Source organism: Python bivittatus, unplaced genomic scaffold, assembly GCF_059951505.1.
Source record: "Python bivittatus isolate LINGU-HERP-01145 unplaced genomic scaffold, Pbiv_v1 ctg000070_np1212, whole genome shotgun sequence".
Taxonomy (NCBI): Eukaryota; Metazoa; Chordata; class Lepidosauria; order Squamata; family Pythonidae; genus Python; species Python bivittatus.
In genome coordinates, this window is record NW_028277034.1 from 28,160,292 (window position 1) to 28,232,380 (window position 72,089).

The 72,089-nt window shown below is 37.2% G+C and overlaps 1 protein-coding gene across 3 annotated transcripts; it reads right to left on the reverse strand.

The window, feature by feature from the left end:
* Nucleotides 1-7,115: 7,115 nt before the first annotated feature.
* Nucleotides 7,116-57,389, reverse strand: PCDH10 (protocadherin 10). 3 transcript variants are annotated; one of them, XM_088132849.1, is made up of 7 exons: nucleotides 57,174-57,389; nucleotides 53,640-56,489; nucleotides 51,780-51,838; nucleotides 51,096-51,202; nucleotides 40,988-41,293; nucleotides 15,502-15,577; nucleotides 7,116-9,871 (listed from the first exon to the last, which is right to left on the reverse strand). In XM_088132849.1, the coding sequence occupies exons 2-6, from the start codon at nucleotides 56,283-56,285 to the stop codon at nucleotides 15,543-15,545; spliced, it is 3,153 nt and encodes a 1,050-aa protein (XP_087988975.1). In that variant the 5' UTR covers nucleotides 56,286-56,489; nucleotides 57,174-57,389; the 3' UTR covers nucleotides 7,116-9,871; nucleotides 15,502-15,542. The 3 variants fall into 3 exon arrangements, with proteins under 3 accessions (XP_087988975.1, XP_087988974.1, XP_087988976.1); XM_088132848.1 differs by having other exon boundaries at nucleotides 53,640-57,389; XM_088132850.1 differs by lacking the exon at nucleotides 15,502-15,577 and having other exon boundaries at nucleotides 53,640-57,389.
* Nucleotides 57,390-72,089: the final 14,700 nt, after the last annotated feature.

A 72,089-nucleotide genomic window follows, 5' to 3' on the forward strand; every position in this document is an offset into this window, starting at 1 on the left:
CAGAACTCTGTCCATGAGGGAGCATAGAGAGGGAAAGCCATTGCGGTGGAATGAACTAGGAGCGGGAAGATCCAGATTCTATTCCTTCTTCCATTTGCTAAAAAAGCTCCTTTGGGTGAATATGTGCCAGTCATTTTCTCTCAGCCCAACCACCTCACAAAGTTGTTGCAGGGCAAAAAATAGGAGGGAGTGCTATATATGCTGCCTTGAGCTCCTGAATGAAAGGCAGGATATAAGTATAATAAATAAATATCAGATAAGAGATCTGCTGAGTGAAGAATTGCATAACTGGGGAAGAAAAAGATCTTTCATCAACTTGTTAAAAAGCCATCAATAAGCAATTCTAAATAATTTTAAGAATGAAGTAGGCAAACAGGAGAAGAAAACGTTGAAAACAGATTTGGGTAGCTGATCAGTTTCTAAGACATTATTGGATCATGTCTTTTCTTTATCAAGCTATTCCCATTCCTTTTTATACTTGGTTTGTTAGTGATTGTTCTCTGTAAACAATTTTTGCTTTGCTTAGCAAAGCAGCAAACAAAATACATTTATTTTATATGTCTTGAATGTGCCAACCAAATGAATAGATACCTTGTCCTTGATCTCAGACTAAATCCATATTTTGTCTCAGCTTTTCTGGCTAGAATTTGGACAATATCACCATAGTAATCTTTATTTTCCATCAACCCTTAACTGAGCAAACAAAAAAAACTTGGCCATTAAGCCTTCCTTCAATCTATTCATGACTCTTCCAGTTCCCAGGCTGAAAAGCATAAATTAATCATGTCTGAGGATGATGCTCTTATCTTTTCAATAATCGGACATGTCTGTTGGTTCTATTTTAGTCTCATTTCAAGGAAAGGAAATAAATCTTAATAAAATATAAGAGTGGAAATTGTGCACTGATCTTGCATGGACTCAAGTTTATATATTTAAACAGCACCTAGCACATGGTATGTTAAATATGCTCTCAGCTCAGTGAAGAATTAATTAGCAAATCCCCTTTTCTTTGAAATAACTCAAAGGTTCCTGGGGAGAAGCTTGAGAGCTACGTATGGTGAACACCCGCAGAGAAACAGACACTGTATTCTGCCCCTAGACACGTTAAAAGACACTTGCCCATTAACATCTGCAGTGAGAACAAACAGATCTTTGCAGAAGTTAAAATGGCACAATCAATCATTACAAGAAATATACTAAAGATAGCATGACCATTCAGCTGTATGCCATTTAAGTGGCTACTATGACCTACTTTAGGAAAGCTAACTAGTTTGTCAGAAGTCAGTGAGAGTACACTGCACTGCTTTTCAGTTGATTTGCAGTAGTACAGCACAATATATAGTCTAAATATTTATTTAGAAACATGGATTTAGAAAATCTTGGCAGCCATTCCTATAATTTTATTATAATGTCACCGGATTATGATATTGTCTTGGTGCAGTAATCAATGTACTATACTACAATTGAGGTATTTATTAGCTGGCATTGCAGTTAGGATTGTTTCAAACAGAACAAGTTTCTTGCACAAATGTTATTTTTTTGTTGGAAAAAAAAAGAATATATGTTAATCTTCATGTTCTGCTGAGATAGAATTATCTGATTTATATTCCATAAAACAAACACAATAATGGATGTCACCTGCTAAATAGCTTCTATGATGTTATAAACAGTACCGTTCCATGTCACTGTTTTATTCATTATGGCACATGATCTTTATCAGCCTTCCCCAACCTGTTCCACTCCAGATGTTTTGGAACTGCATTTCCCAGAATTTCCCAGCCAGCAGAAACAAAGGCTTTTAGCCAAGTGGCTGAAAATTCTGGAAATTGCAGTTTGGAGGGTACCAAATTGGGAAAGGCTGACTTATATTCTTATTCTTTATGATGTTTGAAGCAGCCCCTGAGATTATTAAAGAGACAATGGGTGATGGGGCAGTGGATTATATGTCTGAATTGAAATAAATGAAAGGTGGCCTCAAAACATGCATTGGGAGTTCTAATGACATTCTCAATTATAGCTTTTTTCAAAAATATTTAGGAGGGTTAAAGATCCCCTACAAATATGTCTCACAAAGGGTCAAGAACTCTAGTCAAAGGTAAACATTGCTTAGTTAGATCACAGGGCCCACTTAAATCTTATCCCATGGAGTTCCCATAAATAAACTTATACTTCTCCAGCATTAAGAAACTATGTACTGTGTATAATATACCATAATCTACCTCATAGAATTGTTGTGGGGGGATAAAATGAAGGAAGATTCTCATGTAACCTACCTTGAGCTTCTGGAGATATAAATCTAAAAAATCATATTACAGAAAAATAAAATCTGTAATTCCTTGACATTTGTTCTCTGTTTCAGAATGTTTAAGTTCAGCTTTGCTTAAACTGAAGCCATGAGAATTCTGTTCATAGTCTATACATGATTTTTAAAATATTAATCTATGTTTTAAAAGATCCTTTATTTTTATGATTAACCTGAGAAATCAAAAACAAACAAAGAAAAAAGGGTCAGAAATGATGCTTAACATCATTCATCAAATAATTATCTCTCCCAACCACTTCTCTCAGTTGCCATATTCTGTCCCCCCCCCCCATTATACTTTGTATCTATTTTCCTTTCGGACAACTGAACTGATATATTTTATTTGGATCTTTTTCCAGCCAATAGAGTACTGATCAGTTCATTTAAATTCAAGGATCATTTTAGTTCAAGAAGGTTCATATATGTGGAAGAGAAAGATATCTTCTAAAACACATATACAGTAATAGATTTGCACTGAGAGAAATGCAGTATGAATTTGCATATATATCCACTTTGTACCAAGACTTATCAAATAGGTAGGGAAGCAACATGATACAGAAGTGCATCTTAACTGCCATCCCCATGTTTGTATGTTCCTAGGCAGCAGAAAACCATTCAGTAACAACATAGCTGTGATCATCATATAATTTTGTCAGATGCCGAGAACCATGTATATGGTCAGCTGATACTCCAGAGGCCTGTCAGATGGGGGCAGGTGCTGTTCACCAATTTGGAAAGTCTCAGATAACTAACCTGTGGGGGTAGGAATATGGGATGCTGGGTAAAAGGGTGCAAGATTTACTGAGCACACCTGCAACTTTTGATTAGTATCCTGTCCAGCAGGAGCAAGAAACATTAACAATCAGCCCCATCCCCACACCACCACTCATTTCTTTTTTTAAAGAGTCTCAGTGCACACTCAGAACAAGCCACACTCAGCTAAGCAATGGTTGGAGGGGCAGGGGGAAAGCTCCTAAGTAATGTGAAAGAGCCATTCTCCCAAGAGCTATTGGAAGAGTCAGCTCCCTCCTTTACTGTGCAGCTCCCTTATCCCACTGATCAACTGTTCAGGTGCTGCACGGTGCTCCTCATATCCTAGCAGCAGAAGCTGTATCCTATTTTTTTCCTCCTCCAGTAAAAAAAAAAAAAAAAAAGAGGGGGGAATGAGAAAATTGTCTTGGACCCCAGAAACATACAGAACTAACCAAAGAAAGAAATAGTGACCTGCACTGTTGCTGGAGAAGCATAGCACATTTTCCTCCCTTTAAACTATCAAGCTGTCAGCTTAAGGGGAAAGCGCTACTTTAACAGCTAACTAGAGCTTAAACCTGCTTTCTCATGCATGGACTGAGGACATGATGAAGATACCATTATGGGTCATGGCAGAATAAATATGTCATGGAGAATATTTGTAGCACAGTCAGATGCTCGTGGGGCAAGGTCCAAAGGCACATCAACTTTAATGGAAACTATTCTACTAGAGCAAAGTTGATGCAATTCTCATTTGTTTTAGCAAGACTTGCACAGAAAATCTGCCACTCAGTCTAGATCTTTCATCTGCTTTCATTTACCAAAAGCTATTCTATATGATGTTTCCTTTGAATGAGTTGATGGTGTGTGGCCATCCCTTTGTTTTCAGAATTGAATTGCAGATGAATAAATCCGTGAGAAAAGTAAATGACACAGGGAAAAGCACCTGCATCAGGGTACTAGAAGCAAAATCCAAACTTTTAAAATGTGACAGATGGAGGTTAGTAAAAGGGAATAACCCTCTTCTGGTTTGCAACCCTATTTTGTTAGTTGAAACTACTGTTTTCCAGGTGCTTCCAAAATCTGCCAGCAATATATATAATATATATATATTCAGAAGAAAATGACAAGAAAGGAGATTGGACATATCCAAACCCAAGTGACAATAGGGAATCAACCGCAATTACAGCACAAAGTAGATATATACTCTATCTTATGCTATAAACCACTTGGAGGCAGTCTGATTGAAGCAGCATAGAAGTATTTGTAACAAATAAATAAATCATCGTGATTTCTAATGTGGCTTATAGAAACCTGGGCAAACATTTTCATTAACAAACTCATCATAGGTGACAGCATTAATGGCAAAACAGTGCCACTGTTTTATGGTTCATAGGAAGCTGTCTACTATTGAATCAATAATTTGTTCAGTTCAGATTGCCAACCTAAGCTGTGACTTTCAGGCTCTACCATTTTACATATGTCCTGCCACTGAGTTATCTTCCATTTATATGGAATAATGACTAGTTTTAAAAGCCATGAAAAAACATCCCTGTCAAGAGCCTTAATCATATCCTACAGATGGATATGCTATAAACAGGATGAGGCAAGTGGATACCTATCATATATTGGAACTTCAAACTTTATTTTTATGAAGTTTCATTTTGGAAAGATGAAAGAGTTTTATGTTTTGCGTGCGAAGGTAGTTAAGGTTAATACCAGGTATAGGATTAGTATAACTACAGTACTTCCTAAAAATCCTGAAAAGCCATTGCTAATGTGTGTAGATCAATGGCATGGCTGCATGTGGTCTTCACTTTTACTTTTTTTTGGGGGGGGTGGCCCTCAGAATATAGCTAGCTAGCTAGCTTGCTTTCTTTCTTTCTTTCTTTCTTTCTTTCTTTCTTTCTTTCTTTCTTTCTTTCTTTCTTTCTTTCTTTCTTTCTTTCTTTCTTTCTTTCTTTCTTTCTTTCTCCTTCCTTCCTTCCTTCCTTCCTTCCTTCCTTCCTTCCTTCCTTCCTTCCTTCCTTCCTTCCTTCCTTCCTTCCTTCCTTCCTAGAAAGTATGCAGAAATCAACACATAATATCCTGCTATTTTTAATGGATAACAACTAATAACATTGCATAAACCTTTGTTTAGGTTTAGCATACAGTACCTCCAAACTCAATAAAAGCCTATTAAAAATTATTTTATGGTAAACTTGGTTCTTCCTACATTGGAAATATCATATCCCCATCTTTCCACTGTAGTTGTTTTCCAATATAGTAATTAAAGCACGCCAGTAGCTTTCAAAAGATTGTTGTAGACAATACCTAGTTTAGATAACTTATTAAATTGCTTTACTATACTGTAAGCCAGTGTCTGTTGTTCCTAATAAATCAGTTGCATTTATTATCTCTGTTGATAAATGATGATGATGATGATGATGATAAAAATATATGTTGGCCAGATTTAAGAGAGTGTAAGATTTGGTTTATGATTTGAACTTGAGTCTCTTTTTTGATAGCAAAAACAGTTACTCCTCACATTATATCAAACAATGCTGTGCGAACCTCTTGTCAAAATGCAGAAGACATTTGCTAATTAATATAGAATAGGAGTGAGGAAAGGAAAGAGGCAGAAAAGTCATGCCATGTGCAGAACTCCAGAATACACTTACTGGATTGGAGCTCTAGGATATTTTGCATTTACATGTGATATTGAGAAACAATTTCATATTTATAGGCATGGCTCAGGAAAGCAAGAAATTACTCATTTTTTATTATTTTCTTCTCAGGAAATAACCATTCACTGACTTTAAAAATATAAAAGCTGTTCTTGCAGATGATCGTGAGGTAGATTTTATGTGTGCTATACACAGAAATATAATTCTAATATATTTTCTGTGGAGTGAAATTATTTTAAAGTGTATACCTTAACAGCACATTCTTATGCATGTCTATTCAGAAGCAAGTCCTGAGTGCAGTGAAACTTATTCCAAAGACACTGGGTATAAGACTGCAAACTATGATTTTCATTCTTTTCCATGCTGCTGAATTGCGTACCTGGAAAACATATATCTTATGGTTCCTTCAAAGAGTCCAAAGTGGCTTCCATAGACTTCTCAGGCAAATTAAACTGTATTGCTTCAATAATAGGTCTGCACTCATGCAATCTGGGATACATTTAGAACTATGGAAACATTTGGCTTGTAATTTAGTTCTCTTTAAGTAGATTATGATTCCAGGGGACGAAATCTTCCTAGGGATTTTACCTTGAACTTCTAAATGTTTCAAAAAATCTTCACACTGCATCCAAAGCTCTTGGGGAAGTTCTCTTAAGATTCACAAGATGAGTACAAAAATGTAGGACTCTGAACACATTGATTTTCATCATACACAGTTCACACAAGAACATTAAATAAAAGTCCCATTTCCCTTCATACCAAAGTACCAATCCATCAGGACAAGTTTTAAACTATTTGAATGACACAGCATTCAAACCATATTATGTTTCTGACAGTCATATAATTGTTGCTTAATTTTACCATGTTGGTTCTATGTGCTTTCATTTGAATCATGTGCTATTGAAGCAAACTCCAGTTTTTATTTTATTTTTTTCTTATTTTTAAGTTTTTCCCTGTCAGGCATCAAGTTCAGCAATTGCCAAGCACCAAAAAAAAAAAAAAAAAAGTTAAATGAAATATTTACCATATCATATGAATAACATGCCACTTTTTATGGTAGCAAAGGAAAATGGTTATGATTTTATTCTACTGGTGAAAACAGAGCATCATAAGAAGTTGTCTTTGAACTGTTTTTTTCCCTAAAACTCATGACCTACCCTGAAAAACCCCTTTACTTGTGTGAATCTATCTGACCTCCATTATGTAGCTGAAATACATGGATGAAAGAGTAAGAAAAGCTGAAGCATGAAATGAATTGATAAATAGAAATGTCCATTGCAGATAATCACAGAAAGAGATGGAATTAATGCCCTGTAGTAAACATTTTTTCCCAAAAAAAGTTGCATGCAAAATGTAAGGAAGATTTTTGGTAAATAAAAAATACTTTAATAGTCTATTTAAAAAAGAAAATAAAATGTGATTATTTGTCTCCACAAGACTAGGAAGAATCCTAATTAACAGAATACACCTCTAAAGTGAGAGGCTATAAAAATAAAGCAAACCAATTCCAAGAGGGGTTTCAATTTCTTGCCTTAAAATCAGCAACAAGTTGACAGACTTTTCAATTCTTCACACATTTCATTAATAAAATAGCCCATTTCCCCAACTAACAAGGCATAAAGGTGACCAAACTCCTATTACCTAAACCTAAAGATTTTACGACTATGTTTGTTCAAATCAAATCATTATTTTCTGTGCTCCCCCCACCCCCATGATTTATATATATTACACATTGTTAAAAGGATTGCAATAAAGTTCTGTCAATATACAAATACTTTAGAAAGAGGCATTCAAAATTTTCAGCAGAAATATTTCTGTGAACAATTTGGAAACTGACATGAGTTATCATTCCATTGTTGAAGGATTTTATACACATACTTCCCATTCATACTACAGGAATATTGCAAGAAAAAATATTGGTGAAATAAAATAAGAGTAGTGGCTATTCCATAATTAATCTGAGCTTGAATATTTGACAGGGATGGGGCTGATACACTCATACCTGGAAGTATATAAGTATTCATGTGAAATGCTGCCCTCTCCATTGTCATGAATGAGGACACTGGCATATAAAGAAACATCTTGTGTGCGCTGCTGTATACATGGAATCTTGAATCAAAAGCTATCTATGGAAGATTCTCTTTTCTTCTTTAATAGTTTGAGGGCTACCTTTTTCCATCCTTACTTTTAATGAATCATAATTTAGCCTGTGAACAATTTTCAGATACGAATAAGAAAGCAAATAGTGCTTCATAGGTGTGATCTCAAACTTCCTGAATAAAATAATATGGTTCTCATTAATTCAGAAGGAGGCTGCATCTATCTTCAACTAAAACAGGAGTGCATTTTTTTTTCTGAGCCAAGGGCTACACTCAGGCTGAGTAGATTTGATTTAATTCACATTTACATTTAATTAAAGTAAAAATAAAATAAAATATAGATAATATGGTTTCTCTTCAGTCATGTTTTAATTATGACTTCCTATTACATTAAAAATGTGGTAAAAAAAATTCTGAGAGCTACACCAAAGCTTTCAGAGGCTGCATATAACCCCACAGCCTCAAGTTCTACAGTAAAACAACTGCCTATATCACAGATAGTATTTTATAATTTCCTTTGTGCACTAGTCAAGGAAGGAAGGAAGGAAGGAAGGTAGGTCTTCAAAGTTTTTCAACTTAAAAGTCATAAAATAAAGGTAAGCTTTACTTTCCAAAGTTCTGAATGTTTGACAATTTATTCTTTTTCTAATTAAAATACCCTTTCTGACATACGTCAAACCATGAAACTATTATAAAAATAACATTGGTGGGATTAAACTGGTTTACAGTGAAGTTAGCATCAACTAAAATTAACTTCAGGTTGCACTAGTATTAAAAGGACAAATTCAAATTAATGCCTGATTATGACTCTGTACTTGGCCTCTCTTTAAAAATCACTTCAAGCCTTCCTGAAAAGATATATTGGCACAAAGCTATGACAAATAATTATGTATGTCAGCTATGTTTCTTGGGGAATGGGAAGAGGATTTCCTTAAAATAGTTATCTTCGTTTATACCATATATTACATTTCAAAATGTACAGACACCCAATGTACTTTTTTAACAACATATACATGTGAGTTTATAGAGCCATTATAAAAAGTTTTTGATTCTAAATTAAAAGCCATAGAAATAGAATCAAAATAATGGAGGTTGATATATACTTAGTACAGTCAGTGCTTATTTTCATAATTATTGACAGCTGTATCTTTGGCATTGGAAATTCAGTACAACTTTCAGAAAAAAATGTTGTTGCTTACAGCTTTTTTTTTTTTTAAACAAGGACAAACAGGATTGACCAAAGTACAAAATTTGGGGGATTATTATTAAAGATTTATTTTTATATTTTTAGGCAAGGTTAATTTAAGGACCCTGAATTACCTTCTCAGCTTAGGGTATGGTGCAGACTGTATGAATTCATTTAAAAATCAACTAAATGGTACCACGTTTCCCGGAAAATTATATGTAATATAATATATATATTTTATATTTATTTAGAAGCTTTGAAATAGTACAGTAAACACTTTGCAACACGGTGTATAAACTACAGAATGTCTTTGATATTCTGTGGGCCTGCAGATTAACAACATTTTCAAGACCCACAGGTGAAAAGAACATGATTCACAATTTCGTTTGTAAAGTTGGAATAGTCTGGGGCACACTTGATCACACAAAAATAATATAAAACAGTCAAGTTTAAAACAGTGATATTGCATTTATAATGCATGTTTCCTTTTTTTAAAATCTGTACGATTGGCTTCTTGTGGCGAATATAAACATCTAAAGGGCTCAGTGACATTTTGGAGAGAGAAAGAGAAAGAAGGAGCTATATAGTGCTGTAAACAGGCACACACTGATCAGAGAGGCAAAATCAGTTGCCTCTTTAAGTTTCTATAGTCCATACGTTTCAACTCATTTCTCAGGCCTGCTGAGAGCAACTAGGTCCTACTATTGGCCATAATGTCTCCACCAGCACAATAATTCTTCAGTTAACACAGAACTGGATGGCCAAGATAATGAAGTTGAAAAGTTGATGCTTTTGTTGGTCGACTTTTGTGCAAATCATGCTGCTTCAGGTAAGTCCCGTAGAATTGACTAGCATATCCTTTTCCGTGCTGTGGAAAAAAAAAAAAAAAAACTTCTTAGATAAGAAAAAGTTAACATGTTGGCACCTAACTCATAGCTATGATTATATGCTAAAGAGAAGACACAATCATAATAAAGTTCAGTATTTCAGTTTTAGTAATTATACTAAGTTGTAAGATTATGGTTCATCTGGCAATCATAATTTAACCATTCCAATTACTGAACTGGAGGGAAGTTCAAAAAAGTTATCTCCTCCAAATCATGAATAAATATAGCATAAGCAAATTTCTCAGAAATGAGTACTTCTGAATTCAGTTTGATTGTACTCCCAGGTAAATGTATGCATTCTGTTTTCTCACTTGGACTACACCCAACCAAATTTATGGGTTTGAGTTTAAATACTGAAAAGAACTTTATATACATTGTCACAATTTCTCCAGGGGGGGGGGGAGATAAAGATATCCAAATAAACAGTCTGTCATAGATAAGAATTATGAACTTCAGGCACCAACTATATTCATTAGAATTGGGAGACAAAGTGCCAAAAAAAATTCCGTGCTATTTAGAAAAATATACAGTATTTTAAAAAGTCTGCATCAAAGATGTTAGCTTGGTCCTTTTAAGTGATTCTCTGAAAATATTAAAATTGTGTTAGTTCAAGGTTCACCATCAAACTAGCAATTGGAAGGATCATTGTTCTCATATTTAATGAACTGAAATTTAAATTACCAAAGTTTCAATATGTCATGGTAATGACGATGTATTTTCTATTTAAATTCCATTATTATAAAAATAAATAAAAAGACAGGATTCAGTTCACATTCACAAAACATTATTAGCTGGTTAATAAAATAAAATAAATTTGAAGTATACTAACATTATAATCCAATCCTAGAAATTATTGTAAGAGAAGAGGATCAAAATGATATAAAAATATCAGACAGAAGAATATTAGATCTGAAATAGCTGTATTTTCTTAATGTAATTTTTTTTAAGAGAATTATTAAGCTGCATTGTACAGTTTTAAGAATTAGTAACATGAATGATAGAGATTTTTATAATATTCATCAGTAAACCATTTTCACAATATACATTGATAAACAACTAGCATGTTGGGGGACAATTTGTATCCCAAGCCCTCTCAGTTCCTCAACATATCTCAAAACCTACCTCAGAAATGTGTTAATTTCTGATCTAGTTAATTCCCTACCACTATCAAAATATCTTGCCTCTCCTTCCCTGACACATCTGTCCTCAGAACTGTATAGATGGAAATATTGTGAGCCAACCTTTCCACAAAATTTCTAGAATTAATCTACTACTATAAATATCTATAACTGTAAATAAATTGATCTACCTACACAAATATGGCAATTATTCAAATATCGATTAGATTATGAATAGCAGATAGATATGGGTATAAGTATTGATATAGGTATAGATATAGCATGACGTGCCTCCACTGAAGTCCCGCCAAACTCCATCTGAAAATTTATTTTCCAATTGCTAAGGCAAAGGTGCATCACAGAAACATCATAGCATTGAGAGTGGCTACATGATTATACACCCTTACATGGAGCAAGACCCACTGATTTCAGTACAATTTACTTTTTAGCAAACATAGATGGAATTCTTTCTTCATTTAATTTCACTTCATTTCCAAAGTGAAATCAGTAGGGCAATATAGCCGTGACTTGTGATGTAATGGTTTGTGATTTAAATTAAATAGTTCTGAGTTGAATAATAAGTATTATTAGATATGACAGTAAGTCTATAATGCTTTTGGAAGGACGTTATTCATATATATCAATTAATATCTAAAATAAAAATATATTGACTATAATTTCAAGAATCATGAAACTCGTCCTGGAAACCTATAGTGGCAGTGGTTGTTTTTAATAACTTTTTTTCATCTAATAAGGTAGCTGGTTTTGAAATATGTGTGGAACCAAAAGCAAGCTTGTGATAGTTATTCAAAGGGAAAAATTCTACTGAAGAGTCTGATGTAACGTAAAGTAGACTTCAGATGCAACTGACAGAATGTGTACACTCTATGCTCCTGTGTGCATTAAAATCCCATTCACCATTTTATACATGTATAAACTATATAAAACCCAATGTGGATTTAATGAACATTCTCCCTTAACAGACACTCGTTCATCCCATTAAGCTCTTAAATAGAGGTTCACAGTATAGCAAACTCAGCAAGTTGAACAATCAAGAAAACTACAGGTGGAAAAAGGATGGCTCCCTTAAAAATAAGCTATTTTTTATCATCTATTGGAACAAAGACTACAAATTATTGAGATAAAATTTCCTCTTTATTGCAGTTTACTTTAAAAAAAATGAAGAACACTTGCTTTCTAGTTGTATTTCTTGCAATATTCTGTTAAAAAAATTGACCAGTTGGCAGGCCTTTTCATTGGTAGTCATTCTTTCTTCAGAGGTACATTAGGTATCACCCGTCCTTACATTCTGCCAAGCCTTGAAGATGAAAATGTGCTACCGTGTCTTTGACCTTAGATGATTATTTATTATTACTTTACTAGACAGGGGTGTATTTTGTAATATTGTTCTTTTGTTGTTGTTTTGTGCATTGGCAGACTCAGTATGACTGGAATAGTTAATATGCAAAACCATTTAGAGGGATTTACAAAGAACCCATCTGAATGCATTGCTTTCAGTATCAAAGACCTAATCTGTTAAAGATTCAGTGCGGCCTGTTGAGGACCTTCCTATGTTATCTAAGGATATACATTTTCTCTAAATGGCAATGTAATTTTTGCACGCACTTGCATGTTCAGATCACTTGGGAAGGCCCTCACAACAGCTGTGCTGAGCCTCTGGGAGAACACAACACTTCAATACTTCCAACACTAGTTATACACAGTCCTACTATTTGCTACAGAATAAACTTTCATGAACTAATGAACACTTTATTAGATTCATCCTAAGTTGGTATGTTTATATACACACTGTTGTATGTTCTTCATGAACAGAAGAAAAAGAAATGCAGTAAGTGTAGACTGTGACAATTCCACTAAAGCTTCAAAGTAGGTTAAATTCCAGTGATTTATATTCAGTTTCAATGCTACAGCAGTGGAAAATACCCCTTTTCAGGGGCTGCTATCAATTAAAAAAACCCCAAAACCTCTCATTAAAGTTATTGCAGAATTATCCAAACATCTTTTCACAGAATCAGTTATCCTAGGATAACAATTTTTGAACTCAGAACAAACTTTTGACATTTATACATGTTTAATCCCTGCAGCAGTAGTTCAGGAATCACGCTAAAATAGGGATATCATCCTAAAATCTCTGTTCGTAATCCATGTTTCAGAATTAAAGTTGTAATGCAAACAACAGCAACATTATTATTACTAGGAAAAATATTAATATATTCAGTAGAGAAAACAATATATTATGAATAACTCAAATAGTCACTAATTAATTAACTTAAACTTCATAATAACCACATCTTTTAGACATTATTCTATTATTATATAACTTCCTTATGGTCAAGGATGTTAAAACAGTATCTTATCCACCTTATCTAACTGCATGGGTCTTTTTAATGGAACGAGGTTCATGCCAAACTGGGTCTTGGTTCAAAGCAAATAATGCAATCCTGTACATAACTTTACAGTATGACAGTATGTACCACTGAAATCAATATGGGTTATTTCTCATAGCCACAGGTTGGATTACTCTATTAAATATTTTTCAAGATCACCCATAATGCAAAATATATAAAGGGAAGATCCTTAAAGCAAGGATTCGAATCCTGATCTAATTTACTACACTAACTTATTTCTTACTTTTACTTTTGTATTATGTATTTTAAGTCAGCATTCCAAGATACACAGATGTAGACTAAGCTAAGTCGCAAAAACAGAAATGTCATGGAGGTCCCCGTAGAAATTTCACTGAAATTAATGAATGTTATATCCAAGTAAATCAGTTTTCCCAATTTATAAATGAGTCTCCAGACTCATTATAAACCAACCCAATCCCAAACAGAAATAAAAGCAAAACCTGCAATTGGAGTCTGGCTCGCGAAGGGCTTTGCCTCCACTCCCTTCCGTTCCCTTTCCTTCCCTTTCCTTGGGCTTACCCAGTAGTCCAAAAGGTAGTAAGTACAATTATATGTATATTTGGCCCTGCAGCTACCATATAGCCATACAATTCCTTCAGGTAGAAGAAACATGGGAGCTATACCTTCCTAATTTGGGCACAGTAACTGGCCTTCCATTCTTCTGGCTAGTCCCACCATCATCCCACCAAATTAGACAAGTAAAGTTTGGAAAAGGGAAGGGAAAGAGTGACTACTGGCAAAGAATTTCTCTAGACACAATACAATGATCCAGTTAAATTTAAGTTTAAAATATTTACAAATAAATATTACTATAAATAATCTCCAGATTTGGGGAGGGGTTAATTTGATAACCATATTCTTTTTTAAAACTGAAATACATATGAGGTCAAAAGTGACTAGTGTTAATATTATATTATCTCATAATTTATTATTTTTTTTAATAAATGCTACTATATTTTATTATTTGGTGCTTTATATGGACCGAAGCATAAAAACTGAATAATGAACCTGTATCCACAATCTGAAAAATAAATAAGAATCCCACTCAAGGCTATGGCATATGAAAGATTTAGCAATCTCTTTCTAGCTGAGCCAAATTAGGTAGATTTAAGTCAACTTAATGGGAGGAAACCTGTTTAAATTTAAGGACTTGGGTTTAACTGGATCTAATTTACTTCAATTATCTAAATAAAACTATCTCTATAAGCACACAGGCATCATAAACAAGAACCAATATATCTGCAGTTCTTGGGGATTGCTGGAGAAGAGAACTGTAGACTTAAACTTTTAGCCTTTGATTACCAGCTTCAGGCACAGAAGGTTCATGATCCATCTGTGGTTTTCTGTGTGGAAACTATTATTCAGAATCTTAATTAGACAGTGTGTGTGTGTGTGTGTGTGTGTGTGTGTGTGTATGTGTGGACACACACAGAGACATCTGAATATTTACCTACTTACTATTTAATTTGTTTGGCCATCAATAGGACTATCTTGAACAACTAAGGCAGATATATGTAAAACCTGTACTTAACGATTGCTATGATATTTCTTTCTATTTCTATAATTATTCTTTTTTCAAAAGCTGATTATCTGTAACTCATTTAATTCATTTTATATAATATGAAAGAATCTTTTTCTTTACTCCAAACTCTTAAAAGAATATGACTGGCCTGTAAAATGGGGTCAACACTAATCTTAACAGTTTTCTGCAAGCATAAAAAAGTGGCGATACAGAAAATCTGTCTCAACCTGTATTATTATCCTTGCTTTACAGTTGGGGAAATAAAGTCAGAGAGGTTATGTGGAAAGAAGGATTATTCTCTAGTTAAAGGAGAATATGAAGATAATATCTGAGCTACTTCTGGCTTTGCCTTTTGGATGGGGACAGGAAAAAGGAAATAAAATAACATAAAACTCTAACACTGCAATCCTATACTCACTTACCTGGGAGCAAATCCCACTGAACTCAATGGGGCTCACTTCTGGTAGGAATATATAGGATTGCACATCACACCTCTCTGTCCATGATTCCCCCATCTGTAAAAGGAGAATAATAATGCTTACCTATCTCACAGAGGATCTGCAGTTCTTTAATCACTATTCTTTTATAATCCACTTTGTGATCCACAAATGGCAAGGCCTAGAGAGGTGGAAAGCATTACAGTCAGTATAAGCATTCATATAAGAATCAGGAATTCTAAGGTCTCAATTTGTTTTTTAAAAAAGAGTGTTATAATCCCTTCATTATAATCAAACCAAATCAAAATAATAGATTTATGTTGACCTTTGGGCTAATGGCTTATTGTTTTTTTTAACTGTAATCATTAGAAAATTTAAACAAAATTGGCATAATGTTTATATAACATTAGTATCATATATATGATTTGGTAATAATGTCTCAAGGTAAGAAAGAAAAACAGCATACAGAAGGGGGGGAAAAGAATCCACCTAATACAGGCTTAAAAACAAAAACAAAGCAAAACCTACCATATTTATCGGTGTGAAACACGCACTTCTCCCCCTAAAATTTGGGCTGAAATTCTATCTGCGTGTTATACGCCAATACTCACACAGCAGGGCTGGGAGAGTGGAGCCTTCATTTGAGCCGGGGCTGTAATCGGGGCTGTAACTGCACACTTCCCACCTCCTCCTCTGACTGATGGCACTTAAACCATGCCTCCTCTGTTTGCAATCTTTAATAACATCACATGTGCGGTCCAGCACTCAGTGTGCCAGAGCAAAGCACCGGCGCTTTGTTCTGACTCATTACTATACACCGGACTGGGCGGATGATGTCACTAAAGTATCACGAGCCTTCCTCCTCTCTTTGTAACATTCCGGCGTGTAGTAACGAGTCAGAGCAAAGCACCGGTGCTCTGCTTTGACACACTGAGTGCTGGACCGCGCAGGTGATGTGAAACACTACTTGTTTCAGTTTCTTAAAACTACTGGTATCCCTAATGGAATCAAGACAAAAGCATTTAGCACAGGGGTCTCCAACCCCCAAGCCACGGACCGGTACTGGTCTGGGGTCTGTTAGGAACTGGGCAGTTCCTAGCAGGTGAGCGGCGGAAGAGCGAGCGAGCGAAAGCTGCCGCTCCCCATCGCTCGTGCTGCTGCCTGAGCTCTCTTTGTTCAAAGAGGTGCTTTTTTCTTTCATATTATGTATTTACCTTATAAGTGGTATAAATATTAATAAACAAAAAGTTCAGAGCTCCCTTTATTTTGCTTCTAAGTCATTTATTTTAAATTTAAGGTTTTTTACTCAAACTTCCTTCTTAAAATTAAGGTGTGTGTTATACACCTGTGCATGTTATACCGATAAATACATTATATTTCTTTGAAGGATAGCACAGACAGCTTTTTAAAGGCATGCTTTTTTAAATGCATGAAAAATTCTACAGTCCATTGTTCCAAGATGTAAAAGAGCCAAACATTTGCATGCATGCATACATGCATGTATGTGTATGTATGTATATGTATGTATGTATGTGTATGTATGTGTGTGTGTGTGTGTAACATATCCATGACAAAAAAGCAGCTCTGTTTAATCAATCAATTTATACTATATGGTCAGCTTACCACTGATATCAATTTTGCAACTTTGGAAAAAGTTGGCATCCTAGGTAGAGTTATAAGTTTGTTAAAGAAGTGGTGTGGTGGCCATTACAGGCATCTCCAGAAGAAGTGGATTATGTGGATCTCTGGTAGTCCGGATTGGTTATTCTCTCTGATGACTTTGAGTAAAATAAGGATGGTAGGAATGCAATCATCTTTGTCCTGCTAGACCTCTCAGGGACCTTTGTTGGTATCTACTATGTTATCTGCATATCTGGGAACAGGGAGGCACTGTTTTATGGTAGTTCCACTTCCTGACTGGGTGGGTCCAGATAATGTTTGGGAGTGGAGAATTTCAGCCAGCAGGCATTTCAATATGGAACCCCCAGGACTTCATTATTTTCTTTCATGTTTAATATCTAGACCACATCTACAATATCCACCATTTTTCTATGGTAGGAGAGGTCATCCATCAGTATGGGGATGAGGTATCAATATGCTGATGATACCAATTACACATTTCCACCCTACATCACTAAATGTCATGCCTAACCCAAGGAACTCCAAGAGACCATGTAAATTCAGTCCAGCAATGTTTATTAGCTACAACCTCTAGCAAGAATCTTCCCAGACTGAAACCCCAGCTCCCAAGTAACGCCAGCCACCACACTGCAAATTCCTCAGGGAGGTGCCAGTCTCATCCTCTTATCTTTCCCTCGCGCCTCAGGAGATGAAAGAAAACATTTTTCTCCCTGAGTCTGGCCTTCATAATTCCATTCCATCACACTAAAGGAGAGATATGGTCAAAGTCCTGACCCACTGCCTAGAGACTAACTAGACCTCAACAGGCAGAAACATGGCTCATATTCAACCCAAGCAAGATGGAGTGGCTGTTGATTCAAAAGCTGTTAGCCCTTCAAGGTAGACCAGACTTGAACATCAAAGTTATAAAAACTATAAACTACTTTTATACTAGTTTTATAAAAACTATAAACTACTTTTATTATAGGGTTATTGCAACTCTTTGTCTCCTCCCTTCCTGCCTTTATCTGAAAGAGAAATGGGAGCTTCAAGTCTGAGATGTTTTCTTAAATTACATTCCTGCTTTGGACTTCTAGATTTCTATTATCTGACCATTGCCTTGACTATGGCTCTTTCTCCTGTTCCTCAAGGTTATTCTCACAGCCCATTACAAAAGCTGATTCTGGGGTGATACCAACTTCGGCTCTTAATGCGGATGTGCTCTCAAATAGACTTTCAGTGCAGGCTCACAGTATGGGTCTCTGGACTCACATCTCCTGCTGAAGATGGGATGGCCAGGAAGGTTGTATTAATACTGCAACCTTTCCTAGAAGAGGATATGCTGATGACAGCCATTCATGATCTTATTACCTTACATTTGGATGACTGCAATTTGCTGTATATGGGGTTTCCCTTGAAGTCCATCAAGAAATGTCAGCTGGTATAAAATGTGGCCACACGTGATTTCTGTTATACTGTCATCTAATAATACTGCTATGGAGCTTCACTGGTTACTCTTGGTTTATGAGTGCAGTTCAAGATGCTGGTATTACATATAAAGTCCCATATAGTTCAGAGCTTGGGTATGTTAGAGATATTTATCTCTGGTAAATTCTTTCCAGAAAACCAGATAAATAGAGAGTGCCTGCTGAATCTACTCTCCTACTCACAAGTCAAGAATGACCCTATTCTCATAGCTCTTGGAGAATTAATTAAGACCTGTTTTTTTTCCAGAGAATCTTTGAAGATTAAATAACTGAAGTTAAATTTAAGCCAAACATGGAAATATTGCTATTGGTACTGTATTGTGGTTTATTATATTCCACTATATTATGACATTATTGTACTGTTAAATACTACAAATATTGTCTAGAACTTTTGGATAAAATCAATTTATGAATATAGTAAATTTAAAAAACACTTTCTTTAAAAAAATGCTGAATTTATATAATGAAAAAGGTAACTTTTCCATTTGTTTCCAGTTAAAATATCATTGTCAATATCAATGGCAAATCAATATCAGTGGCTTCTGACACTGTTTCTCTGAAAGGAAAGCATGGAGATTTTGAAATCAATGGCAAGAAACTCCAGCATCAAATACCACTTGACTTGTACTATCTTTCAGCTGACTGTACAATTATGTGCTGAGAATGGAACTTTTGTCAATGTGAAGTCAAAGAACTTTTTTAGACTCATCTAAGAATATGAAGGGAAAATTAATGGGATAAGCTGATTTCTTAAGAAGGAAAATGAAACTGGCTATGATTCTTATAATGTATTTAGACCACGTGAGCAGTTTGCTGACCCCAAAAAGCCCAGAGCTGTACTCTGAAACATTTTTGTTGCTACACCACAGACAAGGCAGCACAACTGTAAAAATCAGTAGAATGGCTTATTATTCTGAGCAGGAAAACTTCAAACAACCAACCAACCCTGTAGTGTAAGCCCTGGGGGAAAAAAAATCAATTACTCGTATCACCACTACCCCAAATGAAAATCCAAGCAAAACCAAGAAATAATGGAAACCAATTCTGTGTCATCTTCACCCCTTAATACTTAATAATTAAGTATAGCTTTCAGTTACTATGAAACACAGCCTTCTCTGAAAATTATAACTGTATCTTCAGGCCATGCTTAAAAAATAAATTTTGAAATCCTCATTTGATCTTTAAGTGTCACCAAATGTATCCTCCTATTTCTAAAGCAAATTTAAAATGTTCAAAATTTTATCTCTGTGAATCTATGCCACATCAACTGCTTCTTAAGACAATTTACTCCTAAATCAGAGTTCACAGTGTGTTTTTTCAAAGTACTGTTCCCCTTCAACATTAAAACACGTCTTGCTGTATCCTTCAGACATTAGTTCCTGATGAGTGACATGAGTGATGTTTGCAGACTACTAAATATTACTGCTATTCTGTGGTTCATTAATTGGCTGACCCGTGACACTTTGTTTTCTTAGAGAGGAAAAATAAGAGGGAGTGTTAATTAAACAAATATAAATATGATTATTCATACTGCATATATGTCACTAAGATGAAACTGTTAAGAGTCCATCCAAGTTAAAAAAAAAAAAAAAAAGCATTATTTACCTGATTTGATAACTGCTCTATCCATTATAGCTTCTTTCTTTTTCTAGTCTCCCCTTGCTAACAACAGCTCCATTGGGGGGAAAAAAAAGAGGCTACAGAGGTTTTCAAAGCAACTAACTTCAACATCTTGGAAGACTGAGAGAGAGATTCCTGTGTGTCTTACAAAATGACAAAGGAAAATTTTTTAGCAGTAAGGCATGCCATGCCAAAAAAGGTTAATATATAGAAAAGTCATATGAGGCCAAAACTGCAATATTCTGACGAAGTTCAAGGATTTGCTCTTATCTGGAACAGCACGCTTCCATGCACAGACCAGCTGCAAGATTTTATTTTTTAAAAATCTGCATAGTGAATTATTTCTCCGGTGTGGTGTACAGCAGCTTGAGCAGGCATCTCTCTCTCATACACATCCCCTCCAAATTATTGTGTGTTGAATCAAAATTGCATCCTTCCCTTTGTGACATTACTTGAGAACATATACTATATGTTGCATGTATGATTGTAGGTAAAATCTTTCTTTTTTTAAGGGATGAATAAGGTGGGAAAATTCTTTTTTGAGGGGAGAAGTGTTCAGTTTACATGCACGACAATGTTTCCTTAGAAGAGTAGCATGTTTCTTAAAATTTTGCTACACAGTGAGCATTATTCCCACTGCATTATTGCAGGAAGGATGCAGAAGGGAAGGAGAAAAAAAGATGCCTGCAATTTACCAAGCTAGGGTAAATTTCCAACCTATTCCAAAACTTTAACATTTACCTATCTCTTCATCCCCAGTTATAAAGGTTATTTTCTGTTTCCCTCTTTCTTTACCAAGTTGTCCCTTCTTAAAAAAGATTGGGCTGAACGTTTTGGCACATTTTAAAAATGAGCAGAAAATGAACAATTTATTAAATAATGCAGAAACCAAAGAAGAATCTTGTAAAGCTGGGGAGGGGGGCGTTGCCTGATGGCATGCATTAAAGATGGTTAGTAATTAAAATCATGTGGTAATTAGAGTGCCCTATTAGGCTGGAGAAATCTCAAATTCAAATATGCACTAGGTGATCTGGGACCAACTGTTCGTCCTCAGCCTAACCTCCTTTTTAGAGGCTGTTGTGAAGAGTAACTCTACACTGTCCACTTTCTGCAGAGTGCTTCTAAAATATAGAAAGCTCCCTCTTCAGAAACTGATTCGCTATACAACAAGCAGTACAGAAAGGGAATAGATCGGGCAGAGCTAATATGTCCCTGCTCACTATTCCTTTAAGCGTCTACATAGCTGAATATACCTTAGCTAGTTTTTAAAGCAATACTGTACCTACAGTTCTGGGCTTCTGCTCCCAGCCACTATTCATCTCAATTGAATACACCTTGCCTGTGCCAGTGGAATTAATAACAAAACAGAATATCTGGGTCAGTAGTAACATTTATAAACTATTGTTTCTCTCCCAGTAAAAACATCCTCTTTTTCTGCATTGGACCACCTGTCCCAAAAATTTACTTCACCAAGTATATAGCAAGCATCTGCCACAAAACTTTTGCTATTAGAGATCAATTGTGTCCCCCAGAATAACTGTTCTACTTTTAAATCCATGCAACACATACTGCAGCAGGGGAAAAAAAAAAGTATTCAACAGGTAAATCATTATGTGATGGGATGAAATGGGAAAGGACTCAAGAACATCTCTATTGACATTTTAGGAATGTGGAGAGATTGTAGACCGAAAAGTAGAAAAATGGCCTGGTGGAATGGTTCAAACTGAACTTGGATTTTAAGGTGCATAATAATGCCAATGCCTTTAGCCTGTAATACATTAGTAGCATGATAGTTCAGGGCTCTATATATTTCCATACAAGAGAGAAGAATATTTTCGTATTTCAGTCATTGATAGACTGATAAGCCCCTATAGATAAATAATTCACTACTTAGAAGAACAGCTGCAGCTTAGTAATGAAGCTGTCTATGTGGTATGTATTTTTATTGTAAATTACACTGTTAGCTTTTGGGGGCATTTTGGATCAAAGGTGAGGGAAATGAAAGAAACAATATGCAATAAAGTTAACTGACTATAAATGTGAATATAAAAATTGCTTTTATCAGCACATTTTAAGTGTGCTTTATACTTTTATTTTGTTACCCAACTTTTACTTATTTCTTTGGTAGATTAACCCCATGCATTCTACAATGCTTAAGGTACTAAGCATATCACTTTCACTTCCAAATTTTCTCTACAACCACAATACTGTGAGGTAGGTTGGGCTGAGAGTATATGGCTGGGCCAAAGTCAACTGCTGAGTTTCTACAGTTGAGAGTGAACTTGATCCTGGGTCTCCCCATCCTAGTACAACACCTTAATCATAGCGCACCACCCCAAACAAGTGATTTTTGTTCAATTACTTAGAGCTACATTTGATATGTTCATATAATACTATATGCAAACATAACATGATGCTAACATAATCATTGCCCTCCACAATTTAGGAAAACAAAACATTTCTGAAACCCTTCTGATCCAGGCATTTACAACCATGATTATATATACCAAAAAAAAAAAAACCCTATAACTGCTAATGTCATGTTAATAGCTGTCAGTAATACGCTTAATGTTAGCTTTGGCCCATTAAATCTAAATGCATTTCCATATAAGTTCCTTTGACCCAAATCATTTACTTTTGTTTGTGTAAAGAAAATACATTGCTTCCTCTTCCTATAGCTCATTTATTTACACACACACATCACCCATCATGCGAAGAGAGATCTCTTTGGAGAAGACCCTGATGCTGGGAAAGATTGAAGGCAAAAGGAGAAGAGGACGGCAGAGGATGAGATGGTTAGATAGCATCACTGAAGCAATGAGCATGAAACCGAGCAAATTCAGGGAGGCAGTGAAGGACAGGAAGGCCTGGCGCAATATGGTTCATGGGGTCACGAAGAGTCGGACACGATTTAACTAAACAACAATCACGCATCATGACTCGGTGGTGAGAACATGCTTTCCTGGCAAAATATTCCAAATTTAATCTCTGGTACCATCACAGGGTATGGTAGAGGTGGGGGAATACACTTTTTTAAAAATTTGCCCCAGGTCTGAGGATCATAGCTTGTCTTGCAGTGGCATGCTAGGGGATGTACTTCAAAGAGCAGGCCGAAGCCAGAATTGGGGGAAAAAAAAGTGTTAGCTGATTTTATTTAAATGTAATAAAATGAATAAAATCCATACGTACTCTTTGGATGAGAATGCAATTTGGCAACAATTTTTGTAAATATCTGGAAGAGACCCTTAATTACATATGGCCATCAGGCTTCAAATTGTACACTTCTAATGTACAGCTAGGAAATATTCCTGGTTGAGACCTCAGACAGCCATTACAGGACCACACTGACAATATGGTGTTTCATGGAGCAATGGATAATACATTATGTTTCAAATATAAGAACCTGAAGGTTTCAATAACTATTGTTCAGTATCAAAACTTCCCTTCTTTCATAAAGGTTGTTATCATGGTGGCGGTGGATCAACCATGAATCACCTTAGATGACATGACTTATCAGGACCCTTTCCAGGCCCAGCATCAGTTACTCTCATTGAAGACCTTAATCTGGACCTGGAAAAGGGGTCTTCTTAGATCTCTCAGTGGCTTTTGATATCAACAATACATAATTTTTATGATAATTCTTGGCTGCCTATATGTATAATTTGTAATTGTTTTAATGGTCTTAATTACTGAAATTGTTCACCATCCAAAGTCTTGGATTGAGATGGACGGCTATAGAAATTGCATAAATAAACAAACAAACAATCGTGGTATCTTACTAAATTACCTTATGCAGCACAGTATAGTCAAGGCAAGACTGAAGGCACTGCTTTGTAGTAGTTCTGCTCCTTCCTCATTGGGAAGGTTTAGTCAACTGGAATGGGAGTTGAGAGGTCAGCCCAGTGGCCCTTGCTTTATGATGTTTCACAGGGATCAGACCTCTCTCCCCTCATCTTTAACATCTATACAAAGCTATTGGATGAGATCATCTGACAATTCAGGGTACAGTACCATTAGTATGCTGATGACACTCAACTTTATATCACTATCCTGAGCTGTAGGAGAAAAGCTGATGTCCATCCTTGGAGCTTAGAAGCTCTCAGAATCTGAATGGGACAGAACAGGCTGAAGTTTACCATGAACAAGATAGAAATAGTTTGCTCGTTGAAGTTTTCCATCAATACCAGTGTTATATTTGGACAGGCAGGCACTACCCTGAAACAGCAGGTTTGTGATTTTGGGATCCTTTTAACATGCGGCTCTTACTAGTGCAACAGGTGAAATCTGTCACTGGAAGGGCCTTTCCTTCAGTTGCTGAATCCCTTGTGGCCTTATCTGGCACAAGAAGATCCCATCACAGTAACTCACACCCTTATTACCACTCAGATTCCTGCAACTGCTTTATGCAGAGCTATCTTTAAAGACCATTTTTAAGCTACCGTTATTCCAGAATGCAATAATCCATGCGCTCATTGACACCTACCATTAGAAGCATATTATACTTTGCTAGGGCCTTGCAATGGCTACCAGTTAGCTTCCAGGTCCAAGTTAAAGTGTTGGTTTTTACTTAAAAAATTGTTTATGACTTAGCACTTGGGCACCTTAAAAGGTCAGACCAACTCTAGTTGGATCAACTGATGCAGACTGCATTCAGAAATATGCTGAAAATAGAACTGTTCTGGAGGGCATTCTAATTACACTGGACTGTCTCTGTTTTAATTTTTTTAGTTGTTTTATTCTTGTTATTTTGGTATGACATTATGCTGATTTTATTCCTACCATGGATGTTTTATACTTTTTTTTTCTCTGTTATGTTAACTGCCAAGAGTTGATTGTAGTGGGATATAAATGCAATAAATAAACAAACAATTAAGATAGGAGTACAGATAATCCTCAGTGACCACAATTGGGACTGGCAACTCTGTTGCTAAGCACTTTAGTCATTAAGTAGAAAATTGTGTAACCATGATGGGCTTACGACCTCACTTCCCATTTGGTCGTTAAGTGAACCTTTATGTGACCATAATTTTACAATTTTACTTCTGCCTTCTCTATTTAACTCTGTCGAAAATGAGTTGCGAAGTACACAAATGGCAATCATGTGACCGCGGGATGCTGTGACAGTTGTAAATGCGAGGATTGGTCGTAAACTTTTTTTTTTTTTTACACCATCATAACTTTGAAAGGTTGCTAAATGAGGCAGTCAGCAAGCAAGGACTATTTGTATAGGAATCTCATTATTCCTTATTATCACCGAGGGTCAGTGTACAGAACAAATCTTTGTTATCCACACCACTGGGACAGCACAGCTTCCAGCACAGCTAGGAATAAGACATCTACTTACTTGTCTAAGCAATTCTTACATTTTGTGAAACCAGCTTCCAAGTACGGAGGAGCAGAAGGCCTCCTCCTATGAGACAAGTCTAAATTTGATCCAGTTTCTAATACAAAGGGGGCGATGCTTGTTCATTCTAGATTTTGCATTATATGAAATTCACACCTCTAAATTAAGATGGCAATGTTCACCTAGGCATGTACATTTATTTAAAGGTTTGCAAAGTTAAATGAGGGCTGTGAGACCATATATCTATGCAGTAAATAAATAATGACTATAATAATTACTCTGTTTTCACCTTTTGTGACAAATAAAATAATTAAATCTCCTTTTACTTCTTTTGTTGATTTTGTTCCTACTCTGAGGCTGCATAAAAAATGAACATACCTAAAGATTGTCTTGCCCACAGCAGGAATAGAAAGGTGACATGCAATCAGCCTTTCATGGAGTTGCATGTAAGTGCATGTTGTTATATAACTACCTAAATAAATTCAAATGTTTTTTGGTGATGCTGACTCCAAGGCAACTACAGATAGAAAAGCAGTGAATGGTAGCAGTAACCATTCTCTGTTTTCTATCCATGCAGCATGTCACTGCACTGAAACTGTCACCATCGCCATTAAAAGAGACAGATAGCTCAACTAAATGCAAACAGGTCACTTTCTCTATCAAAACATATTTGCAGATATTGTACCAACAATCAAGAAAATTTGTTTCAAAGATTTATGAACCAAATATCATAGACACATATACATGCTGCTTCATTAGTTTTAGCACCGAACAGGAATTATGTGTCATGCAATCCTAACTTATTTTCAAAAGATCAGGGTAAGATACATAGGCAATGGTTTTCTTTTTGTCAATATTTTCAAATTCTTGAGTTGCAATCATATGTATTCTAGTTTAAGAGTACGTCTAAAGACACACAGTGAGAACAACTAATCAGTAAATTTGGATAGGACTGAAATGTCTGTATATGTTAAATATGTAAGACATAATTACCTTTGGCTGTTCTAAGCTATACTTAATTTTTGAATACGACACAACAGGTTGCGGGGTGTCCAGTCATCATTAAAGAGAAAGACCCACTAATACAGAATGGAGAAAAGTATTTTAACCCTGTAAGATTTCAAAGATATTTGTTAACAATGTACTCAGAGCTTTTTCTTAAGATTGTCTGATACTATAAAAATGGGTTTTAAAGAAGAGATAGAAGATACAACTGAGACTCAGGCTGTTTTGGATATGGATTTAAAAATGATAGAATGCAAGAATGATACTGACAAAGATGCTACACAGGACCTACGAATGAAACCAGCTGATGTTTTAATAGCTAAAAGGGACATACAAATAATAAATCAGAAGAGTGTCTTGGATGTGTGGATTTCAACACAGAACGACTTGGACAACTTTCTTATTTTGGACTTATAAAAGAGATGTGTTACACTTATGAAAGAGTTTCTGAGAAAAAATAAAGAGAGAATGAAAAGAAATAAGCTTTTGGGACATTACTTAAAAGGAATAAACAGCAAGGCTTTTAAAACTAAAAAGAAGGATTATAAAGTTGGTTTGTTCAATCAAGGTTAAAATATATGATTTTTTTCCCCTTCTAGTAGTTTTTAATGGATTTTTCTTGACCAGGACTGATTGACAAGGCCTTAAAGATTTGCTATTAGATAAGATATGGGGAGAAGAGATTTTTTTGTTGTATGTTTAGAGGAAGTGATAGGTTATGAAGTTAAAAGCATTAAATTTGGGAAATAATTTCTGAGAGGAGATGAAGAGAAAATGATAAGAAATTAATTTGTGGGATATTATTTGAAGGGTTTGAAGATTAAGATTTTATGGTAGCTCTCAATGATTTTTTATATATTAAGTTTGAACAAAGAGCTTTTATAAGTTTGCTTATAGATATAAGATAGAATACAGGAAGAAGAGATTTCTGTTGTATTTTTAGAGATTATGATACATTACTGTAGAAAGGAAAGGAAAGGAAAGGAAAGGAAAGGAAAGGAAAGGAAAGGAAAGGAAAGGAAAGGAAAGGAAAGGAAAGGAAAGGAAGAAAGGAAAGGAAAGGGAAATTGATTTACTTGTTTAATGTTATTTATATGATTATTTCTGTTAACTCAATGAACTTTTGCTGATTAAGTTTAAATGATGAGATTTTACTATTTACTAATAGATAAAATTGGAGATATGGAATGAAGAGAACTTTGGTTGAAATGTTAGAGAAGGTGATAAGTTACTGAAATTATTTGTACTTCTCGATGAAGGAGAAAGTTGTTTATGTTTTCCTTTTTTCTTTATATATTTTTCTGCCCCCCTTTTTTTCTTCTTTTCCCTTTTCCCTTTTTATTTTTTTCTTTTTATATTTTTCTTAGCTTGTATTATTTTTTATCTCTTTATTTTTAAACTTTAATAAACATTATTAAAAAAAGTAACCTATTGATCTCTATTAATTTACCTGTACCCTTTCAAGATCATTTTGAATTCTTATTCTATCTACTGGGGTATCCAGCACTTTTTTTAATATCCACAAACTTGATAGGCATCTCTTTCAGCTGTTAGTCATTCATTAAAATGTTTACCAGCAAAGAACTGAACCCTGTGGAACTACACTTGGCGATTCACATGAACTTTACAGACAGGAAATGTTAAAGATATATTTCATCTATTCAATATGCACAGTCTCAATTGCTTATTAGTACTTATTCAGATTAGAAGCTACTCTTTTCTTTCAGACACTAGGCCATTACTTAGTCTTCTTTTCCAGCTGTTGATATTAATATGTGAACTGCTTTTTAAGCATATACTGATATCTATTCAAGAGTTCACTACCTAAAAGCACTGTAATTTTAAAACAACAATAACTATTCATTTATAAGAGACCTTTCTAAAAGAGCAGTGTGACTTAAATAAACTGACACAAGCAATCCCTTTGCTTGCTTAAAGTCCTCCAGTATCAGACTACTCTTAAGTATCTAATGCCTTGCGAATTACAGCACACATCGCTCTGTGTAAGTAGTAAGAAGGAAGTTAGATGACCCAAGTTAGTGGTCTCAATTGTCATTATGATCAAAATATGTTGGGAATTGGTGGGGCCTTTCAGACTTTCTCCCGTGTTCCATCTTGGATGTCTTCTTTAAGAATTTTCTGAGGTCAAGATTTCAAACTCATAGTGAGAGAATGAAGTAAACCTATGATTCTCAGATGCTGTCCCCCCATTGAATTCTACACTGCCTCTACCACAGCCTTGCAACCTGTTCACCCCTTCCAATCCTACCTTATATCATCTCAGTTGCCTGCCTAATTTCTAAATCCATATATATGTATAACTTTTATCATTTTTGGATTGTCTTCTCTTACTTCTGAATCACTGGATGAGAAAACTGCATCCCAAATTAGTCAAGGACACCTAATTGTTTTCCACTGTTTTAGCAGCAACATGGTGGGAAGATGGGGTTGATCCACTTACACTTTGGAAAAAATAGCCTTCACAATTATTACAGTTATTGCCAATAATATAACTTAAATTATTTATGTTCCCCCAGTATGCACCCCATCACTGGGGTGCATGTCAGTCTGAAAAGCATTCACATTTTATCATAGCGGTATGATAGGCTGAAAATGAAAAAAAATAATGAACAGCAATGAAGCAGATTGGGAAAAAAAAGGATCAGGGGAAGGATTTAAGTCATAAGCATGTATTGATAGGCTGATTTTTTTTTTTTTGCATAAACATTCACTAATAGATGTGTATTTTTGATATATTAGTGATTTGCCTGATACCCCATTCCTCCCCCAATTGTGAGTATTAAATTTTCATCTGAGAACTACCATTCTTACCAAACAGAGGTCAGATTTCAGCTGATTACTTCCCTACAGCTGCATTATTGTTCCACTGGATCCTCTAATACTTAAAATCAGTACACAACTGATTCCAAGATATTTGATGGCCTATTCACAGCATTATCCACTAAATACAGCATTAACCTGATTGCAATTAGAAATGTAGGTAATGGAGGGCTTTACAGATTTAATGCAATAGTAACTATTCTTGTTTATTAAAAGCTAGCACCTCAAGGGAAGAACATCTTCGTTTTATACATATTGGAAAGAGGAATTATTTTTCCTTTTTTAGTGCAAGGGAAACATTAAACCAAGCAATATTCTACTGCATTTCTAAAGTGCTACAAATGCAGGAGATTATACCATGCTTCTCTCAATGTGAACAAAGTGTGAACCTTTTAAGATGTGAACATACAAAATGAAGGAAAAAGCTGCATTCTAGCCATATGACTACACTGTTAATTGAAGTCTCTAGTCCATTTTTCTATCACTTATTGTAGCACAAATTATTAGATACTTTGCTTTTTCAATGAGATTTATTGCTCCTCATTGTCTACAATTCCCCATATTTACTTGCTTTAGTCTTTTATTTAGCATTCAAGAGCAAAGCAATTATGTCTTGATTTGAAGTCCTGTCTTATCACATTTCAGCCCATCCTTCCAATTTATCAAGATTATAGAGTACTTAATTGCATTTGGCAAAAAGATCTGCAATCCTTTCCAAGCTTCTATTGTTTAAATACGTGATTAGCATATTCTTCACAGCAACGTCTAAGTCACTGATGAGACATGTTATATCATAAATAGGCCACTTGTTATCCTCATCACTGACACCAAGGTCTCAACAACAATTAACTTCCTTTGTTATCATAATGTCTCATTTTTGGCTTTTATTATATTTATCTATAAAAAAAGTCTGACGTAATAGTGTCCATTTTGAATTGAAAACACCTGATGTTTCTCCAGTACAGAACTGTAGAAATTATGTCAGAACAGGTGGCAGACTTGCCAACCATAACTGATTAGAAAAGGTAATCAGAGTTAGTGCTTGGATATGAAATCACCAGGAAATCCATGGCTAAACTAGGAAGTTAAAAAGAAAACATCCTGGGAAGAAGGCAATAGCAAATCATGTTCCCACTTTTGCCAAGACGACTAAATGGATGACTTTTTGAACTCATCAGAAGCTGAGCTAGATCTGGAAGCCCCTTTATATATGTGTGTATATGCATACATATTTACGTTCTTTTTTTTTTACTTTGCTTTTAGTTTAATATTTTTTTCATTTGTCTTGGTATCTTCTAAGACCATCTCCTTTATTTTTTCTGCTTCAAACATGCTTGTGAAATCCACGTTCACTCTCTCTAATTTCCCAGATGACAATAGCAAGAATTATCAAGGATTTGGGTTTGGTCATTACACAGAACTAGATGAAGGAATCAGATTATCTGTCCATCTAATTTAATATTGTCTATTCTTATTGGGCCAACTCTCCAAGCATTACTCATTTTCTATTATTTGGGCCTAAAAGAATGGAAATGAATTGGATAAGGGCCTTTCTGATTTAAAATTTCCCCTGTAGCCCAGAATTAAAATCATGTAATATACTATATAGTACAGTTGTCATATTTTATATATAATTACATACAATTTATTTTTTAAAAAATTATTAATCTTTTCCTACTTTTCAGAACACATTTCTAAAACTGTGCATCATAACAATATTTATTCATTACTTTTTCAAATTAAGCTTGAATTTCTATTCATATTTAGTGCATGATGGGCAGAAAGAAACTTCTCAGAGATCTAGTTAAATTTTCTCCTCTTCATACAATTCCTTCTTCTGAAGAATGATGGTACTTGAAAGGAAGTCTTCTTAAATCAAGACAGATGTTTTGGATCCATGGACCTTGGGATAGTAGTGTCAAAGTAGAAGCAAAAATGTAAGCAAACTGAAATATAATACCAAGGCATATATTGCTATGCAACAGATTAACAAGAAACTAGGAATAGAAGGACAATAGAAAGCTACATCTTCCATTCTCAACAAGGCTGAAAAGCCAAAGAAAGTTGATGTTCAGAGGAACTGGTGGAATCAAGCAATAGTGCTAACAATTAAATACAGTATTAATGTCACCTATCCTATTAAATGACATGAAAGTCTCACACATTTACAAATATTCCTTATTTATTTATTTATTTATTTATTTATTTATTTAGATTTGTGCTACTCCAGAGTTTAGGAGATTGCACTCCTATGACAACTACAATGGCAGAACCTAGCTAACTTTGGTTGATGTTGGAAACTCAAAGCAGAATTAGACCTGTTCAGTAGTTGAATGGAAGTCTACCAGGAATCATCAGGATTGGAACCTAGACTGGAAGATGAAAAAAATCCCAGAGGAAGAAAATGGCAAACCATGTCCATATTGTGAAGAAAACTACATGGATGTGTCCTTGTAATCACTAGAAATGGAGATTTATTTGAAGAAGACTTTACCCTTATACTTCTGATAACATCATTCCAATAATATTCTTAAATGAATTTTAAAATTTCATTCTTAAAATGAAATAATATATTTCAGTAACATAAACCTAAGAGTCTGACAAGTTGAGACAGAAACTTCCCTCATGCATAAAATCATTCTTACAAACTTATCTGGATAAAGCCAGACTGTTAATTTTCAGTTCCCTGTGCAACCCAAACATTTGGGTTGCAAATGTTTGCAAAACCTAAGCTATTTGCAAGATTTCTCTGACTGCCTTTGGTTGATGAGTTAATGTTACCTATTCTTGATTTTGTCAGGTTTTATAGTGTTTCAGACTAAAACATACTACTCAGATGTGCCTCAGTCACACCGAATTATCTGTGTTGTTTTTTATTACTGAAACAGTCTGCCAAATTCTCTTTAATGTCTTTACAATACAAAGAATCACAACTACTATATGCAATTATCATTTTATAAATAACATGGATAATTGTTTAAAATGTTTTTTCTTGATTAGTTATCTATTGATAAGGAAGACTTCTGAATGTTGTCAATGTACATATGATTGATTGTAATTAAGAAGTCTGTTTTAGAATTTTATCATATATAATTCTTGCATTTTTTCCAATAGTTAAGAGGAGTTTCCTTCTAGAAACTAACGGTGGCCTTGCAGATTAGATTCAGTAACTTCATTCTAAAAACAAAATATGATTTTCAGTACAAGTTTTAGTATTGACATAAAAACTGACATTTTTATTTGAAGTCATTACATGAAGTATCATTCTTTCTTAAGAGTAAGCTAGTGCTATAGATTCGTAAGAGTACTAGTAAGAAGTGAATTTGAGGTAAATATGAAATGAATGATGTAACTTCTGCAAGATCATATTACCCTCCATTAAAATCATATGAAAAATATTATATCCTTGTATTATATCCAGCTGTTATTTCATTTGATTGAAAAGGGTTCTTTTTTTGAAGGATATGATTTTAATAATATTAGAGTATAATCCTCTACATGTCTGCTAAAATGTCAGTGTTGCTTCCTTCCAGGCAAGCTATGTTTATAAGACAACAGACTATCAGTATAATTCTGCAAAGCTTAATCAATCCTAATGAATCTAATGACATTTATCTACAAATAAATAGTCTTACACTACAACTCCATGCAGAGTTGCTTGAGAACAACCTTTACTGATCTTTGTTTCAGATGAATCTAAATAATATATCGACAGTGTCTCCAAATATGCAAGTGGATTTATTGTGGATAATTCTGCAAATTGCTGCCCGTCTCTATCACAGGCAGCGAGGCATCCATTTTTTATCACAGTTAGGTCAGCTGCTAATGTGACTAGTCTCAGAGTTTCAGTATACAGGTAGTCCACATTCAGTGCTGCCTCAGACAATGACTGCTTGCAGTTACGATGGTGATGAAAAAATAACTTTGCAATCTATCTTTGCATTTACAGCCTTTGCAGGTCTGTAAAACAAAGGAAAGCTGAAGTAAGATCATAAACACAGTTGTGATTTTACCCAGTGACCACTTCACTTAATGAATGAGTTGCTGGTCCCAGTTGTGATTACTAAACAAGGACTACCTGTATGTCCTATTTTTCTGCATGCAATTTTATATTACCAAATCACAGAACTTGGTTATAAGATTTGAGTGATTCATTTGGTTTGTTTCATAGTTTATTGGGATCAGTAAGGGTATAGATGTTTATACCATTAAAGCAGATGCTGAGAGACTTCCCCATTTTCACTTTTAAAGGTTGCTCTTCCATTGCACTAGAAGTTACTTCAAAGGTTACCTGACCTTTACTAATTTAATTGTACATAGTTTGTTTTACTAAAATATGTCAAGGTGCTGAGGGAGGGGTGGCTTGAAGAGTTCTAGTACATGCACCCATTATGTGAGGGGCAAAAAAGGATTTGAACAGTTCAGAGAATCCCCATATCATCAACTTGTCTTCAGACTAAGCGGATATGCTTATAGAGTTTTTGTTTCTTTTTACAGGAATATCACATTTTTTTGTCATTGCTTTCTACTAAGATTTTCTCCCCCCCAAATTCTTAGTCTCATCTATAGATCTAGTTTTCCTGGCCTCACTTCCAAAAACTTGCCAGATTTGACTCTCTTTAGCTTTTCAAACATCTTGCCACCTTACATGGGCTCAGATGTTATACAATGTTTGTATTTATTCCATGTTTTGGCTAATTGTCTCAATGGGCTGGTTTAATAATGCAAATAATAATATTAATAACAATAATAAAAGGACTGGTTTAATGTAAGAAGATCCCTACTTACCTCTACCATATGTAGAAATCTTAGAACTGAGCTATTGTTTTCAATGTTCAAAATCAGCAGTCAAATGTCAACTACTTAGCTCCTACTAAATCATTCATTAACTTTAACAAAGCAGATGTTTAATACTTCTTATTCAAAAATTGTATCAGCCTGCTTTTAATACTGCGATGTGTCTTTACTATTTAGAACGTTTCCTTGAGAGAAAAAAAAATGATAATGTTCTGCAATAAAATCATTTCTGTGGACTACTATCTTGCCATTTATTGCATCCACTATCATCTGCTGACATCCCTTTGATATCAGTTATCAGGAAGACAACTAACCCTTTTTTCCTGCTGTCCATTCAGATATGATTTAAAGCTACTGCATGCCTTCTGATACAATTCCAAAACCATGGTATAGAAGCTGTGCTTTGATACTGCAATATGTCTCCATGCATATTTGTTTTAACATGCCCAGATGGAGAAAAATCTACTCTGTTCTTATTCATTTTAAAACTCTCAACATTTGTAACTTCTCTAATGCTCTAAGGGACACCTTTCTAAATAGATTACACCTGCTGTGGATTTTAAAGTATTTTGAACTGCAGTTTTTTCTAAGTTTAATTTAATTTAAAACATGAACATTGCCTAGTGATTTTTCTTTTTCAAGTTGCAAACTGAGTCAGCTGTTTTCTGAAATTTATTTGCAACTGTTGGATGAATACCATCTGGAGTAAACAACTTATTTTTATTTACTGTATCAGTTTATTCCAACACTTTGTCACTTGACTTCTTATTCTCAGATATGTCCTTTTAATTATTACCTGTCACAAACCTATAAAACATACACATCTGTTGTACACAATTGTTTTTTAATGTGGAAAAATGTGGGTTAGCAAATGTATACTTAAATTAAATAATTTAAGTATACAAAGGAAATGTTTAATGTGTAGCTCAGCGCTAACCCAAATAGTTTTTATCTATTTCCCCAGCTCTTTAAATACTTCTAAAAAGGTAGTTCAGACATTCATTTTTTGATAATAACTAGCTATACGTTTCACCTAGACATCATTTTAATGAGTCCATTTTATTTTGTCCATTTACAGCATCTTACAAAGCAGTATGTGTTCTGGCATCCAGGAATACTGCAATACAAAAAAATGTATTCTGTCTATAATCCATAGTTTTGTATATATTCTCCATCTACCATGATGGGATTAAAGCCACAGCCGAGTACTTTCCATAGCAGACCATTGAGAAGAAGAGAAAGAAAGTTATTTGTTGTTTGTTTCCAACACTGAAGCCAGATAAAACAATCACTTTTAAACCTATCCATGTAACTTTTAGAGGGCTCTCTGGATTTTTTACTGCTCTGAGTAAAGCTTTGAGACTGACTTCCCAGAGTAGCACAAAAAAGATTCCCTGATCAGATCCAAGCCTCAACCGTACACAGATCATGTACATCAAAACAACTATTATTATTATTTATTATTTATTATTACTATTATTATTTTACCATTTTAATAAAATAAATTCAGTAATTCCAAATCTTTTGAACAATTAAATATTAAGCCAAATTAAATATATGTTATTTCCCCCCCCCCCTTATAGCCTCCTCCTCCTTAAGTAAAGAAATAACACATCAAGTAATTGATGCTTCTTCAGCTTTATCAATTCAGCTAACATGTCTAGTGTGCTGCTTAGCCAGCAAATTCTACTCTTGTGGGCTTTTCTTCTTTAGACTTTTTATTTAATTCAAAATGTAAATTTTAATGTTTTCTTAATCCTTTTTTGTGTAATCTGACCCAAGAGAATGATAAACTTAATTATGCTATGGACATTATTAACCGTTCTGCTACAATTATTTTTTACATAAAATCTTGCTGTTACCCTTTAAGTGAAATGAGGATAGTTTCTTCCCTTGTTTTACACACACACACACACTCAACCCTTTGTCCATATTGGCACAAATGGATACGTAATGGTTAGAATGCCACCCTTTGATGCGGAAGACCGGGCTTTGAATCCCGGCTGGTACCTACCTTACCAGTAGCGGTCCTTGAGCAAAGACCTCCTAATGCTTCATCTATCTCAGATATGAGAGTGATACAAACTAAGAGAGTCTAACAAGTTCCTCAGTAGATGTTGGGGAACCAGGACAATCTGATGATACATGGGCTACTGGAACAAACCACATACGAACAAGACAAGAGAACCTGGAATTGATGGAATGCTACTATAACAGTAGACCTAATGAGAGGGGATATATGAAACGTATGAGCGAACTATGGACAGGAGGCCTACATCCACCCTAACTAAGAAACAGCTAGTTACCCAACACTTCAACATAGTGAAGAAGAAGCTGCTTTCACAATCTGAGATAGACCAACTACACATTATATTGCAGACTCATGAAGACCTGGAAGAACAACTGGATCTGCAGCAGACATTTCAAGTTGGAACGTCACTGCTACCCCTTCCATTACAGAGCACAACAGCTGATATGAGGCATAAGATCATGGATAAACTAGTTATAGTCAACCTTTGAGACTAATTACCATGGCTCAGTGGAGAAGTACAATCAGATATGTTAGAAGATGCCAATAGAGCCCTCATGACAATCCTTACTACCAACATAACTCAAACCAATGAACTGGTATACATTACAACCACTGTAATCCTGCAGATGCTTGGCTACGTGATCAAGAAGAACAGCAGTATATACCCCCCCCACACACACACACAACAGAAAATGAATCTCGGAATCTAAGATCAAGGCTACTGGGAGAGAAGTTAGTCAGCTGGAACTACAGAAGGTTGTAGAAATTAAGGATAAGACTTGGCTACTGAAAAAATACAAGGGCCTGACTCCATCTGAAGCCCTAGAGAATGCTAAACAAAGGCTCACACCACTGGCTGCCAGGCTAAGAAGATACATTAGAGAAGCAGAGGCCAAGAAGGTAAATGCCCTGTTCTCCAAAGAACCATCCAAGGTGTACTTGCAACTGCAGTGCAACAACACAGTAACAGCAGAGTCACCAACAGCAGAAACTGAACAGTACTGGAAGACCATATGGAAAGAGAAGACACACAGCATCAGTGCAAAGTGGCTGCAGGACCTAAGAGCAGACCACAGCAATCTCTCAGAATAGGAACCAGTCACCATAACTGTAGCAGACATCCAACAGCAGGTCAAGAACATAAAGAGCTGGACAGCATCTGGCCCGGACATTATCTACACCAATTGGCTGAAGAAACTAACAACACTGCATGAATGCCTAGCAGCACAGATGAATCAGCTGCTAGCAGCAGGATCCTACCCAGACTGGCTAACACAAGGAAGGACAGTGCTGATCATGAAAGACCCCCACAAAGGAACAGCACTGTCCAACTACTGGCCAATAACCTTCTTTCCCACAACATGGAAAGTTCCATCAGGCATCATAGCTGCCAAGCTATAGGACAATATGGGCCAGTACATGAGCACAGCTCAGAAGAGCATTGGGGACAACATCAGTTGCTCATAGATAGAGCATTTGCCCGAGACTCAAGGTCTAGACAGACCAATTGGAGCACAGCCTGAACTGACTACAGGAAAGCCTACAACTCAATGCCACACACATAGATCTGTGAATGCCTGGTGCTATACAAAGTCAACAGGACACTAAGGACCTTCCTCAAGAACTCAATGGGACTATGGAGGACAACACTGGAAGTCAACTCAAGATAGCTCACACAAGTAGCCATCAAGTGTGGCACATACCAAGGTGATGCATTGTCCCTGCGACTGTTCTATGTACGCTTGAAACCACTCAGCTAGATAATCACAAGGACTGGATACAGATACAAGTTCAAGAGTGGAACTATCATCAGCCACCTCCTCTACATGGATGACATCAAGCTGTATGCTAAGGGTGAACAAAACATCGACTCACTGATCCATCTGATACAGATCTATAGTGAGGATATTGGGATGTTATTCGGACTGGAAAATGTGGCCAGATGGTAGTAAAGAGAAGGAAGGTAGCTAAGACTGATGGGGTGAAACTACCAGTGGGCCATATAGCAGACATACAGACCAGTTACAAGTACATTGATATCCCACAGTTACATGAGAACCACAATGAGGAGGCAAGGAAGACAACAACATTCAACTACCACCAAAGGATAAGGCAGGTCCTGAAGAGCCAGCTCAATAGGAAGAACAGGATACATGCCATCAACACATACACCCTGTCAGAGACAGTCCAATGCATAGAGCTCCTGAGAAAATGCCTGAGGCAGAAGCAGACATGGAAGGAAGTTCAAGCAGAGGGAGTGTCATGGCAAGAGAAGACCCTGCATGGGATGTACCATTAGCAGATAGCTGAGGTGGCTGACTGGAAATCCTACCAGTGTGTGATGGACTGGAATGGAGGAAGGGGGGTGAAAACAGTGCTCTCGTCTCCAGAGCAACGCTCTGGAGATAAGCAGAGAAAGCTGGTGCATCCGTAAACATTCCAGAAGATAGTAGAGAGTTGTGCCTGGGAACTACTGGTCAGTCTGAAAAGATTCTGTAATAAGCGCTACCTAATAAACCTTGCTGACTGAACCTACACGGTCTCCAGGAGTTCCTTGGGCTAGGCCTGACACAGTGGCTGGAAAGGGCTGGATTAAAAGACACCATTGAGGCACTAATCACAGCAGCACAAGAACAGACACTAAGCACCAGATCCATAGGAGCAGGGGTCCAACACTCTAGGCAAGACCCAAGGTGCAGGTTGTGCACAGAGGCCTCAGAGACAGTCCAACACATAGTGGCAGGATGTAAGATGCAGGCAGGAACAGCATACATTGAATGGCACGACCAAGTAGCTGGCATTGTATACAGGAACATATGCACAGTGTATGGGTTAGACCCTCCCAAGCCCAGATGGGAGATTCCACAGAAGGTTTTGGAGAATAACAGGGCTGAGATACTGTGGGACTTCCAGATCCAGATGCAAAGGCAGGTACTGGCCAAGCAACCAGACATCGTGGTAGTAGACAAGGACCAGAAGACAGTGTTGGTGACAGTGCCAAGTGACAGCAACATTAGGAAGAAGGAGTATGAGAAGCTGGAGAATTACCCGGGCCTGAATGAGGAACTAGAGAGGATGTGGAAAGTAAAGGCCAAAGTGGTCCCAGTGGTGGTAGGAGCACTCAGAGCTGTGACTCCTAAGCTGGGACAGTGGCTCCAACAGATCTCAGGAACAAGATAGAGCTCTCTGTCTAGAAGAGTGCAGTGTTAGGAATAGCTAAGATACTGTGCAGAACCCTCAAATTCCCAGGCCTCTGGTAGAGGACCTGAGATTGAAGAAGACACATACCACCCACAAAGGTAAGAGGGGATTTTTTTTCCCTCAACCCTTTCTCCACATTGTGCTCCTAAGGCATGATTTCTTATAGAAATAAATAAATGAACAAAACACTTTATAAAATTATATTAAATAAAGTATGAATTAAATGAAAGAAAGATCCAGCTTGTAATTATACATTTGTAGGTTTAGTACTGAGTGTAGCACAGAGTGCAAGAATCAAAACCATTTGTAAGAAAAGCAAATGCTGAATTCTGATGAAAATCAAGGTTTTGCAAATTCAGATGATAGCTTGTCATCTTGAAGAATCACTTTGTAAACTGAACAAACCGAGGAAAGAAACAATGATATGTATGAATTCAGGTTGTGAATATTAGCAACATGTATCTAAAATAGTAGCTGTTGAGTGGAGTACATTTGGGATGGATTCTGAAGTGAACAGTAAGCTGTCAACCTCCATCTAAATCAGAAATTTCAAATGTATACCATATGGTTTTTCCTTCATGGAAATTTATGTTTTTTAGTATCAGCTTCTAGTAACTAGATACCTAAATTCTAACAGTGATATCAAAAATGTCCATTCTCCCAACTATTTAATCTAAAAACAAAACTATATTTCAAGACTGAGTCTATATTTTACAATGGGCTACCTCCAAGACAGAAATAAGGATGATTAAAAGAGAAAAAATGAAGTATTCCAGTAGCAAAAGTGTTGTTTGGAATGTTGATGTCACCGCTGTTGCCTTTCAGACTTTAATTTTCTTTCAAAAATTTACCTGAAATATTTTCAGTGGTTGTACTTCTAAATCAAGTTAATGGTTTTGCTGGTGTAATGGTACTTTCTTCTGTTCCAATGACATAGAATTTAACAATCAATGAAAACATTTCTAATTAAAGGAAAATTTCCAGTCTTGCAATGTAAAGATGGGCTAATAGGCATAGCAATGTAGCATCTTCATTCAACATAGTTTACTTAGCCCATAATGTGAAGTATATAAAGAAATAACTCTCCCAAGCTACACATCATCTTCTGTGTTGCCTATTCAAACATTGCCATATTGATGAATGCCATAAGAATTCAGAAAACGTCAAAACAGAATAATCTAATTCATTCCTTGAATGATGATCAAGGGAACAAAAAAGTAGTGGAGCAGCAGGAAAGTATGGCTCCTGTAAGATGTTCTCTAAGCACTGCTCCATGGTACAAACAGCTTGATGCAGAAAAAATTGTCAATGAAGAGGCACCACAAACTGCTACACAATATGCAGAAATAATGATGTTGCTAACTGTTTACTTAAGACCCTATATAGTAGGGGAAAAGTTCTAAAAAATCAGCAAGGCAATTTTTTTTAATAAATCCATCTTCAACAGGTCCTAGTGCAAAGCTTAAAATGCCACAGATGTTTTTAAAAATCAATGCTATATGGAGAATAATTGAAGAGAGCAAAGGAAGTCAGAGGAATGTTTTTCTTCCTCCCATTGTCTTTATTCCTAGAAAGCACATTTGGAAATGGTGTTTTACTCCTACAAAAGGAACACTTTCTAGCATCCTTTTGAACAGTACTTACTCAAATATGGTGGTTTGTAAGGCGCTCGTGTATTAGACAGCAGTCCATCCAGTTCCTTCCTCTCCAGGGTGCTGTGAAGGGCCTTCTCTTTGCCAAAGGTGGAGAAAGATCTCTCTGCCCCTGGCTGGGCTTCTGGTGTTTCAAACACTTCGGTGTCTGGAACAGAGTCCATTCCAGGTACATGAAGATTGCTGCGGTAATCCGCAGCCTGCCGTCCATCAGAAGGGACAAAAGAGGGCATCCAACACCGATCCGAGTGGCCCAATGCTTTACATTCCTCTGTGCAATTAGAGAAGAGATCCATGCCTATAAGCAGGAAAGAGAAAAACTGCAGATATAACCTTCAGTGTCATCACCTGCTGAAGGCATGGTGATCAAAAAAGATATTTTCTATCATCATCTTACCAGTAAAGAATTTTATTAATAAGTCTTCCAAAGACAGCCTTATTGTTTGAAAGAAAAAGAAAAAAGATAGGAAGTACAAGAATGCTCCACAACTGGCCAAATAATCATCAGATGACAACTGGGATCACTGTTATTAAAAAATTCTTGTGACCTGCTCTGCCAAGCCATCTAGGGACAAGTCCCACTTTCCGAAGGTGAAGGTGTCAGCTTAATGATCATCAACAGACCAAATAGGCCTAATACATATGTAAAGGTGTGGAATCATGTGAAAAATACTGATGGTGGGGAGAAAAATGCTGAAAATGTCTCTGAAAATTTCAACAGATTAAGCCACTCTATTTTTGAAGAAAGAACATGCTCCTCAGACTTTCTTCCACTTAATGCCACTACAGCCTTAAAATCACACTAGAAGCCTAAAAAGAAACTACTATAATTAGTGGCAAGTCTAATATGCCATAGATCCAGCTTGTACTGACAAATGTGTGAATGCTTACTCTATACCGATATAGATATATATCCCTGCCAACAGAAAATAGTATGCTTATAAATCCTTTTAAATCCATTCACTTCTCAAATGATAAGCAAGCTTTTTACTATGTACCTTATGATGGATATTTCAGCAGTTTAGTTTTCTAATGCAACTCATTTCTTAAAGAAATAGCAATGTAGTTAAATTGAACAGCCAATGCTTAATTGGGATAATATTAAGATGCATGTAATAAAAGTTAAAGTAGTGAAAACTTATTTCTTACAGTGTTGCTCAGAAAAGGAATGAAATATTATAGAGCTGGCTATGCCTGTACAACAAATGAGAAAAATCTCTTGCTGATTTGGTTCAACAATAATCATATTAAAATTACTTTCATATACATAGATAGCACCCATACCCTACACTCTGTAAGTCATTAATATGACATAAATGTTTAACTGTAGACCATACAGCACAGGAATTATTTGCTATAAAACAAGTATTACCTCTTCTGTGTCAGTCCCTGAGAATGGCAAATAGCTCCTTGAGATTATATTTTCCAGCTGAGGAATGCCTGCTTTTAGATAATGTTCCATCTATATGGATACATAATCCATACCATAAAGAATATCATTAACTAATCTCTTCAAACAAAAATAGGTTAGTATTCTTTTCTGCTAATCTTCAGTTTTAATTGGACCCATATTGGTAAAAGTACATATTTTTAGAAGAAATCCCACAAAGTTACCAGTAAGTACTGAAGAGCTGGGGATGTGCCTCAATTAATACTTTATAATGGAAATTTTATTTTAAATTAAAAAAATAAAGAATTTGGCTTTGTCTGAAATCTTCTACTGATAATTGCAATTGAAGAAATCTGGAAATAAATTACTAATCAATGAACTGTTGAGGAACGTACATGTGAAGAGCAACAGGAAATAAAATTTCAAAGGAGCAATGGAATACAATACAAGATATAATTATATATATACACACACACACGCACGCGCACACACACACATATTATAATATAAATGCCTTGTGAAATAAACGGGTAGGGTCAGGATCCTTGCAATCAATCAACTGTCAAGGGGCCTGACTCTGACAGGTAGTCTACTTACTGCTGGTACAACAGTAGATATATTTTAAGTATTTTTTATCGAGGAAATACTGTACCTATTTATATTGAATATAATTTATCAGACCAGCTTTGATCTACCTTGTGCCCTCCAGATGTGAGGGGATCCCAATTCCAATTCATCTGGAGGACAGATGAAGGCTGTACTGCTTAGTTCTCCAGGAGATATGAACATAATAAAATCAGATTTGAAAATCAGAATTAAATTATTTATAGCTTTAAAATGCGACAAAAGTAAATACAAAATCATATTATCTAGCAGGTTCCCAAATTTCATTTTAGTCATAATCACTAGATTTGAAATTCAGTTTCATTTCAGCTTTAAAAAAATCAAATAAAGAAAAAAAGTTCCTTGTTAATTTTCCTTCTACAATTTAGATTTTTACTAGAAACTATTTTCCATTTCACAGTTTCTAAGCAACAAATCCCTGTCATTGCTCATGTCAACTAAAGTGATTGGAACTTACTAAATTATGTATTTAAGTATATGATATAGTATATTAGTTTTTGTGATGGACTGGAATGGAGGAAGGGGGGTGAAAACGGTGCTCTCGTCTCCAGAGCAACGCTCTGGAGATAAGCGGAGAAAGCTGGCACATCCCTAAACATTCCAGAAGATAGTAGAGAGTTGTGCCTGGGAACTACTGGTCAGTCTGAAAAGATTCTGTAAATAAGCGCTAGCTAATAAACCTTGCTGATTGAACCTACACGGTCTCCAGGAGTTCCTTGGGCTAGGCCTGACAGTTTTCCACAGCCCAGGCCATCCAGATGAGTTGAATTATGAGCCGCTGCCATAACTACTAGCCAACACAGCTACTTGTTATAAAACACCAGCACATATAGAAGCTATTAGGCTGGGGAAGGTTGTAATATCTGAAAATGTATCTTACTACCATAAAGGTATGAGCAATCTAACTTGCTGATTCAATTATTAACAAGCTTAACACTGCACTCAGTAAATGTTTAAATGTTAAATATTGCCTGAATCATCTTCTAAACATTTAAATAATACAATAAATTATTTATTTATATACTCAATGTGATTTGTGTTGAAATAAGAGATGTGAAATATGAGATTATTACAATAAATTGAATTAGTGGAATACAAAGCAAAATCCAAATATTGTAGCAGTATAAAAGTCCATAGATATGGCAAGAAAAAGAGAGCTAGAAAATGATGGTAAACATTCCTAGAACCTGAGAAGATATTTGAAAAATGGCCTCAGAAACTGTTTCTAACCTTATTTAGAGATTAATAACTGTAAAATTTTCCAGAAAGGACAGCTTAAATTATAAGTGTTGCTGCCCACCATATCAAGGAAAGCAGACATTCTGAATAATCCTTTAAAAATATTTTCATTTGACAGAAACTCCAGTTCAGTGCTTGTAGACTGAAGCTATCAAACCATTTTACTTTATAGTCAAAAAATTTAAGCCAAAACTCTGGTCTGAAATTATACTTATGTGTGCAAACAGCGACATATTTGTAAATAAATGTGCAGAAACCAATTCCTATTAGGTATTCTCAATTTAGAAATAAAAGTCTGTTACAGGGTTTCTAGCAGGTGGTTCTTCACCGTGTCGGAAGCACAGAGGTAGACTCAGTAAACTATCAGTGGTTCACTGCCTGGTAATTTATTTGGTTCCATTTTTTCATCAGATCTGACCATCATATTTTAACAAAACTGGATTTAGGGTGCAATCCTACACACATATGCCTGGCAGCTAGACCCAATGAACGCAGTGTCTGAGCAGTTATTATTCAATTATAAAGAAAGAAACGGGATCTTTTATTTTCTGTCATTTACTACTTCACTTTTAATGTAAAGGACTGATATAAATTTAGTACTTTCATTCAAACAACTGTTTTCAATCACTAAGCAGAAAATCTATTTAAGTTTGTACAATAGTATAAAAAGATGTATATTGGTTTGATGTGATAACAAGCATGTTTGGGGAGGGGCAACACTGATGTGCTAAGCTTGATTTCAAATCCTGTTTCTTTAGATCTATGGTCTGCTCCTTCCCAAAGGGTAAAAGTGACCTTAAATTACAATAAAAATATATATCCATCCAGCCAAACTATTTGTTACAGATGATAAAATATTGTTAAATATGTTGTAGAGAGAAACAAATACTAATTAACTGATGTTCACTAACACTTGTACCACTGACTTCCAACAAAAATTAGAGCTTGTTCACTATTTGACAAACCTCCTGGTTAGAACAGATTCCTGGCATCGAGAAATGTGGCAACAACTCTTCATTCCATAGTCTTTTATAAACCAAAAATCCCAATGTTATATTTAAAAGAAATGTTCAATCCCCTCAAACACTTCCATTCTCTCATGTCATAATTTCAACACTCAAATAATTTCTTGTTGAATGCATTTGTTACTGCAGCTAGTCTACAGTAGAGAATGGAGGGCAGAAATTGAATCTGAGAAGTATAAACATCTCTATTTCTTAAATTAGCATTTTACGTGAGTCACAGATTTTTCAACACTTATACTAAAAGAGTCCTAATAACACAGCTTATGCTCTATGTTCATTACTCTTCTTGAGAACTTTTCTCCAAAGTCAAACATGGGAGTTGGTTAAAATCATGTGAAAACACAGAGTACAGGGATCCTACTGACCTAACCAAGTACAAGACCATGACTATTACAAAATATTAATGTTTACACAAAATAATAATTTAATATGCTTATTTTGTTCTAAAAAGCTGACATTCTTTGCAATTTGTTTCTTCTCCACTAAATTAAGCAGGAAGAGATGACAGAACTGGTACACAAAAAGCCTCCGGAGATATTAAATAACTTTCAACATATCTAATGATCCAACTGTAAGTAACAGGTCTGCTAAGCTACATCCACTTTCTATACAATGTCACATTTTTCAATAGCAATAGTGCTTTCCATTTCTTTAATAAGAAGGATGGTGACTGAAACCTTTTTAACAATCTACATCTGTAAGTCTTCTATTCTCCCTTGTCACAATACACACTTGCCAAACATTAATCTCATAGTAGAATCCAGATCACAGTTTAGCAAATGAAATGGCGGGGGGGGGGATTATTTCAAGTATGTCCACTGTCAAAGAACTACCAAAAGCCACTTTAGCATATCCTTATATAATTTCAAACCAGGATCACACTGGAATAGGAACTGAAATAAACTGCATGGATTGGAAAAGGAAAATAGCAATTTATGTCCCCTTTGTCTTATATTAATTTTTCCACCCAGAATTTGCAAAGTAATGTTTCCTGGATTCTGCAGCTAAAAACCTCTGATTCATTTACAAATGTTTCTCAATCCTCTTCGCAAAATGTATCCTCTAAAATTGCATACGTTTAACCTATTTAGTGGAGAGCTTTTTGATAAACACCAGAAACAAACAAACCAAGCTCTAACAAAGCACTCTGTGACATGCTGAGCAATGTTACATTTTACCTGTATACCTGTGCCAATAAGCAAAGTCATTAGTACTATCTACAATCTAAGCCAGTAAACCATTGATTTTGTACTGCAAGTGAAGATTAAGAAGATATATCCTCTTTCTCCCCACTCTATTAGGAATCAAGTCTTCAGATCAGCACCATGTTTTAGTATGAACACCTGGAAGAATGAGATGGTACCTCTGTTTCAAGTCTAAAGAGATGGATGATCTTAGTAGGTATCATAAAACACACACAGAGAAACTACTTAGAATCTATGTTAGAACTCACGGAATATAACACAAGGTGACTTATTGCCCATAGATAATATACACAAATAAATTTAGATAAGTCATCTCCAGTACCCTACTGCGCATGCTTTAACAGAAACCACACTGTAAAATAAATAAATAAATAAAATAAAATAAAATAAAATAAAATAAAAGCCAAAGTGCTTTCTATCAAGAGTTATCATCTACTATCCTTCTTGGATTTTAAATTCATTTTTACTCTGAAATCATGTTTTGTTTTGTTTTCCCCTACAAGATTTTGCTTTGATATATTCTGGATAATCCCCCTCCTCACCCGCAAAATTTGTTTGTATTATTCCGTTATGATTTATTTATTTATTTTAAATGTATGTACATTGTTTAAAAAGCATTTTTTAGAAAAATGAATATTATTAATCTGTTTTAACTGAGCTATTATTCATGTGAAGGAAGGAGAGAACTCTGAACAATGCTTTATTGAATTACAGCAGAGAAAGTGATATGTAGTTCAGATCATACAGCTTTACAGAAATAAATCAACCACTGTTAGAAGTACTAGTTTTAGTCCATTTCTGAGCTCATTTCAAAATACGTGGCGTCAGATTATCTTGAGTGTGCTTTTCTAAATATATTGGATTTAAAATGAAGTGACACAGGTAGTTGCCTGGCTGCTGGAGAAAGGAGCTTTTCAGTAGGGATACTCTGATTATGGAATGCACTTCTCAGACATGCTTGTCTGGACACTTACATTGTGGTCTTTTCCATTCCAGCTGAAAATGTTTATTTTCGCAGGCTTCTGAGTTAGACTTTTAAAACCACATTTAGCTATTTTCACAATACTCCACTGCTATTGGTTTAGTCTATTGCTATTGGCCAGTCACTCTCTTTCAGCCCAACCTGCCTCAGGGGGTTGTTGTGGGGAATACAGGAGGCCAGAGCATTAGGTACACTGCCTTGAGTTGTACAAAACAAAAGGTGGAACACTGACCTAGTAATAAACAAACACTCTATGGCTATTTTAACCTGATTTAACTTCTTCTCCTGTGCATTGGGCTGGGATGGTAAATGAGGCCATTCTGTGATGTGTGCACTTGTTATTTATTGCCAGCCTCTATTATGTATTATGCACTGATTATGTCTTTCGTTTTGTTAGATTATTTTGGTTTCGCAACGTATTTATTCCTGTAATATTTTTTCTCTTTTGACACCACACAGAATCACAGATTGTGAGAGGGTGGCTTTATAAATCTTTTAAATACAGAGATAAATAAATGTTAGTTTAACATTATTTGAATGCATTTATTTAGTTTAAATTTTTAACTTTTATTTCAACCACACAAAAAGCCTCATTATGAAGTGATATAGAAATATAATATATGAATGGTTAGGAGATGTATTTCAACAGAACCATCTATATCTGTCACTCTTAACACAGAGTACAAGTCCATACCAAATAAATCAACAATAGCTAACTTGGAATTGCATGACCAGGTAGGAAGAAAAGGAGAAGCCAAGACTTCTTCTTTTTTTTAAGGAGAAGCATTACAATAAAATCTATTCAAGCTTCATTACAGTATGGCATGAGACCTAATGGGTAGTGACAACCCCTTCAGAAAAAAAGTTGGCTTTTGAATATGTGCTAAATAATTAGTTGTGGATTTTGCTTTTGCCTTTTTTAATTAATTAATTTTTTTAAGTTTACAAATGAACATCAGGGTAGTGCTGTTATGGACTAATAGGAATGAGAGGCAAACAGAAGACATAAACTGGAATCATGAAAAGAAACTAAACATAAGAATAAGAGAAACATAAATGGTCAGGAAGAAACATGTAGAATTTAGTTATAAGGACCAAATAAATACATTCAATATTCATGGCAAGTTTTGGGTATTTCTAATAGTTAAATCAAGCAAGATCTAAAGAGTTTGAAAGCTTGCCTTCAGTATTCAGTATCATACTTAGCTGATACCAATGAAGAAAGCTGGATTTTAGAACACGAGTAGGAATGATTGACAAAATGGAGATAGGCTTAAAACCATTTAGTGTATAGTACTTAGCTTCTTTATCTCTCACATAATTAGATTACTGATGAAGTTGGCAGCTGAAATGCTTAACTAAATTAGCTTTACTTATTACTTTCTTCTTCTGTCATATAGCCTGCCTGAATCTAGCATCATTTAGTTATTGTTCATATTATATTTATGTACACAGACCTATATATTAATAAACAGAATGTTCTTCAACATCCTCTAAACCAGGTGGAAAAAAAGAAATATATATTTATCAAATAATCTAATCCCAAAGCCATATCATGAATACGTATCTATGCAATGCAATGCAAAAAAAAAAAAAAAAACTTATGCAAAATGATTACCTACAGTAATTTATCAAACTGTATACTGCAATTATTAATATAAAATAACAATTCAGTTCAAACTGTTAATTCTGATTAAACTCAAAAACAATTGTTAAATACAACTCCTCTCTTATATTTGCAGTAACTTGCCTCTAAAGTTCACAGATCAAACTACAAACCAAATATGCAGAAAGTCACAAATCTGAAGTCAGTCAGTTAAAATTAGGTTAAGTGAATGCATTTCAACTTACTAATAAATATAAAATAGCTAGATTATACTTTATATATAGAGTCCAGTTTCAGGACAACCTTTGAAACAATCTAATTCCAGATAAACCATATAAAACAATAATGGGAAAATTAAGTATAACAACATTGGTGGATGCTTTTAAAATAAAATGCCTTTGTTTGAAGTGCATCACAAATGATTATATCTACATACAGTATTCTGCTTTCCATTCTAGGCCCTTGCACAGATGTTTATTTTCTTCTCTCATATTTTGTTACTATGGTTCATTTTGTCGAGGGAATAACTGATTGAAATATTCATGAAGATGAGTGCTGCAGTAAAATTTATTTATTTATTTGAATTTATTAGCTGCCTAACTCCAATTTGTTTGTTTCTTTTTTTAAAGACAAGTTAAAAGACAACAGGAGAACAATTGGGGGGAGGTATAATAAATAAACCTTTTATTTTAAATATAAAATAAAATACTAATAGTTGCCTTAGAAATGATGCAAGGAACCTGGGAGCAGACTGGAGAAAAGCAAACGTTTGGGAAAGAACAGATTGCAAAAAACATTAAGACACTATGTTCCAATGTATACTTTTGGCAAGAGTTGGTTTGTTATAAGGTTCCCAGACACAAAATAGATGCTGTGTTCACTAAGCATGAAGCCCTGCAAGGCGCAGAGAGCTCAGAGGCTCTTGGTTTTTCTCAAGTCTCATTAGGTCTGCATATTAATGACCTGCAGCAATATAAAGCAGTCCTTGAATGGAATTCCAGGCTCCCCCTCCCCCAGGTGCCTGAACTTCTCATAGCCAAAGGAACAACATAGCACTTGAAAAAGAAAGACTGGAATTCCTCCCCCTTCCCCCATGCCAATGTTTCAGTGTTTCTGGGTAATTGGGGTGTGCTCAGTCCAATGCCTTAGAAGATGCTTTAGGGGAGAGACAGAGAGAATGAGATAAAGGGAGGGAGGGAGTAAGCAAGCAATCATCAACCTGGAAGGCATTTTCATTTTGTAGCAGCAACTCTCTGGAGTTTTTACAAACTGGAAAAGGCACAGATTTATTACTACCACGGCTAGATCCCAGGACCTCTGTTGATTACAATCTAGTGACAGGGGCCTTTAACACCTGCTAAACTGCAGGATGCTTTGTGGTGAAGCAAATGATGCTAAAAGAATCAGCATTCCTCTTAAGTATACAGATGCAAAGTGAGAATACTGCCAGATTTTCCTTGAACAAGAGTCAAATTTTCTTCAAGCCAAATATTACAATACTTACTACTTTAAAAATACTAAATATTCAAGAACTTTCGAATTCCCAAGTGAAAATAAACTACTGCTCTGCACCACTATATATTGCAATCTAGCTGTCATTCAATCACAATTCTTCCTTGTTCAACTCCCTATGGACCCATCACTTGTGCATAACTTTACTAAGCTGATCTGAGAATTGCTAGTAAAAACTGCTTTGAAAACATTCCAATACCTTTTCAGGATTTTTGAATCCCACCAAAATGTATCAGCATTTTTGTATCTTAACATGCAAAGCACACAATTACTATTTCAAAATTTTATACCTTGCAAAAGTCATCCAGCACTTAAAAAACAGTAATAATAATCTTCCTACCTGTGTATTACAAACTGAATTATCTATTTGTTCCATCCAGTCAGGTGTATATTAGCATAAAATTATAAACACTCTGCATCAAATTACTTATCAGCCATTATTAATTTACTTATCTATAACTGCCCTTGATGGTCTTATTAAAAGATAAAATATTTAGAGTCCCCCCATCAGACTTACCAGTGGATTGACCTCGATTAGTGGCATCATGATCGCTGTCTCCTTGTTCACTGTCTCCATGACCACTGTCCTTAGAGCTTACTATGTCTGCTTCCTGGAATGCAGAACTAGAAATATAAAAAAGGGGGAACTTAATATTTGAATCACCAGGAAAAGGGAAACTCATAAAACATTCTTCTGCCATCATATGGCGACATGAGGTGCTGCACTCAGCTAGATGGTCTTTGCTGCACTGTTTCAACTAAGCAGTTATTTCCACCAAAAGCAAAACTAATACTTTCAGGCATTAGTAACCAAACCTGAACAGACAGTGCTCATTATTACCACCATGTGTATTCGGTATAATTGTGCTAAACAATTTTGTTGAATAGTCAAGCAACTAAATTTGGACAGATACTGTCCTACAATACATTCTCTTAAGTTTTTGAAACCTCTTTCAAACCAGTACAAAATTTCTCTCTCTTTTCAAGAAATTTCAGTGAGATTCACCAAATTCCATAAATTCCATTCAGAGATGTTCATTCACTGCACATATATTCACACCTGAATAAATGTATTTTTATATTGTTCAGCTATTATTTAACATAAAACATTTCTGTATCTTCCTTCATATTTGAGAAACACACATCAGGCTGTGCAAAATTGTGAGCCTAATTTAGGAAATCAGGAATGAGATGGTCCTACCTGTTTACGCGCCGAGGTCTGTCAACTAGATAACTGAGCTCTGTGCGCTGATGTTTTGTCTAAAAAAATAATTAGGAAAAAAATGAACTAATGTGTGGGGCATTTTTTTAGGGAATCTGTGCATCTTTAGTTATAATAACAGACAAATATACTTGCAATTAATCATCAAAATAACAAATACTGCTAATATCTCATCTGTTTTTCGCCCCCCTCTCTTAACTTGCACAAGGAAGGTTTACACATTTATCTCTAAAGGACAATTAACAACGATTATTTATCTAATATAAAATCCACAATCGTTACTCAAACTAACCAACAACATGAGTGTGAATGGGAAAAAAAAAAAGTCAAGTGACATTTAACTAAACACCACTGTGTAGTTCAAGGCAAACTAGGACCAAAATAATAATAATACATTTTTCAAAAAAAAGATGCATAGCCACCAAATTGATAGATGCCTTTATTCCGGAGGAAAAAAAAAATAAAGCCATGTATTTAAAAAATAATAATTAAAAACTCTCCTCTGGTTACCATCCTGTGGACATTTACCTGAGATTAAGTCCTAATAAGTAGGAGGCTTTACTTATCAGTAAGTATATCCAGAACTGCACTGGAAATAGCTTCAGTACCCAAAGCAGTTCCATTTTTCCAGCAATATATACAGAGAAGGTATAACAAAGTTATTTTCTATCACTCACAGGTTAAAAAGTTAAATCCAGATGATAGGATATACGAACATTATTTTAATGTCTAGCTTAATACAAAACTTGCATAAGTGCTAACAAATGCTTTCAGTTGCATTATTTCAAGATGCCTCTTTTGCGGGGGATACGTCTCCATATCCTCAATCACAAATGGAGGCATTTCTAAAGATTTTTTTGTTTCCCTTGTAAAATGTTATTGCATTGAATAAAAAGAGAAATATCTTCAGACTTGCTATATGCTCCTGGAGAAGCAATAAAAATAACCAGACAATTAACCACAACCTGCTGTATACAAAATAATGCTAAACACTGCTAAAGCTACGTTAATTTGATTCTGAAAATGGAACAAGGAAACAGAAACGCTCATAGTATGGGTTACAAACTGCAGCAATATTTAAGTTGAAAAGAAAGTGGTAAAGATGGTGCAGAAGAAAGCTGCACTGCAGATTGATTTTTATGATTGTATGACAATGTCTTCTAAAAAGAGAATATGCTGTTGGCGAGTTGGCATAAATCAGGTACCTATTCATCTGCAACTACTTGTTGCAATTGTAATGGTAGTCCAAAATCTATCAAGGAAGGCTGAACAATAAGCTCATAATAACGATTAGTAGTGGGGAATTAGAGTAGAAAGTAGAGAATTGTAAACATTTGTGGAAAGAAAACCATCAGAAAAAAATGTACTAAGTTTATACTAATTCTAGAATTGTCACAATGCTACCAGTACTAATACTACTACTTAAGGCTACCATATTTTGACTGGAAAAATCTGGACAACCATAAAGTGGCAACAAAGAATTTTTGTTTTCCTTCCCTGTATATCTTTGTTGCCTTTGTTTACTGATCATGCAAATTTCTGTTATCAATAATAAAAATGTAGGAATATTTGTCAATTGTAATAATGAAAAATTAGTGATGAATCACATAAACTGTGTGAGAGTGAGCAACAGGCAGCCTGGGCAAAAAGGTGTAGACTAGTCCAGTTAGGATGCAATCTGATGTAGACAGTGGGGATTTCTTCTCAATAAACAGCGGTTAGATTAGGTCATGGATTAACTGTAACTGGTGGCATTGAGAGGGAAATTAGGGAGAACACAGAGACCTATACTTGGGAGCGAGTGGATGTCCCTGAGATGTGGAGAGGTTACCCCCTTACCTCACTAGACAATATACTGCCATTAGAGATGATGTCGGGCTGCTGGTCGGTGTATCCTGTGACGATGGCCCCACAAGGGTTGTGCTCTGCCTCTGTATTGCGGGAAGGACTGCAAGGCTTGAGGAACATCAAGTCGGTCTTGGCAGACTCGGGCGTGAGGCAAACCTGATAGCAATAGTTCTGGTTGTGGTGGTGGGAACTAAAGCTTGCAGACTCCTCGACGGGCACCTGGACTGGGTTGCTGGGTACATTGGAGCTCTGGACAAGCATGATATCCGACTTGCTGAGCTTCTTCTTACGGGCTCGCGCCTGGCGGCTGCAGCAGGAACAGCAACAACAGCAACTCAGGCAGCAATCGCTGGCCAAGCACGTGTAGATGTTGAGTTTCTTCTCCTTCTGGCAGCGGACGGCCAGCACAATCATAGCTAGCAGAAAGATGAAAGAGACTGACCCCAAGGCGATAATGAGGATGAGTGTCAGGTCCAGCGAGGTCTCGGCGCTGCTGGCTCCGCCCGAGCGGCTGGGCCGATGCTCTCCACCCGGGCCTCCTGCGCCGCCAGGGCCTAGCCCCCCGGCACCCCCTACTCCCCCGCCGCCGCCTGCGCCCGCCCCTTGGCGCTCCACTGCGCTGTCCACCAAGACCACGTGGAGGGCGGCGGTGGAAGAAAGCGGGGGCTGGCCGTGGTCACGGACCTCGATGACCAGCTCGTAGGGCCGCTGCGGGTCTCGCTTGGCGGGCACTTTGCGCGCCGTGCGCAACTCGCCGGTGCGCCAGTCCATGCGGAAGAGGCTCGCCTCGTTGCCCCTGGCAATGCTGTAGGTGAGGCGCGCGTTCTCGCCGTCGTCCGCGTCCACGGCCGCCACGCGGGAGACCAAGTAGCCCGGCTCGGCGCCGCGGGGCAGCACCTCTCGCGCCGGCGTGCCGTTGCGGCCCGGCAGCGGGCTGACGATGGCCGGCGCGTTGTCGTTCTGGTCCACTACCACAATGTTGACGGTGGCGTTGCCGGCCAGCGCTTCCTCGCCGTTGGGTTCCTCGCCTCCTCCGGCCGCGTCGCGGGCTTCTACTTGGAAGCTGAACTCCTTGAGCTGCTCGTAATCGAAAGAGCGCAACGCATAGAGGAAGCCATTCTCGGAATTGATGGAGACGTAGGTGAAGACTGACATGCCCTGGATCTGGCTCTCCAAGATGGAGTAGGCTAGCTGTGCGTTGGCGCCCTGGTCACGGTCCGCGGCGCTGACGGCGTAAATGTAGGCTCCGGGCACGTTATTTTCGCTCACGTACACCTGGTAAACGGGTTGCGAGAAGCGGGGCGCGTTGTCGTTCACATCGCTGACCCGCACCTGGATGGACTTACTGGTGGTCAGCGCCGGCTCACCCATGTCCCGCGCCACCACCGTTAACGTGTAGGCGTCGCCGCCGGGCTGCTCCCGGTCTAGGGGCCCCTCGGTGACAATGGTATAGTAGTTCTTGAAGGAGCTTTTCAGGCGGAAAGGCGCGTCGCCTTGGAGCAGCTCGCACTGCACTTGCCCGTTCTCCTCGGAGTCTCGATCCGAGACGCTGAAGAGAGCCACTACCGTGCCCGGAGCCGCCGCCTCGCTCACGGCTTCCTTGACGGTGGAGAAACTGATCTCTGGAGCATTGTCGTTCGCGTCCAGCACCCGCACCAACACCTTACAGTGAGCGGGCACGGCGTTGGGCCCCAGATCCTTGGCTTGGACGTACACCTGGTAGACGCTACTCTCCTCGTAGTCCAGCTCGCCGTTGACTTCCAGCCGGCCGGTCCGTGGGGAGATGCCGAAGAGCTCCCGCGCCCGGGCAGAGATGTGGCTGCTGAACGAGTAGATGATCTCTCCATTCTGGCCTTCGTCCGGATCGCTGGCATTGAGCTGCAGCACCAGGGTGCCGGGCGGCGAGTTCTCCGGCAGGGAGACAGTGTAAACCGGCTGTTCAAAGGCGGGCACATTATCGTTGGAATCCAGCACGCGAATAGTGAGCAGGGCCGTGCCGGTGCGCTGCTGGGGCTGCCCACCATCCACGGCTGTGAGCACGTAGCGGTGCACCGCCTGCTGCTCGCGGTCCAAGGGCTTGGACAGCACTAGTTCGGCGAAGCGGTTGCCGTCGGGCTGCGTCTGGACGTCCAGGGAGAAGTAGCTGTTGGGGGTGATCTCGTAGGTGCGCAGCGAGTTAGTCCCCACGTCCGGATCGAAGGCGCTTTCTAAGGGGAAACGGGTGCCCGGTGTGGCGCTCTCCGAGATCTCTACGGTCAGGTCGGGCTCCGGGAAAGCGGGCGGGTTGTCGTTGATGTCCAGCACTTCGATTTCCACGCGGAAGAGCTCCAGCGGATTTTCCAAAAAAACCTCCAGGTGCAACTGGCAGGACGGACTTTGCTTGCAGATTTGCTCGCGGTCGATCTTTTCACTCACGTACAGCACCCCGGTTTCCAGATTGAGATCCAGATAAGGGCTCCGCGAATTAGGCACCGTCTGGAAGCGGCGAGCAGAAAGTTTTGTAATGTCCAATCCCAGGTCTTCGGCAATATTTCCCACGAAAGTGCCATGTTCCTGCTCCTCCTGCACCGTGTAGTGAAGCTGCGAAAGGGCTCCCTCCACCATCCAGTTTAAGGCAAAGAGGAATAGCACCACCATCTCCAAAAGGGGAAAGAGATCCCCCTCCCCGACGCCAACACTTCCTCCTTCTCCAAAAATCCCCCTCCTCCGTCGAGAAATACCGTGTCTTGGGGGCCGGAGAGGGAAAGCAAAGACTGAGGCGAGCTTCAAAAACGATTTATGTTCATTCCTTTCCCATCATTTTCTCTTTTCTTCCCCATCATCGTCTCCCTTCACACGCAACTGGAAGGAAAAAAAAAAAGGAAAGGGGGGGAAAGCGGAGGGCTGAAAAATCATGCAAGATAGGCACGGGAGGCTGTCAGGCAGAGCTCCCACCTCATCCGTGATCTTCGCAAGAAATGGCTAACCATAGGCAATAGGTAGGTGGCTATATAGACAGAGGAGCCCGTGTTAATTTATTCCCAGTGTCCTGGCACTGCACCGCAGCAGCAGGAGAGGCGGTGGAAGCAGCAACAGCAAATCCCGGGGAACTGGTATATTTCAAGATTATCCTCGGGTTGGCTTCCTGGTGGGAGCAGGAGAGGGAAAAGCTGCCAGAAGAAACGATGGACATGCCCCCTTTGGTTGAAGAAAAATAAATTTGACACAAGAAAAGCTTCTCTCTCTTTCTCCCTCCCTCCTCCCGGGGGGGGGGGATGAAATTAAAAACAGCCAGAAAATATTACAGCCATCGAACGGGTGCGGTGGGGTGGGAGGAAGGCAGAGAGCAGCTCGGCGACCCTAAACTTTAAATCCCTGAATTTCTCGAGGACTCAGTGGAGATTCTCTTAAACCTCTCTCGCCATTTCTTCCTTGAATGCCTTTTCCCTGCGCGCCCTCATTTTTTTCCTCGCTAACGAGGGTCCGCATCAGCTTTCTTCCACCCTCCTTTTTGCTATATCTGGCTTCCCAGACACATTCACTGACTCGGTTGCTTTCTTTCTCTCCTGTCCCAGCTCGAGTTTCTGTGATCTCTGCTGGCAGTTTCTGAGCTCCGAGCGCTCGGCTTGTCTGTTTTTGCGCAGCGATCTGCTCCTGCCAACCAATCGCCTTGTAGTTACAGCCCTAGGACGGCAGCATATTGGTTTCGCCGCACGTCAAGTAACCTCCGTCAGAGAAGGGGGAGGAGAGAATACGGGAGAACCCGTCGCTCTTACTCTGTGTGTGTGTGGTGTGTGGCAGAGAGAATAACCCTGACACTCCCGAAGCGCTTACTGGGGATTCTCTGCCTCGGAAAGTTACTATTCCCTTGTTGCAGTTACTGAGCAAGGAGATTACTTCTCGTCATCACTGCAAAACCATGACGCTAATAAACAAGCTGGTCCTTAGAGATGGAATTTCCACCTGCTGCGGACTTTCCCTTTCGTCTTTGGATCTTTCCACACCCTCCTTGTTTTAAAAAAGGAAACTCCTTGAAATAACAAAATAAACAAGGAACAATTGAGGTAGATTTTCCGTACATATTTTCCTCTTGGTCTGATGCGTATTTGCCTTATTAATATTGTATCCTAACAAACACATTAGAGAATTGTACTTTCCACGAAGTGTCTAAAGTTGAATCCTTTCTGGAGGGAGGCAATATTGCTCATATAGAAAACACTTGGCCGCACTTTCTTTTGCGCTTTAATCGATTTCACTGTACAAGCTGCTCGGCAGAAGAAATTAAGCAAGAAAAGGAAGGAGGGGCAGATGGTGAGATCCTTCCAGGTCACGTGATGCTATAAAAACTGCCAGGAACAGCGTGGCAAAAAGCTCGTAAATGTTTTAGATAGACTTTCCTAAACAAGGGCTCGCTGTATCAGATTGACATCTCACATATACATATACATACCCTAAACAATGTTTCCCAAAATTGCTGTACCCCAGAAAAACTGAATTTCAATTTCTACAATATCTGGCCAGCACTGCCAAATTATGGGTGCTGAAATCCATTACATGTGCAGAGCACAAGATTGGGGAAAGCAGCCGAATTTATGGCTCTAATTGTAAACATATTGGCTTAAATGGGAGTGGTGACAGACAATGTATCCTTTAGAAGCTGGGGGCAGGAAGAAAGAGGGCTCCCCTTTGGCTTTTATAATAGCTTTTGGCTCTGCTTTGTGATGGCTAGAAATTAAGATCAATAAATGTGCTTGTTCGCTGCTTAAGCCTACGTTAGACCCCTACGGATCGGGTGTTTACTACTGCTCTTGGGTCTCCTGATTTAATATGGTGGCACAGAGGAATTGTACTATAGCAACGGATCCAAGTGCTCTCTTGGTGAAATGCTGCTTCGCGACTTCTTAAACTTCCTGGAACTGCAAAACCCCTGAGGCTAAGTTCGCCCCCACCGGAGAGACTTAGCGCTTGCAGGGAAGGGACAGGCGTCACCGAGTTCTTGCATCCCCTTCCTCGAATGGTGTATCACTGAAGTAGATCTGAAGCATCGCTGAATGGCGAATTGGAGCAGAATGGCGGAATGTGTCTCAAAAATAGAATACTTCATTTTACATCTTGCCTGAAAGAACTCCATAGGGCATGCTACTGACCAGGAAAGCATAAACTTGCATTGCTAGGATTCAAGGAATTTCTGCGAAGCTAATCTGAAGCAAGAGTTGGAAGGTTGCAACATAAGTAGTCAGTAGGCTGGCCTCCCAGATCAGGGGTAGATTCTCTTGGAAATGGCTATTTACCATGGAGTCCTATATATATGTTTATTCCAAAGTAACTACTGTGTATAGGACAGCAACCTGAAAGAACTCTCCAAATCACAGTGCTGAAAACAGAGCTATTAAGGGATTGCTTCTAAAGAAATAATGTATAAATGGCAGTCTCTGGTTATAATTTTATTTTTACTGTGTTGCCAAGGTCTCTTGCACAGATATGGAGGACACAGGGGAGATGCCGTGTTCAAGCACATTCAAACATTTAGACATCTAGTTGACGAACATAATTAATATCCCTTATTAGTAAGTGCTAAACATGTATATGTGTTTCCCCCTTATCTCTGTGGATTATATTCTGATTTTTTTTTTCAATAGAATGAACGCAAACGCAATTTCTTCACTGAAGCTTAGCACAAATAATCGAAAACCCGATTTTCCTCTGAACATATATTTAATCTCAATCCCCTTATGTTTTAGGTCTAAGCCTATCCGAAACATCGAGCACTAGATCCATTTGGCTATTACGGTTGAAGCGCCATATAGATTTCCAGGAAAGATACGGAATCACAAGATCAAAGCAGCCTAGGAGGATATCCCCAGAGCCGTCAAAACACAACTCCCTTTAATGTAATAGCATATGTCCGTTTCCTCCACCCAGCCAGTAAAAAAAGGATTCTTAGCTTTCTGAGAAGCAGATCTGTCGCCCTCCCCTCACCCACCGCTGCAAGGCACACATCTCTAGCATCCTTCTCCTGGCAGCAGCCGGCTCTCCGCCTCCGCTTCTTTTCACGTGAATAGGTCCTGCCTTTGAGCAGAGGAGAGCCTAGGCTGCCAGGGAGAGGAAAAGCGGGAGCGGGGGCTAGGTCTTAGCTGCAGTAAATTTACGGACCGGCAGAGCAAAGCTGCGTGAAAGCCGCCGCTGCAGCGTCACACGCTGGTAGAAAGGAAGGGAGAGGCGGGTGAAGGCATCAACGAGACCTGTGGCTTACTCAGAGTGAAAGGGGGACCGCTAGGTGAATATTCTTTATGTGCCCCTCGGAGCTCCCTTTCAGGCATTCATTTGGTGAGGCTAAAAAAGATTTTCAACATCTGGATATGCTGACAGCTGTGTGCAATGGTTAAAACTCGCCCGATTTAATCTATTGCTCTAAAATGCCATATGGATGGCTGAACTGATTCACGTAAAGGAGGCTTGAGGCATGAAGAAGGAATCAGGAATGTTTTGTTGAAAATATCAGACAAGATTCAGCTTCAGTGAGGGGGGGGGGAACGGGTGGAGAAAACTACATTCAGTCGCGACCGAATTCTCCTTGAAAACGGGTACTGTAGGTTTAAAAGGAGACAGAGAGAACACGAAATGGACGGGTCCGGATAGTAAATAATCTCCTGTATGCACTGCACAAGTAATAATCTCCTGTATGCACTGCATCTCCCCCCCAGCCGGAAGATGGAGAGAAACGATCTTCGCTTCGCAAATATAAGCAGCAGGCTCCTCCTAGCGATCAGAGCGAGTCTCTGCTGGAGTTGTGATGTCCGTTCACGACGCCGTGTGTAGTACTAGACGCCAAACGCGCGTCTGCGCGTGTGCACGGCACTGGTCTTTCTCCACCCTTTCGTCGCTCTCTCGCTCTCGCTCCCCTGCACGTGACAGCCAGCTACGCCGTCGCGCGCCGCCCTCCTTCTGAAGAAGACGAGTGGCTGCAGATCGGTGGTTCGAACGGAAAACTAGAACGGCCCCCTTCGTAAACACGTGCAAGCCTCCGATTCGCTGCCTGGCCTTTTCTGCTTCGGCGGTGGCTGGCGTGTGATGCGGCTGGGCGGACTGCGAGTGTCTCATGTTGTTCACGAAATGACCTCATTGCATTTGCATTGAAATTCCTGTGCCTCTTATTCCTGTGTCTCCGAATTCCTTCTCTATTTCTCCCGGGAAGCCCGATTCCTTCTTCATGCCTCAAGCCTCCTTTACGTGAATCTTATGCAGCGCTCCCCGCCCCCTCCCTCTCATCCCCAACCAGGCAGAATCCCACATTTTGCGAAAAAATGGAATTACAGAAACAAATTGCTAAGAAGTTAAAGGTCACGTTACTTACTTGCTACCTCCCCTAATACATCAAGGAAAGTCCAGTTTATTGCTCAACAGTGGCATCTCTTACCTGACCTTGGCCAAGTGAGTCAGACCTGATGGCATTTTGGTGGGTGAGCACCTGAAAGTCTCAGGACTGAAGACAGCCCGAAGATGACTGCTTTGGTATTGTTGCCAAGAAAACTAACTGGGTGAGGCATAAAGGAGTCTGCATGAAGGATTTACCTTCCCAGTTTACTCACTGAGGAAGGGCAAGCATACAAAATCAGGGGCAGTCTCAATTGCTCCCTTGAGGTGATTTAGGCCCTTTTCTTACTAGTGATTTACAGGGTCGTGCAGTTCTCCAATCATGTGGAAATGATCAAAAGCTGCTTGTTCAGTTCTGGATCAGGGTAAAACAGTTTTATTATTGATATTTTTTGGTATTTTAAGGTTTCCTCTTGTCCCCTTCTTTTTTATATTTTGCTCTGTTTAAAAATGCTTGCTTTCCTTTTAAGAATTTTCATAGGGAAAATGGTGGGGAGCAGGAGGAAAATGGACTTTCCGTGTTAGGCATTTTCCTTTGGGAAAAGGAAAGTGGGCCAGTTTGTTAACATCTGGATAAATGACTGCTTGTGGTGATTTAACATGACTTGAAAGCAATCTGTTTCTAAATCCTCTTATTGTGCCATGCTTGGAGCTTGGTGAGAGGCTTTTTTTTTTTCTGAATAAATGAGGAAAAACAAGAAACCCTGATGGGGTAATAAAAGGCATCCTCTGAAGGAGAGAAAAAAAGATGGTCCAAATAGGATAATTAACCAATAAACAATGTGGAACAAGGGGCAAACAGAAGCATATTTCTTCATGTGGGCAAAGAAAATTACAAAGCCGCCAAGTAAAACAACCTTCCCACAACCTGTTGCCTATGGATATGTGGGAGTGGATGCCACATTGGCTGGATATGATGGGAATGTTGAAGCCTAACAGTTAGTTAGCTCAGTTTGAAAAAAAATCTGGAATAAAACCTCACAAAACATGTCTGTTGACCAAATATAGTATCATACAAAAGCACAGAAACACAAACTTTGTGTTTCTAATTTTTGAACATTGTTTCCTTTTCTCTACCCTTTTGGTATGTGATCCCATGGGTCTGGACATACAGCTGAGAGTGACATTGACATCAGTGCTAGGATTATGGGCTGGATAACATTTAGAAAGTGAGGAATGTGTTTTTTAAGTGAGCAAATAAGAACGTGAGGGTAGGTATGTGGACCTTGAAATTATGCAGCTGCTTTAATGAAATGCAGACCAGTGCTATGATTGCACCCCTGGATGTTCTGGAAAACATTTTTGGAACTGACTCCAAAGCAATGCACAGCTGTTTAAGGAAGTTCCTGTTTAATCTGATTTATCTCTAAGCACTGAAGGAGAAATACCAGAAAACCCCAAAGACAAAAAATGCTTTTATGAAGCAATTTTTAGTACATTGCAGCCTTCTCCATCCTGAGTTGCCATCCAGATGTAAGGACCAGCTTCCATGATTCTTAGTAATGGCAGCAGCCTAGAGAATTCTATTGGAGGTTGTCCAGATTGGGAACAACAGCTTAGTTCATACAGGTATACATGTTATGTTAGGTGTACCATTAACAGGTCACTCCCTATGCATACTTAGTCAAGTCTATGTTTCCTGGAAATTAAATGTGCATAGGGTTCATCCTGAAAGATTTACTACATTTGTGAATGAGCCATTGAAATTCAGTTCTACAAACTTAGTCCCTCTCCCTACTTGCAGTTTACTATGGCATGATCACCAATCCCCCTTGGTCCTAAGATGTCAGTGTTTCATCGCCAGCTCCTGAGTGAAGAGCTGTGATTGGGTCTATTGATAATACAAGTAATACTCTTCCCTTAAGCCAACACTATCCTGCCAGAACTTCAAAGTGTATAAAACCTTAATTTCAGCTGACCTGTTGTGGGCGTGATCAGAGTTGTGGACAGTTTGGGATTGTTAGGAGGTGCAGGTATGCCCTCCCCCCCCCAAAAAATCTGGTTATTAGTCAACCTTCACTGCAGCCATTTCTCTTCCAGAGTTGCCCTTCCTATGAGCATTTTGTTACTTCAGTGCTTTACATACCCGTCTCCTTCCTGTTCCCCATTTTTGACTTCTTTCTAGGATTTCAGCAAGGCACTGGAAAGGGGAGCAGAGCTATCCACAATTTTATTTTGGGAAGAACAAGGATCTTATAAGCACTATTTTAATAGCATTCATGACCAAACCTCCACTGTTCTATTGGGGGGAAAAGGGAACATTTTTATGTTTTTCCATTTTAACAATACTTTGAAAAGTATCTTTATCTTTAACTGAATCAGTGTTGCTTCGCTGCAGTGTCCAGACAATAATGAGAAATGTTGAACTGGGCTTTTGGTTTTATTAGTTTATTCCCCTATATTCAACAATACCAGTTTTACTTCTCACTTTCCCCTGAAATAAGAATGGGGGCTATCCAGCAACTATGCAGTTTCAGCTCTTCTGCTCTATAGGTTCCAGCTAGCTACACCATAATGGCAGAGTTCCTTCATGCTTTCTGGAGCTATTTCTCTCCTAATGTCTTACCATTTATTTAAACATATCTTAACTTGAGAGGTAACCACATGGGAGGAAGTGCAGACAAGCCAGCCTAGAGAAATTCCAACTGTCACAAAGTCAGATGTCCCCACTCCTATGGCATTGGCTTGCCTAGTGGATATTTTTCCCATTGGTTAATGATATGTTGAGTGGGGACAAGGTAGCAGCAAATCCAGAGGTGAAAACCAGTCACCTTGTTTATACTGAGTGGTATACTCACCAATCAGGAGAATACCATTTGGCAGTGACTTGGAACAGATAGAACAGAAGCACGATAGGAACTGGCAGTAGAAAAAGTAATGCCTGTATTGTTCATGCTGACTTAAAAGTGGGTGGCCAGCATTTTAACTCAGTAATGGAAAAAGAACCTTAGTATGTAATTAGTAACAATAATCCAGTTCAAGACAACACAGATTCAGTAGAATTTTATTATTACAGTTATTTTATTATTACTTTTTGAATTAACTGATGGTATGGCTGTGTGCCAAACTGAGAAGGAATGTTTATCAGCTGTTTTAAACACCTTTACATCAACAGAGTCCATCATAATTAGGCAGCTATAATAATTCAAATAAATAAATAAATAAAAACTAATTGTTAATCTATGCTATAAATCTAACACTATTCTTTTATTGTTAAAAGAATCAAAAAGGCCACCAGTTTATATATATATATATCTGTCTGTGTGTGTGTGTGTGTGTGTGTGTGTGTGTATAATGTTCAAATCTTAAGAAAATACATCAGTGTATTTTGAGAACATCTGTTTGAGGGTATTACCTTCTTTGAAAGGCAGAACAGCAAATTTACCTATTGATATAGCATATTTGCAGTTGTTAAAGGGTTGGGAGAGAAACAATGAGAATTTCCTCCAATTTCCTTTGAGCACAGAAGCAGATCTAGGCTATCTTATAAAAAGATTGTGGGTCATTAATGTACTATATTTTAGCGAATTGCACAGTTATCTTTTCAACATTTATGGACTGTATGTTACACTTTCCTGGATCTTTCCTGGGAGAAAAGAATCAGTATGAATCATATGTGTGTTTTGTTCAATATGTCAGCACCTAAGCTTCCATGTTGAGGAATACAGTAGGTAGGTATTTAAAAATTTTAAAAAAATATAAGTTTTTAATCTTTTCTTAGACGTATCAACAATACAGCATCATTCTTGCAATATTTCCTACCTCAGAATGTTTGCCCATTAATGTTAGTGACAAAAACAGATAAACAGATGATAGAGAAATGTTACATTTCAGGGAAATAAAAAGGAGACAATTAATAATAATACTGTTATGTGAAAAGAAATGCATTATATTTTCTTACTCAAAATATTGTTAAGCCAAGTTACAGGCCATACATTTCTCCTAGAGTAATTTACAGATTAAAACTGTATAAATGCCTATCAAAATTAATACAAGTCAGTACAGGTTACAGTGGCAATTGGAACTGGAATTGCCATCGCTAAGTGATGCAGTCATAAAGCGCGATGTCACATGACCACATCACTTAGTGATGGCAGTACTGGAACTCCTGGTTGCTGTCATTAAATGAGAACTGCAGGGGTCATTAAGCAAGGACCTCATATGACTGTGACTTCCAACTTTCTGCCCAGCTTCCCCATTGACTTTGCTTGTGGGAAGCCGGCTGGGAACGTCGAAAATCACGATCATGTGCCTGCAGCTCGCTGAAATGTCATAATCGCAAGCTGGGTGCCAAGTGCCTGGATCATGATCACATGACTGTGGAGATGTTGCAACAGCTGGAACTATGAGGACCCATTGTAAGTACCATTTGTTCAGCGCCACCATAAGGTTGAATGGTTGCTGAATGAATGGGTGTAACCCGAGAACTACCTGTAGTAATAGCTTCTGTACTTTCCCACAGTTGGGGGAGGGATAGTTCTGATTATAGCTTATTTATTTATTTGTTTAGTTGATTTATTGTGTACAATAGCAAGTCATAGAACAAATCAATCTAGATTTCTCACTTGAATCACAAATTATCAGCTCAAATAGTACACAAAGACCTAGCTCCCTTGAATAATCCATAATGCTGGGAAAAGTAGAAGGAAATGTAAGAAGAGGATGGGATTGATTATACTGTAGCACCAATAAAGCACCTTTGAGAGTCCTACAAGATCAGGATGAGAACAGATGATCTTGGAGAAAGATTATCTAGGAGATTGCTAAGACAACTGCTGATTTGACAGCACTCACCCACTTCTTTCATAATGAAGGAAAAAAAAGTGTTGTGTGTTAATGGCAGAGCACATGCTTTCCATGCAGAAGATCACTGTTCAATTTGTGACATCTCCAGGTAGGAATGAAAAACTATAGAGCTGCTGCTGATCAGTGCAATGAAATAGAGATATGCTGCCAATCAATGTTCTGTATACTGGGCTAGAGGAGCCAATGTCCTGGAGTAGCATGAGGTAGCTTTTTTCTATTATTTTATTTCTCCTATACCCTCATTTTGTGTGGATATGCATCTGTATCTTGATTGTCCAAGCCAGAAAAATTCTGTACATAGAATGCATTGCTACTGTACAATTCCCTGCCATTTTCATGTGTAGCAGAGGAAGATAAGTTCCCACTGACTGCATCTAATATGCATAAGCAAGGCATTAGGCTAACAACATACTATTAACTGCTGCCAGCATCTTTATCTCTTCTCTAGGTTTGTCCAAACTACACACGAGGGCACTCCATTTTCATATAGTCTCACTTGTCAGGCAGGGCTGGACAGCATTTTGTTAAACTCTAAATAGTGAATTAAAAGCACTGATGATCTGAAGCAGCCCCCTAATGCAAAATGATAAATTGCACTTAGGTAATACATGAACAAGAAAATGATTTATGGATTTTCACAATAGTCTGAGCAAATGAAGGCAATATGAATTATATATCCTAATGCTCACTATATCATTTTCTAATAATACTGTTGCAGCTGCAATGCCATATAAGACTTTCTTCAATAGAAGCTATTGATTAATAAGAAGTCCAAGTCTAGTTTTACAGCAGACATGCTTTTTCTCCTCTTATTAATTGCTTTAATGCCAACAAAAATGTTTTATGTATGTATGTATTTATTTATTCTTGATTTTGGAAGCAAATGACAAGAATCAACCCAGCACCACAGTTCTTGTCTGCTCCTCCATATGTCATCATTTTAGGCTGCTATTACTTCTACAAATGAAGACTAATCTTTTTGTAAAAACCACATTTTCCTTCATGCTGTCATTTAGAAATGCAAATAAATGGTTTTAGGCTGGTAAATCTATCTTACATATTGAAATGGAAAATGAACAACAGATTCCTCTCTCCCCAGTGAAACATCTGAGGTTTGATCATCATTTGTCTACCTTTCCTGTAGAAAGTGTTTTCATCCAATTATCCAAGGATTTAGAGTCAGGAAAAGGTGATTTTCTGGCCTGGTGTTAAAGAAACACAATGTATTTTGTTTTTACTACAGGAACATTACGTATTTTGACATAACTCTTTTGTTTGATTGCTTGTTTTCTTCTGTGCTTGTCGCTTATATCTCTGGCAGAGTATTCCAACCTAATGCTTTTTTGATGTACAGGCCTACCACTCCCATTTCGCCATTCTGACTTATTTGGATCTAAGCATACCTAACAATGTGGTTAGTCAATGATCAGAAGATCAGCAAATTATCTATCTGTCTGTCTGTCTGTCTGTCCGTCCATCCATTCATCCATCACATCAAGTCTTTTTTGTTTCTTAAAACAATAAAGGTTGTTGATTGGAAGCAGTGTTTTCTATCAGTAATGAAAATGAAGCAGTGCCTCTGGTCGTTTTGAGAGGGCCTGTTGTGACTCTCTCTCTCTCTATCTCTCTGTCCCTCTCTCTTTGTGAGGTTCATGGGGCATGGATCAGGGGTTAGGACTACTTTTGGTGATGTCCATTTTATGGAACATTCTGTCCCCAAAAATAAGGATTATAACTTACAAGTTATAAGTATTTTGAAAAATGTACCAAAGCTGTGCTATCCCAGAAGGCATTTGGGCCTTAGGTGACGTGAATAATGCCTTTTACATACTTATTTTCATTTTTTCCCTAGTTGGTTGTTATTATTTATATCTGTTTTTAATGTTTTACTATTGTTTTCAACTTTGTTGAACTCATCAGGATTGGGGCGGGCTATAAATACTGTAAAATAAAATAAGTGAAAATTCCTGATGCGGACCTATTTACATGTTGTGTTATTATTGCTACAGTGCAACATGTCCACTGCTATAGTATCCATGCTAAGTGACATCCAATCTCTGTTTAAACAGAGAGAGACAGAGACAGAGACAGAAAGAGAGATAGAACTATTTTCCAACAAGTAAGTTCAGTTGTTAATGCCAAGCTCTTGATAGTTGGCGCAATTGACAGCAAGATTCTCACAGTCTTCTTTAACCAAATTTATTGAAAGGGAATGGGTAAGGTTACAGAAATCTCCCAAGCCAAGCCTTTTTATTCTAGAACCCAATTTAGAGGTTCTAGATGTTTGGAGAGTTTTTCAGTTCTTAGATATGGCTTTTTTAATGATCTGGTGAGCTGGCTGCTCTCTTTCCAGATAATTGAGGAATTTGCAGGTGGCTGTTACTTTCCCAACTGTCTCCTGAATATCAGGCTGTGATCAGACCATTACACTTAAGCAACTCTTTTCAGGAAATTCTTCCTACAGTGTAGTTAAAATCACCTTTGCTCTTCATTTGGATCATAGGTATTTGTTCCTAACCACAATTATTTCATACAGGCAAAATGTGCATCATGCTGTCACAGTGCAAGATCTGTTCTTTCATTGTGGTACTACATGCAAGTAAAGAAGAGGTAGAGTTTGTGTCACATTGTTACAATGCATGTTTCAGAATTCTCTCCACAAACAGACCCTAATAGCTTGGATCATATATTCTAAAGTGATGGTACAACTTTTGGCAAAGGGTTATACTTGGTCCTTAAATGACATGCCAGAGGTAAAAATTATAATGTTTTATTATCTATATGACAGCTTTTTAAATATTTGAAAATGACTTTCATAACTCTTAATGGTCTCTTCTCCAGACTAAACATACTCAATACTTTCAACCTTTTCTCACAGAATTTGGTCTCCATGCCTATGACCGTGTTTATCACCCATCTTAAACAAATAGCAGACAAATTCCAGATTATCTTGGTGGACGTTAATGCCAAAAATTAACCCTGTTCATTCATTGATGCCTCTTCATAGTGAGAAAATGGTTATGTGAACTAGCTGAAAAATACAGAGTAATGAAGCTGTATTGAATTAACTTTCATTGCCAATCCATAAGAAACACTTACTTGTGTTGCATAGTCTATATTGTAATATGAGTTAAGGCAATTCCATTAAGAATGGTAACAGAATAGTATTAATCAATATCAGTGTTCCTAAGATACAATCAGATTCATGTTTAACCCATGGTCTCTTCAAATAGATGTGTGTTTGTGTGTGTATGTGTATACACACACATACACAAAACACACACTTATCACAAAATAGTGTTTCAGTGAAGATTTAGAGTGAAAAAAGGAGTAAAAGGTCAAGATAAATTGTGCCCAGATATTTAATAGCTACCTGATGTGTTCTATTTTTATTTTTAATCAGATACCATCTGTTCTTTTCCTATTTCTCCCAGATAGGATCTTTTCATTTTATTGTTTTAAACTTACTTATACTGTCATCCATTGAATACTAACAACTCCACAAAAGTATTGCAAAGGGAATATCACCATTAAATTATCTCCAGGTTAAGCACCATTCCTCTACTTTATTAATGGAGATTGATGATGATGATGATGATGATGATGATGATGATGATGATGATCCTAATCAGAGGCATCTGTTAAAGTTTAATAGTTAAAGGGCTAAGATGGCTTCCGGTTATCCTTAATGTGTTTTAATTGTGGAATCAGGGATATACATATATACAAAGAGAAAAGGAAGTTACGATAATTAAGACAAATATAAACAAATATAAAAAAGAAAAAAAGATAATTAAAAAAATGAGAAAAAAGAAGGATCCATATAATGTCCACTTAATATCAATTAAAATCCAGTCTTTAAGATTATCATTAAATCTAGACCATGCAGATATACCTTCATCTTATTTTTAAAACAACATTTCAAAAATAGATAACAGACTCATATTCTGAACCCATCCCTTAATCGCAAAAAGTTTTTTTTCTACTTTACTTACATCAACTAATCCACTTGGACTTGGTAAATTATACCCCAGACCCAAAATTATAACCCAAAAGCTTGGTAAAGCCAAAGCTTTTCATGAGTGAAGAATATAGTTCAGCATCACATTTACATCTTTAGGTATTACATTTCTTTTCAAAATTATATTAATATATGTTATGATTTTAAATCAATCCAAAGCTACAGCTGGACAAGACCAATCTTTTGAGTTAAAGAGCCCTCAAATTTCTTTTAATGCCAGCACAAAAATTCTAATGTCCAACCTTTTTTAAACATTCTTTGAGGGGTCCAGTTGATATGAAACAATATTTTCTGATAAATTAATTTTATTCTTAAATTATAAGAAGTGTGTTTAGCATTTCCTAAACCCTGGATCTATTGATTTTCCAATATTAGATATTTCAATTTTTCATTCCACAGTTCAGATATGAAACAAGTACTAACTTACAGTTTGCTTTTTCTAAAATTGGATTGTTGGTTTTAGTTCAAATGCTGCATCTGTTAAGGATCATAAAACTGCTCTGAGGCTGCTAAAATATCCAGGCCATCCTGTTTAGTCAGTACATTTTCAGTTGCATGTATTGCCAAGGTGAATCATATTCATAGTGTAATTTCTCAAAATCTTTAAAACAACCCATACAAATCAACTGGTTCAAGATATTAATCCCTTGTCTCATTTTCAAACTAAGTGGTCTATTACTTAGTGGACTAAGGGTAACAACAAGTTTTGTGGGAGAAAAAAAGGAACAAGCAAAAATGAATTGAAAGTGATCTTTGTCTATGTAAAGATAACTCTGACTAGAATATAAAAAACTTAATGCATCAATTACCTTGAATAAGGATTCTGATTCTGAGCAAAGATTCTCTTTTCTACTAACTTTAATTTTAAACAGACAATTTATTAACTTCTGGAAAACCAACAAAATACTACAACTCTCAAGTGACTATATAAATAAAGGAAGCCAGTTTCAATATTCCTTTTCAGTCTTTCAGTGATACCATTCTTAATTGGCATTCCAGTTACAAAACAATGTGTGTGAAGCTGACACATTACTATTTCTTTAGTCTGAGTTTCTGTTCACTTTAAATAATAATAAATCCGCATGGTTGGACTTACACAGTATCAAGGACTACCAGAAGTAGAGGAGGAGGAGGAGGAGGAGGAGGAGGAGGAGGAGGAGGAGGAGGAGAAGAAGAAGAAGAAGAAGAAGAAGAAGAAGAAGAAGAAGAAGAAGAAGAAGAAGAAGAAGAAGAAGAAGAATGATCTTCATGTGCACATGCAGAATTTCAGTTATATTGTGAAATTCTGTGCTAGTTTTAGTTTCCCCATTAACAATGGATGTGGTCTTTCTAGCAATTGTAAAAGAAATCTCTAGAGTGTCATTAGTCAGTGTAATTTTAATTATCTAGGTTTACAAAACAAATAAATACATGCCCTGGTTCTGTTTTGAGAGAATTAATAACTGTTCTTAGTGCAGGAAAGATTACCAAAATCAATGATGTGATTAGGAATGTAAATAAGAACAAGAAGTTGTTGCCATATTTTTAAAAGTTGCCTTAATGTCTAATGCTTAGCTTTGTATTTTACTGATAGGGCTCAAGGATAAAGCCCATAATCAAACTTTCTAGGCTAAGCAGAAAATTATCCAAAACTAAATATTTTAAAATCAGATTGTAAACTACTATAGAAATATGATTGAATGGTTTTGAGAAATCCACTATTTTTTGCCAAGTGAACTATGACTGTGAGAAATTTTATGGAGAGGAATGAAACTGCCATCATCCATCTCATTCCAAATGGTTAGATTTCTTTCAGGAATTTCAGGTTATGGCACTGTTATCACTTCTCAGTATAAGATTCTCACTAAATGCTATATCAGCTGAAAGATGTACAGAGTTATGCAACAGTTTTGTCACTCCTGAAACTTTCCATTATCATTAGCTTAAATGAATCACAGCTTTCTTCAGTTATGAAATGATATCTTGTCTTAAATGTGATTGCCTATTTGATCCTCCTGACTCTGAGAGAAAAAGATTGTGGATGTTCTCTATTCACAAGGCCTATTGTGAATATATAGAATCTAATTCTACCCATACAAAAATAGCCTAAATCCTGTATCAAAGAAAGGAAGGGAAACCAGATATGACTTGCCTTTGAAGGTTATATTCCTTTATTACCTATTGCATGGCCAATCATGCACAAGGGTAAGGCACAAAGACTTGTGATGGTTTAGGGCAGAAGTAACTAAATCAGTGCCCAAACTGAAGCTTTGGTATAGCAC

Coding starts and splice junctions, on each gene's coding strand:
- PCDH10 (XM_088132849.1), bottom strand. CDS start 56,285: ATGGTGGTGCTATTCCTCTTTGCCTTAAACTGGATGGTGGAGGGAGCC. Junction 51,839..53,639: donor GCAGTATATTGTCTAGTGAG/GTAAGGGGGTAA, acceptor TTATTTTTTTAG/ACAAAACATCAGCGCACAGA. Junction 51,203..51,779: donor AGACCTCGGCGCGTAAACAG/GTAGGACCATCT, acceptor TTATATTTCTAG/TTCTGCATTCCAGGAAGCAG.